Source organism: Symphalangus syndactylus, chromosome 20 (assembly GCF_028878055.3).
Source record: "Symphalangus syndactylus isolate Jambi chromosome 20, NHGRI_mSymSyn1-v2.1_pri, whole genome shotgun sequence".
Lineage (NCBI taxonomy): Eukaryota > Metazoa > Chordata > Mammalia > Primates > Hylobatidae > Symphalangus > Symphalangus syndactylus.
Genome location: NC_072442.2, coordinates 32,445,460 through 32,517,548, shown reverse-complemented (window position 1 = coordinate 32,517,548; position 72,089 = coordinate 32,445,460).

Below are 72,089 nucleotides of genomic sequence, written 5' to 3'. Positions count from 1 at the left end.
AAGTATCTTCAAATAAAAACTACATAGAAGCATTCTGTGAAACTTCTTTCTGTTCTGTGCATTCAGCTAACAGTGTTCAACCTTAGTTTTGGTTGAGCAGTTCTGAAATACTCTTTCTGTAGAAACTGCAGGCGCACATTCAGAGCGCTAAGGGGCATAGAGTGGAAAAAGGGATATCTTCAAATAAAATCTACACAGAAATTTTCTGTGAAACTTTTTTCTCTTCTGTGCTTTCAACTAGCAGAGTTGAACCTTACTTTTGATTGAGCAGTTCTGAAACTCCCTTTCTGTAGAAAGTGCAAACGGACATTCGAAGCGCTCAGGGGCGTATAGTGGAAAAAGAAATATCTTGAAATAAAAACTGCACAGAAGGATTCTGTGAAAGTACTTTCTGTTCTGTGCATTCAACTAGCAGAGTTGAACCTTACTTTTCATGGAGTAGTTCTGAAACACTCTTTCTGTAGAAACTGCAAGCGGACCTACCTAGCGCTAAGGGGCCCAAACTGGAAAAAGGAATATCTTCAAACAAAAACTACACAGAAGCATTCTGCGAAACTTCTTTCTGTTCTGTGCATTCTACAGAGATCAACTTTACTTTTGATTGAGCAGTTCTGAAACACTCTGTCTGTACAAAGTGCAAGCGGAAATTCGGAGAGGTAAGGGGCCTTTAGTGGAAAAAGGGATATCTTCAAATAAAAACTACACAGAAGCTTTCTGAGAAACTTCTTTCTCTTCTGTGCATTCAACTAACAGAGTTGCACCTTACATTTCATTGAGCAGTTCTGAAACACTCTTTCTGTAGAAAGTGCAAGCGGACATTCGAAGCGCTCAGGGGCGTATAGTGGAAAAAAGATATCTTCAAATAAACACTACGCAGAAGCATTCTGTGAAACTTCTTCCTATTCTGTGCATTCAACTAACAGAGTTGAACTTTACTTTTAATGGAGTAGTTCTGAAACACTCTTTCTGTAGAAAGTGCAAGGGGACATTCGTAGCGCTAAGGGGCCTATACTGGAAAAAGGAGTATCTTCAAATAAAAACTACACAGAATCATGCTGTGAAACTTCTTTATGTTCTGTGCATTCAGCTAACAGTATTCCAACTTACTTTTGATTGAGCATTTCTGAAACACACTTTCTGTAGAAACTGCAAGCAGACATCCAGAGTGCTAAGGGGCCTATAGTGGAAAAAGGGATATCTTCAAATAAAAACTGCACAGAATCTTTCTGCGAAAGTTTTTTCTCTGCTGTGCATTCAACTAACAGAGTTGAACCTTACATTTGCTTGAGCAGTTCTGAAACACTCTTTCTGTAGAAAGTGCAAGCGGAGAGTCGAAGCGCTCAGGGGCGTATCGGGAAAAACAAATATATTCAAATAAAAACTGCACAGAAGGATTCTGTGTAACTACCTACTGTTCTGTGCATTCAACTAGCAGAGTTGAACCTTACATTTGATTGAGCAGTTCTGAAGCACTCTTTCTGTAGAAACTGCAAGTGGACATTCGGAGCGGTTAGGGGCCTATAGTGGAAAAAGTAATATCTTCAAATAAAAACTAGACAGAAGCATTCTGCGAACCTTCTTTCTGTTCTGTGCATTCAACTAACAGAGTTGAACCTTACATTTGATTGAGCAGTTCTGAAACACTCTTTCTGTAGAAAGTGCAAGCGGACAGTCAAAGCGCTCAGGGGCGTATAGTGGAAAAACTAATATATTCAAATAAAAACTGCACAGAAGGATGCTGTGTAACTACTTTCTGTTCTGTGCATTCAACTATCAGATTTAAACCTTACTTTTGATTGAGCAGTTCTGAAACACTCTTTCTGTAGAAACTGCAAGCGGACATTCGGAGTGGTTAGGGGCCTATAGTGGAAAAAGTAATATCTTCAAATAAAAACTAGACAGAAGCATTCTGCGAACCTTCTTTCTGTTCTGTGCATTCAACTAACAGAGTTGAACCTTACATTTGATTGAGTAGTTCTGAAACACTCTTTCTGTAGAAAGTGCAAGCGGACAGTCGAAGCGCTCAGGGGCGTATAGTGGAAAAACTAATATATTCAAATAAAAACTGCACAGAAGGAGGCTGTGTAACTACTTTCTGTTCTGTGCATTCAACTATCAGATTTAAACCTTACTTTTGATTGAGCAGTTCTCAAACACTCTTTCTGTAGAAACTGCAAGCGGACATTCGGAGTGGTTAGGGGCCTATAGTGGAAAAAGGAATATCTTCAAATAAAAACTAGACAGAAGCATTCTGCGAACCTTCTTTCTGTTCTGTGCATTCAACTAACAGAGTTGAACCTTACATTTGATTGAGCAGTTCTGAAACACTCTTTCTGTAGAAAGTGCAAGCGGATATTCTAAGCGCACAAGGGCGTATAGTGGAAAAAAGATACCTTCAAATAAAAAGTACGCAGAAGCATTCTGTGAAACTTCTTTCTATTCTGTGCATTCAACTAACAGAGTTGAACTTTACTTTTAATGGAGTAGTTCTGAAACACTCTTTCTTTAGAAAGTGCAAGGGGACATTCGTTGCGCTAAGGGGCCTATAGTGGAAAAAGGAGTATCTTCAAATAAAAACTACACAGAATCAGGCTGTGAAACTCCTTTCTGTTCTGTGCATTCAGCTAAAAGTGTTCCAACTTACCTTTGATTGAGCAGTTCTGAAACACTCTTTCTGTAGAAACTGCAAGCAGACGTACAGAGTGCTAAGGGGCCTATAGTGGAAAAAGGAATATCTTCAAATAAAAACTACACAGAATCATTCTGTGAAACTTCTTCCTGTTCTGTGCATTCAACTAAGAGATTTCAACCTTACTCTTGATTGAGCAGTTCTGAAACACTCTTTCTGTGGAAACTGCAAGCAGACGTTGGGAGCGCTAAGGTGCCGATAGTGGAAAAAGGAATATCTTCAAATAAAAACTACACAGAAGCGTTCAGCCAAACATTTTTCTGTTCTGTGCATTCAACTAACAGAGTTCAACCTTACTTTTGATTCAGCCGTTCTGAAACACTCTTTCTGTAAAAACTGCAAGCGGACATTCAGAGCGCTAAGGGGCCTATAGTGGAAAAAGGAATATCTTCAAATAAAAACTACACAGAAGCATTCTGCGAACCTTCTTTCTGTTCTGTGCATTCAACAAACAGATTTCAACCTTACTTTTGATTGAGCAGTTATGAAACACTCTTTCTGTACAAACTGCAAGCGGAAATTCGGAGTGCTAAGAGGCCTATAGTGGAAAAAGGAATATCTACAAATAAAAACTAAACAGAAGCTTTCTGTGAAACATCTTTCTGTTCCGTTCATTCAACTAACAGAGTTGAACCTTCCTTTTGATGGAGCAGCTCTGAAACATCTTTCTGTAGAAACTGCAAGCGGACAGTCAGAGCACTAAGGGGCTTATAGTGCAAAAAGGAATATCTTCAAATAAAAACTACACAGAAGCATTCGGCGAAACTTCTTTCTTTTCCGTGCATTCAACTAACAGGTTTGAAACTTACTTTTGATGGAGCAGTTCTGAAACACTCTTTCTGTAGATACTGCAAGCGGACATTCTTAGCACTAAGGGGCCTATACTGGAAAAAGAAGTATCTTCAAATAAAAACTACATAGAAGCATTCTGTGAAACTTCTTTCTGTTCTGTGCATTCAGCTAACAGTGTTCAACCTTAGTTTTGGTTGAGCAGTTCTGAAACACTCTTTCTGTAGAAACTGCAGGCGCACATTCAGAGTGCTAAGGGGCATAGAGTGGAAAAAGGGATATCTTCAAATAAAATCTACACAGAAATTTTCTGTGAAACTTTTTTCTCTTCTGTGCTTTCAACTAGCAGAGTTGAACGTTACTTTTGATTGAGCAGTTCTGAAACACCCTTTCTGTAGAAAGTGCAAACGGACATTCGAAGCGCTCAGGGGCGTATAGTGGAAAAAGAAATATCTTGAAATAAAAACTGCACAGAAGGATTCTGTGAAAGTAGTTTCTATTCTGCGCATTGAACTAGCAGAGTTGAACCTTACTTTTCATGGAGTAGTTCTGAAACACTCTTTCTGTAGAAACTGCAAGCGGACCTACCTAGCGCTAAGGGGCCCAAACTGGAAAAAGGAATATCTTCAAACAAAAACTACACAGAAGCATTCTGCGAAACTTCTTTCTGTTCTGTGCATTCTACAGAGATCAACTTTACTTTTGATTGAGCAGTTCTGAAACACTCTGTCTGTACAAAGTGCAAGCGGAAATTCGGAGAGGTAAGGGGCCTTTAGTGGAAAAAGGGATATCTTCAAATAAAAACTACACAGAAGCTTTCTGAGAAACTTCTTTCTCTTCTGTGCATTCAACTAACAGAGTTGCACCTTACATTTCATTGAGCAGTTCTGAAACACTCTTTCTGTAGAAAGTGCAAGCGGACATTCGAAGCGCTCAGGGGCGTATAGTGGAAAAAAGATATCTTCAAATAAACACTACGCAGAAGCATTCTGTGAAACTTCTTCCTATTCTGTGCATTCAACTAACAGAGTTGAACTTTACTTTTAATGGAGTAGTTCTGAAACACTCTTTCTGTAGAAAGTGCAAGGGGACATTCGTAGCGCTAAGGGGCCTATACTGGAAAAAGGAGTATCTTCAAATAAAAACTACACAGAATCATGCTGTGAAACTTCTTTCTGTTCTGTGCATTCAGCTAACAGTGTTCCAACTTACTTTTGATTGAGCATTTCTGAAACACACTTTCTGTAGAAACTGCAAGCAGACATCCAGAGTGCTAAGGGGCCTATAGTGGAAAAAGGGATATCTTCAAATAAAAACTGCACAGAATCTTTCTGCGAAAGTTTTTTCTCTGCTGTGCATTCAACTAACAGAGTTGAACCTTACATTTGCTTGAGCAGTTCTGAAACACTCTTTCTGTAGAAAGTGCAAGCGGACAGTCAAAGCGCTCAGGGACGTATAGTGGAAAAACTAATATATTCAAATAAAAACTGAACAGAAGGATGCTGTGTAACTACTTTCTGTTCTGTGCATTCAACTATCAGATTTAAACCTTACTTTTGATTGAGCAGTTCTCAAACACTCTTTCTGTAGAAACTGCAAGCGGACATTCAGAGTGGTTAGGGGCCTATAGTGGAAAAAGGAATATCTTCAAATAAAAACTAGACAGAAGCATTCTGCGAACCTTCTTTCTGTTCTGTGCATTCAACTAACAGAGTTGAACCTTACATTTGATTGAGCAGTTCTGAAACACTCTTTCTGTAGAAAGTGCAAGCGGACAGTCGAAGCGCTCAGGGGCGTATAGTGGAAAAACTAATATATTCAAATAAAAACTGCACAGAAGGATGCTGTGTAACTACTTTCTGTTCTGTGCATTCAACTATCAGATTTAAACCTTACTTTTGATTGAGCAGTTCTGAAACAATCTTTCTGTAGAAACTGCAAGCGGACATTCGGAGTGGTTAGGGGCCTATAGTGGAAAAAGGAATATCTTCAAATAAAAACTAGACAGAAGCATTCTGCGAACCTTCTTTCTGTTCTGTGCATTCAACTAACAGAGTTGAACCTTACATTTGATTGAGCAGTTCTGAAACACTCTTTCTGTAGAAAGTGCAAGCGGATATTCGAAGCGCTCAAGGGCGTATAGTGGAAAAAAGATTCCTTCAAATAAAAACTATGCAGAAGCATTCTGTGAAACTTTTTCTATTCTGTGCATTCAACTAACAGAGTTGAACTTTACTTTTAATGGAGTAGTTCTGAAACACTCTTTCTTTAGAAAGTGCAAGGGGAAATTCGTTGCGCCAAGGGGCCTATAGTGGAAAAAGGAGTATCTTCAAATAAAAACTACACAGAATCAGGCTGTGAAACTCCTTTCTGTTCTGTGCATTCAGCTAAAAGTGTTCCAACTTACTTTTGATTGAGCAGTTCTGAAACACTCTTTCTGTAGAAACTGCAAGCAGACGTACAGAGTGCTAAGGGGCCTATAGTGGAAAAAGGAATATCTTCAAATAAAAACTACACAGAAGCATTCTGCGAAACTTCTTTCTGTTCTGTGCATTCAAGAAACAGATTTCAACCTTACTTTTGATTGAGCAGTTATGAAACACTCTTTCTGTACAAACTGCAAGCGGAAATTCGGAGCGCTAAGAGGCCTATAGTGGAAAAAGGAATATCTACAAATAAAAACTAAACAGAAGCTTTCTGTGAAACATCTTTCTGTTCCGTTCATTCAACTAACAGAGTTGAACCTTCCTTTTGATGGAGCATCTCTGAAACTTCTTTCTGTAGAAACTGCAAGCGGACAGTCAGAGCACTAAGGGGCTTATAGTGCAAAAAGGAATATCTTCAAATAAAAACTACACAGAAGCATTCGGCGAAACTTCTTTCTCTTCTGTTCATTCTACTAACAGAGTTGAACCTTACATTTGATTGAGGAGTTCTGAAACACTCCTTCTGTAGAAAGTGCAAGCAGACTTTCAGAGTGCTAAAGGGCCTATAGTGGAAAAAAGAATATCTGCAAATAAAAACTACAGAGAAGCATTCTGTGAAACTTCTTTCAGTTCTGTGCATTCAAGTAACAGGGCTGAACATTACATTTGATTGAGCAGATCTGAAACACTCTTTCTGTAGAAAGTTGAAGCTGACATTCGAAGCGCTCAGGGGCGTAGAGTCGAAAAATGAATATCTTCAAATAAAAACTACACAGAAGCATTCTGTGAAACTTCTTTCTTTTCCGTGCATTCAACTAACAGATTTGAACCTTACTTTTGATGGAGCAGTTCTGAAACACTCTTTCTGTAGAGACTGAAAGCGGACATTCTTAGCACTAAGGGGCCTATACTGGAAAAAGAAGTATCTTCAAATAAAAACTACATAGAAGCATTGTGTGAAACTAGTTTCTGTTCTGTGCATTCAGCTAACAGTGTTCAACTTTACTTTTGATTGAGCAGTTCTGAAACACTCTTTCTGTAGAAACTGCAGGCGGACATTCAGAGTGCTAAGGGGCCTATAGTGGAAAAAGGGATATCTTCAAATAAAAACTACACAGAATCTTTCTGTGAAACTTTTTTCTCTTCTGTGCATTCAACTAGCAGAGTTGAACGTTACATTTGATTGAGCAGTTCTGAAACACTCTTTCTGTAGAATGCGCATGCGGACATTCGAAGCGCTCAGGGGCGTATAGTGGAAAAAGAAATATCTTCAAATAAAAATTACACAGAAACATTCTGTGAAACTTCTTTCTGTTCTGTGCATTCAACTAACAGAGTTGAAAATTACTTTCGAAGGAGAAGTTCTGAAAAACTCTTTCTGTAGAAACTGCAAGCGGACATTCTTAGCGCTAAAGGGCCTATGCTGGAAAAAGAAGTATCCTCAAATAAAAACAACACAGAATCATTCTGTGAAACTACTTTCTGTTCTGTGCATTCAGCTAACAGAGTTCCACCTTACTTTTGATTGAGCAGTTCTGAAACACTCTTTCTGTAGAAACTGCAAGCAGACATTCAGAGTGCTAAGGGGCCATTAGTGGAAAAAGGAATATCTTCAAATAAAAACTAAACAGAAGCATTCTGTGAAACTTCTTTTTGTTCTGTGCATTCCACGAACAGAGTTACACCTTACTTTTGATTGAGCAGATCTGAAACACTCTTTCAGTAGATACTGCAAGCGGACAGTCGTAGCGCTAAGGTGCCTATACTGGAAAAAGGCATATCTTCAAATAAAAACTACACAGAATCATTCTGTGAAACTTCTTTCTGTTCTGTGCATTCAGCTAACAGAGTTCCACCTTACTTTGATTGAGCGGTTCTGAAACAGTCTTTCTGTAGAAACTGCAAGCAGACATTCAGAGTGCAGTGGGGCCTATAGTGGAAAAAGGGATATCTTCAAATAAAAACTACGCAGAAGCTTTCTGCGAAACTTCTTTCTCCTCTGTGAATTCAACTAACAGAGTTGAACCTTACATTTGATTGAGTAGTTCTGAAACACTCTTTCTGTAGAAAGTGCAAGCGGACATTCGAAGCCCTCAGGGGCGTATAGTGGAAAAAAGATATCTTCAAATAAAATCTACACAGAAGTATTCTGTGAAACTTCTTTCTATTCTGTGCATTCAACTATCAGAGTTGAACTTTACTTTTAATGGAATAGTTCTGAAACACTCTTTAGGTAGAAAGTGCAAGGGGACATTCGTAGCGCAAAAGGGCTTATACTGGAAAAAGGAGTATCTTCAAATAAAAACTACACAGAATCATGCTGTGAAACTTCTTTCTGTTCTGTGCATTCATCTAACAGTGTTCCAACTTACTTTTGATTGAGCAGTTCTGAAACACTCTGTATAAACTGCAAGCAATCATGCAGTGTGCTAAGGGGCCTAAAGTGGAAAAAGGGATACCTTCATAAAAAACTGCACAGAAGCTTTCTGCGAAACATTTTTCTCTTCTGTGCATTCAACTAACAGAGTTGAACCTTAAATTTGATTCAGCAGTTCTGAAACACTCTTTCTGTAGAAAGTGCAAGCGGACATTCGAAGCGCTCAGGGGCGTACTGTGGAAAAAGAAATATATTCAAATAAAAACTGCACGGAAGGATTCTGCGAAACTACTTTCTGTTCTGTGCATTCAACTAGCAGAGTTGAATCTTACTTTTGATTGAGTACTTCTGAAACTCTCTTTCTGTAGAAACTGCAAGCGGACATACGGAGCCCTAAGGGGCCCATAGTGGAAAAAGGAATATCTTCAAACAAAAACTACACAGAAGCATTCTGCGAAACTTCTTTCTGTTCTGTGCATTCTACAGAGATCAACTTTACTTTTGATTGAGCAGTTCTGAAACACTCTGTCTGTACAAAGTGCAAGCGGAAATTCGGAGAGGTAAGGGGCCTTTAGTGGAAAAAGGGATATCTTCAAATAAAAACTACACAGAAGCTTTCTGAGAAACTTCTTTCTCTTCTGTGCATTCAACTAACAGAGTTGCACCTTACATTTCATTGAGCAGTTCTGAAACACTCTTTCTGTAGAAAGTGCAAGCGGACATTCGAAGCGCTCAGGGGCGTATAGTGGAAAAAAGATATCTTCAAATAAACACTACGCAGAAGCATTCTGTGAAACTTCTTCCTATTCTGTGCATTCAACTAACAGAGTTGAACTTTACTTTTAATGGAGTAGTTCTGAAACACTCTTTCTGTAGAAAGTGCAAGGGGACATTCGTAGCGCTAAGGGGCCTATACTGGAAAAAGGAGTATCTTCAAATAAAAACTACACAGAATCATGCTGTGAAACTTCTTTCTGTTCTGTGCATTCAGCTAACAGTGTTCCAACTTACTTTTGATTGAGCATTTCTGAAACACACTTTCTGTAGAAACTGCAAGCAGACATCCAGAGTGCTAAGGGGCCTATAGTGGAAAAAGGGATATCTTCAAATAAAAACTGCACAGAATCTTTCTGCGAAAGTTTTTTCTCTGCTGTGCATTCAACTAACAGAGTTGAACCTTACATTTGCTTGAGCAGTTCTGAAACACTCTTTCTGTAGAAAGTGCAAGCGGACAGTCAAAGCGCTCAGGGGCGTATCGGGGAAAAACAAATATATTCAAATAAAAACTGCACAGAAGGATTCTGTGTAACTACCTTCTGTTCTGTGCATTCAACTAGCAGAGTTGAACCTTACATTTGATTAAGCAGTTCTGAAGCACTCTTTCTGTAGAAACTGCAAGTGGACATTCGGAGCGGTTAAGGGCCTATAGTGGAAAAAGGAATATCTTCAAATAAAAACTACACAGAAGCATTCTGCGAACCTTCTTTCTGTTCTGTGCATTCAACTAACAGAGTTGAACCTTACATTTGATTGAGCAGTTCTGAAACACTCTTTCTGTAGAAAGTGCAAGCGGACCGTCTAAGCGCTCAGGGGCGTATAGTGGAAAAACTAATATATTCAAATAAAAACTGCACAGAAGGATGCTGTGTAACTACTTTCTGTTCTGTGCATTCAACTATCAGATTTAAAACTTACTTTTGATTGAGCAGTTCTCAAACACTCTTTCTGTAGAAACTGCAAGCGGACATTCGGAGTGGTTAGGGGCCTATAGTGGAAAAAGGAATATCTTCAAATAAAAACTAGACAGAAGCATTCTGCGAAACTTCTTTCTGTTCTGTGCATTCAACTAACAGAGTTGAACCTTACATTTGATTGAGCAGTTCTGAAACACTCTTTCTGTAGAAAGTGCAAGCGGATATTCGAAGCGCTCAAGGGCGTATAGTGGAAAAAAGATACCTTCAAATGAAAACTACGCAGAAGCATTCTGTGAAACTTTTTCTATTCTGTGCATTCAACTAACAGAGTTGAACTTTACTTTTAATGGAGTAGTTCTGAAACACTCTTTCTTTAGAAAGTGCAAGGGGACATTCGTTGCGCCAAGGGGCCTATAGTGGAAAAAGGAGTATCTTCAAATAAAAACTACACAGAATCAGGCTGTGAAACTCCTTTCTGTTCTGTGCATTCAGCTAAAAGTGTTCCAACTTACTTTTGATTGAGCAGTTCTGAAACACTCTTTCTGTAGAAACTGCAAGCAGACGTACAGAGTGCTAAGGGGCCTATAGTGGAAAAAGGAATATCTTCAAATTAAAACTACACAGAATCATTCTGTGAAACTTCTTTCTGTTCTGTGTATTCAACTAAGCGATTTCAACCTTACTCTTGATTGAGCAGTTCTGAAACACTCTTTCTGTGGAAACTGCAAGCGGACGTTGGGAGTGCTAAGGGGCCTATAGTGGAAAAAGGAATATCTTCAAATAAAAACTACACAGAAGCATTCTGCGAAACTTCTTTCTGTTCTGTGCATTCAAGAAACAGATTTCAACCTTACTTTTGATTGAGCAGTTATGAAACACTCTTTCTGTACAAACTGCAAGCGGAAATTCGGAGCGCTAAGAGGCCTATAGTGGAAAAAGGAATATCTACAAATAAAAACTAAACAGAAGCTTTCTGTGAAACATCTTTCTGTTCCGTTCATTCAACTAACAGAGTTGAACCTTCCTTTTGATGGAGCATCTCTGAAACTTCTTTCTGTAGAAACTGCAAGCGGACAGTCAGAGCACTAAGGGGCTTATAGTGCAAAAAGGAATATCTTCAAATAAAAACTACACAGAAGCATTCGGCGAAACTTCTTTCTCTTCTGTTCATTCTACTAACAGAGTTGAACCTTACATTTGATTGAGGAGTTCTGAAACACTCCTTCTGTAGAAAGTGCAAGCAGACTTTCAGAGTGCTAAAGGGCCTATAGTGGAAAAAAGAATATCTGCAAATAAAAACTACAGAGAAGCATTCTGTGAAACTTCTTTCAGTTCTGTGCATTCAAGTAACAGGGCTGAACATTACATTTGATTGAGCAGATCTGAAACACTCTTTCTGTAGAAAGTTGAAGCTGACATTCGAAGCGCTCAGGGGCGTAGAGTCGAAAAATGAATATCTTCAAATAAAAACTACACAGAAGCATTCTGTGAAACTTCTTTCTTTTCCGTGCATTCAACTAACAGATTTGAACCTTACTTTTGATGGAGCAGTTCTGAAACACTCTTTCTGTAGAGACTGAAAGCGGACATTCTTAGCACTAAGGGGCCTATACTGGAAAAAGAAGTATCTTCAAATAAAAACTACATAGAAGCATTGTGTGAAACTAGTTTCTGTTCTGTGCATTCAGCTAACAGTGTTCAACTTTACTTTTGATTGAGCAGTTCTGAAACACTCTTTCTGTAGAAACTGCAGGCGGACATTCAGAGTGCTAAGGGGCCTATAGTGGAAAAAGGGATATCTTCAAATAAAAACTACACAGAATCTTTCTGTGAAACTTTTTTCTCTTCTGTGCATTCAACTAGCAGAGTTGAACGTTACATTTGATTGAGCAGTTCTGAAACACTCTTTCTGTAGAATGCGCATGCGGACATTCGAAGCGCTCAGGGGCGTATAGTGGAAAAAGAAATATCTTCAAATAAAAATTACACAGAAACATTCTGTGAAACTTCTTTCTGTTCTGTGCATTCAACTAACAGAGTTGAAAATTACTTTCGAAGGAGAAGTTCTGAAAAACTCTTTCTGTAGAAACTGCAAGCGGACATTCTTAGCGCTAAAGGGCCTATGCTGGAAAAAGAAGTATCCTCAAATAAAAACAACACAGAATCATTCTGTGAAACTACTTTCTGTTCTGTGCATTCAGCTAACAGAGTTCCACCTTACTTTTGATTGAGCAGTTCTGAAACACTCTTTCTGTAGAAACTGCAAGCAGACATTCAGAGTGCTAAGGGGCCATTAGTGGAAAAAGGAATATCTTCAAATAAAAACTAAACAGAAGCATTCTGTGAAACTTCTTTTTGTTCTGTGCATTCCACGAACAGAGTTACACCTTACTTTTGATTGAGCAGATCTGAAACACTCTTTCAGTAGATACTGCAAGCGGACAGTCGTAGCGCTAAGGTGCCTATACTGGAAAAAGGCATATCTTCAAATAAAAACTACACAGAATCATTCTGTGAAACTTCTTTCTGTTCTGTGCATTCAGCTAACAGAGTTCCACCTTACTTTGATTGAGCGGTTCTGAAACAGTCTTTCTGTAGAAACTGCAAGCAGACATTCAGAGTGCAGTGGGGCCTATAGTGGAAAAAGGGATATCTTCAAATAAAAACTACGCAGAAGCTTTCTGCGAAACTTCTTTCTCCTCTGTGAATTCAACTAACAGAGTTGAACCTTACATTTGATTGAGTAGTTCTGAAACACTCTTTCTGTAGAAAGTGCAAGCGGACATTCGAAGCCCTCAGGGGCGTATAGTGGAAAAAAGATATCTTCAAATAAAATCTACACAGAAGTATTCTGTGAAACTTCTTTCTATTCTGTGCATTCAACTATCAGAGTTGAACTTTACTTTTAATGGAATAGTTCTGAAACACTCTTTAGGTAGAAAGTGCAAGGGGACATTCGTAGCGCTAAAGGGCTTATACTGGAAAAAGGAGTATCTTCAAATAAAAACTACACAGAATCATGCTGTGAAACTTCTTTCTGTTCTGTGCATTCATCTAACAGTGTTCCAACTTACTTTTGATTGAGCAGTTCTGAAACACTCTGTATAAACTGCAAGCAATCATGCAGTGTGCTAAGGGGCCTAAAGTGGAAAAAGGGATATCTTCATAAAAAACTGCACAGAAGCTTTCTGCGAAACATTTTTCTCTTCTGTGCATTCAACTAACAGAGTTGAACCTTAAATTTGATTCAGCAGTTCTGAAACACTCTTTCTGTAGAAAGTGCAAGCGGACATTCGAAGCGCTCAGGGGCGTACTGTGGAAAAAGAAATATATTCAAATAAAAACTGCACGGAAGGATTCTGCGAAACTACTTTCTGTTCTGTGCATTCAACTAGCAGAGTTGAATCTTACTTTTGATTGAGTACTTCTGAAACTCTCTTTCTGTAGAAACTGCAAGCGGACATACGGAGCCCTAAGGGGCCCATAGTGGAAAAAGGAATATCTTCAAACAAAAACTACACAGAAGCATTCTGCGAAACTTCTTTCTGTTCTGTGCATTCTACAGAGATCAACTTTACTTTTGATTGAGCAGTTCTGAAACACTCTGTCTGTACAAAGTGCAAGCGGAAATTCGGAGAGGTAAGGGGCCTTTAGTGGAAAAAGGGATATCTTCAAATAAAAACTACACAGAAGCTTTCTGAGAAACTTCTTTCTCTTCTGTGCATTCAACTAACAGAGTTGCACCTTACATTTCATTGAGCAGTTCTGAAACACTCTTTCTGTAGAAAGTGCAAGCGGACATTCGAAGCGCTCAGGGGCGTATAGTGGAAAAAAGATATCTTCAAATAAACACTACGCAGAAGCATTCTGTGAAACTTCTTCCTATTCTGTGCATTCAACTAACAGAGTTGAACTTTACTTTTAATGGAGTAGTTCTGAAACACTCTTTCTGTAGAAAGTGCAAGGGGACATTCGTAGCGCTAAGGGGCCTATACTGGAAAAAGGAGTATCTTCAAATAAAAACTACACAGAATCATGCTGTGAAACTTCTTTCTGTTCTGTGCATTCAGCTAACAGTGTTCCAACTTACTTTTGATTGAGCATTTCTGAAACACACTTTCTGTAGAAACTGCAAGCAGACATCCAGAGTGCTAAGGGGCCTATAGTGGAAAAAGGGATATCTTCAAATAAAAACTGCACAGAATCTTTCTGCGAAAGTTTTTTCTCTGCTGTGCATTCAACTAACAGAGTTGAACCTTACATTTGCTTGAGCAGTTCTGAAACACTCTTTCTGTAGAAAGTGCAAGCGGACAGTCAAAGCGCTCAGGGGCGTATCGGGGAAAAACAAATATATTCAAATAAAAACTGCACAGAAGGATTCTGTGTAACTACCTTCTGTTCTGTGCATTCAACTAGCAGAGTTGAACCTTACATTTGATTAAGCAGTTCTGAAGCACTCTTTCTGTAGAAACTGCAAGTGGACATTCGGAGCGGTTAGGGGCCTATAGTGGAAAAAGGAATATCTTCAAATAAAAACTACACAGAAGCATTCTGCGAACCTTCTTTCTGTTCTGTGCATTCAACTAACAGAGTTGAACCTTACATTTGATTGAGCAGTTCTGAAACACTCTTTCTGTAGAAAGTGCAAGCGGACCGTCTAAGCGCTCAGGGGCGTATAGTGGAAAAACTAATATATTCAAATAAAAACTGCACAGAAGGATGCTGTGTAACTACTTTCTGTTCTGTGCATTCAACTATCAGATTTAAAACTTACTTTTGATTGAGCAGTTCTCAAACACTCTTTCTGTAGAAACTGCAAGCGGACATTCGGAGTGGTTAGGGGCCTATAGTGGAAAAAGGAATATCTTCAAATAAAAACTAGACAGAAGCATTCTGCGAACCTTCTTTCTGTTCTGTGCATTCAACTAACAGAGTTGAACCTTACATTTGATTGAGCAGTTCTGAAACACTCTTTCTGTAGAAAGTGCAAGCGGATATTCGAAGCGCTCAAGGGCGTATAGTGGAAAAAAGATACCTTCAAATGAAAACTACGCAGAAGCATTCTGTGAAACTTTTTCTATTCTGTGCATTCAACTAACAGAGTTGAACTTTACTTTTAATGGAGTAGTTCTGAAACACTCTTTCTTTAGAAAGTGCAAGGGGACATTCGTTGCGCTAAGGGGCCTATAGTGGAAAAAGGAGTATCTTCAAATAAAAACTACACAGAATCAGGCTGTGAAACTCCTTTCTGTTCTGTGCATTCATCTAAAAGTGTTCCAACTTACTTTTGATTGAGCAGTTCTGAAACACTCTTTCTGTAGAAACTGCAAGCAGACGTACAGAGTGCTAAGGGGCCTATAGTGGAAAAAGGAATATCTTCAAATAAAAACTACACAGAATCATTCTGTGAAACTTCTTTCTGTTCTGTGTATTCAACTAAGAGATGTCAACCTTACTCTTGATTCAGCAGTTCTGAAACTCTCTTTCTGTGGAAACTGCAAGCGGACGTTGGGAGCGCTAAGGTGCCGATAGTGGAAAAAGGAATATCTTCAAATAAAAACTACACAGAAGCGTTCAGCCAAACATTTTTCTGTTCTGTGCATTCAACTAACAGAGTTCAACCTTACTTTTGATTCAGCCATTCTGAAACACTCTTTCTGTAGAAACTGCAAGCGGACATTCGGAGCGCTAAGGGGCCTATAGTGGAAAAAGGAATATCTTCAAATAAAAACTACACAGAAGCATTCTGCGAAACTTCTTTCTGTTCAGTGCATTCAACAAACAGATTTCAACCTTACTTTTGATTGAGCAGTTATGAAACACTCTTTCTGTACAAACTGCAAGCGGAAATTCGGAGCGCTAAGAGGCCTATTGTGGAAAAAGGAATATCTACAAATAAAAACTAAACAGAAGCTTTCTGTGAAACATCTTTCTGTTCCGTTCATTCAACTAACAGAGTTGAACCTTCCTTTTGATGGAGCAGCTCTGAAACATCTTTCTGTAGAAACTGCAAGCGGACAGTCAGAGCACTAAGGGGCTTATAGTGCAAAAAGGAATATCTTCAAATAAAAACTACACAGAAGCATTCGGCGAAACATCTTTATCTTCTGTTCATTCTACTAACAGAGTTGAACCTTACATTTGATTGAGGAGTTCTGAAACACTCCTTCTGTAGAAAGTGCAAGCAGACTTTCAGAGTGCTAAAGGGCCTATAGTGGAAAAAAGAATATCTGCAAATAAAAACTACAGAGAAGCATTCTGCGAAACTTCTTTCAGTTCTGTGCATTCAAGTAACAGGGCTGAACATTACATTTGATTGAGCAGATCTGAAACACTCTTTCTGTAGAAAGTTCAAGCTGACATTCGAAGCGCTCAGGGGCGTAGAATCGAAAAAGGAATATCTTCAAATAAAAACTACACAGAAGCATTCTGTGAAACTCCTTTCTTTTCCGTGCATTCAACTAACAGATTTGAACCTTACTTTTGATGGAGCAGTTCTGAAACACTCTTTCTGTAGATACTGCAAGCGGACATTCTTAGCACTAAGGGGCCTATACTGGAAAAAGAAGTATCTTCAAATAAAAACTACATAGAAGCATTGTGTGAAACTAGTTTCTGTTCTGTGCATTCAGCTAACAGTGTTCAACTTTACTTTTGATTGAGCAGTTCTGAAACACTCTTTCTGTAGAAACTGCAGGCGGACATTCAGAGTGCTAAGGGGCCTATAGTGGAAAAAGGGATATCTTCAAATAAAAACTACACAGAATCATTCTGTGAAACTTCTTTCTGTTCTGTGCATTCAGCTAACAGAGTTCCACGTTACTTTGATTGAGCAGTTCTGAAACAGTCTTTCTGTAGAAACTGCAAGCAGACATTCAGAGTGCACTGGGGCCTATAGTGGAAAAAGGGATATCTTCAAATAAAAACTACACAGAAGCTATCTGCGAAACTTCTTTCTCCTCTGTGAATTCAACTAACAGAGTTGAACCTTACATTTGATTGAGCAGTTCTGAAACACTCTTTCTCTAGAAAGTGCAAGCGGACATTCGAAGCGCTCAGGGGCGTATAGTGGAAAAAAGATATCTTCAAATAAAGTCTACGCAGAAGTATTCTGCGAAACTTCTTTCTATTCTGTGCATTCAACTAACAGAGTTGAACTTTACTTTTAATGGAATAGTTCTGAAACACTCTTTAGGTAGAAAGTGCAAGGGGACATTCGTAGCGCTAAAGGGCTTATACTGGAAAAAGGAGTATCTTCAAATAAAAACTACACAGAATCATGCTGTGAAACTTCTTTCTGTTCTGTGCATTCATCTAACAGTGTTCCAACTTACTTTTGATTGAGCAGTTCTGAAACACTCTGTATAAACTGCAAGCAATCATGCAGTGTGCTAAGGGGCCTATAGTGGAAAAAGGGATATCTTCATAAAAAACTGCACAGAAGCTTTCTGCGAAACAATTTTCTCTTCTGTGCATTCAACTAACAGAGTTGAACCTTACATTTGATTCAGCAGTTCTGAAACCCTCTTTCTGTGGAAAGTGCAAGCGGACATTCGAAGCGCTCAGGGGCGTATTGTGGAAAAAGAAATAGATTCAAATAAAAACTGCACGGAAGGATTCTGCGAAACTACTTTCTGTTCTGTGCATTCAACTAGCAGAGTTGAACCTTACTTTTGATTGAGTAGTTCTGAAACTCTCTTTCTGTAGAAACTGCAAGCGGACATACGGAGCCCTAAGGGGCCCATAGTGGAAAAAGGAATACCTTCAAATAAAAACTACACAGAATCATTCTGTGAAACTTCTTTCTGTTCTGTGCATTCTACTAAGAGATTTCAACCTTACTCTTGATTGAGCAGTTCTGAAACACTCTTTCTCTAGAAACTGCAAGCGGACATTCGGAGCGCTAAGGTACCTATAGTGGAAAAAGGAATATCTTCAAATAAAGCTACACAGAAGCATTCAGCCAAACATTTTTCTGTTCTGTGCATTCAACTAACAGAGTTCAACCTTTCTTTTGATTGAGCAGTTCTGAAACACTCTTTCTGTAGAAACTGCAAGCGGACATTCGGAGCGCTAAGGGGCCTATAGTGGAAAAAGAATATCTTCAAATAAAAACTACACAGAAGCATTCTGCGAAACATCTTCCTCTTCTGTTCATTCTACTAACAGAGTTGAACCTTACATTTGATTGAGCAGTTCTGAAACACTCTTTCTGTAGAAAGTTCAAGCTGACATTCGAAGCGCTCAGGGGCGTACAGTCAAAAAAGTAATATCATCAAATAAAAACTACACAGAAGCATTCTGTGAAACTTCTTCCTTTTCCGTGCATTCAACTAACAGGTTTGAACCTTACTTTTGATGGAGCAGTTCTGAAACACTCTTTCTGTAGAGACTGCAAGCGGACATTCTTAGCACTAAGGGGCCTATCCTGGAAAAAGAAGTATCTTCAAATAAAAACTACATAGAAGCATTCTGTGAAACTTCTTTCTGTTCTGTGCATTCAGCTAACAGTGTTCAACCTTAGTTTTGGTTGAGCAGTTCTGAAATACTCTTTCTGTAGAAACTGCAGGCGCACATTCAGAGCGCTAAGGGGCATAGAGTGGAAAAAGGGATATCTTCAAATAAAATCTACACAGAAATTTTCTGTGAAACTTTTTTCTCTTCTGTGCTTTCAACTAGCAGAGTTGAACCTTACTTTTGATTGAGCAGTTCTGAAACTCCCTTTCTGTAGAAAGTGCAAACGGACATTCGAAGCGCTCAGGGGCGTATAGTGGAAAAAGAAATATCTTGAAATAAAAACTGCACAGAAGGATTCTGTGAAAGTACTTTCTGTTCTGTGCATTCAACTAGCAGAGTTGAACCTTACTTTTCATGGAGTAGTTCTGAAACACTCTTTCTGTAGAAACTGCAAGCGGACCTACCTAGCGCTAAGGGGCCCAAACTGGAAAAAGGAATATCTTCAAACAAAAACTACACAGAAGCATTCTGCGAAACTTCTTTCTGTTCTGTGCATTCTACAGAGATCAACTTTACTTTTGATTGAGCAGTTCTGAAACACTCTGTCTGTACAAAGTGCAAGCGGAAATTCGGAGAGGTAAGGGGCCTTTAGTGGAAAAAGGGATATCTTCAAATAAAAACTACACAGAAGCTTTCTGAGAAACTTCTTTCTCTTCTGTGCATTCAACTAACAGAGTTGCACCTTACATTTCATTGAGCAGTTCTGAAACACTCTTTCTGTAGAAAGTGCAAGCGGACATTCGAAGCGCTCAGGGGCGTATAGTGGAAAAAAGATATCTTCAAATAAACACTACGCAGAAGCATTCTGTGAAACTTCTTCCTATTCTGTGCATTCAACTAACAGAGTTGAACTTTACTTTTAATGGAGTAGTTCTGAAACACTCTTTCTGTAGAAAGTGCAAGGGGACATTCGTAGCGCTAAGGGGCCTATACTGGAAAAAGGAGTATCTTCAAATAAAAACTACACAGAATCATGCTGTGAAACTTCTTTATGTTCTGTGCATTCAGCTAACAGTATTCCAACTTACTTTTGATTGAGCATTTCTGAAACACACTTTCTGTAGAAACTGCAAGCAGACATCCAGAGTGCTAAGGGGCCTATAGTGGAAAAAGGGATATCTTCAAATAAAAACTGCACAGAATCTTTCTGCGAAAGTTTTTTCTCTGCTGTGCATTCAACTAACAGAGTTGAACCTTACATTTGCTTGAGCAGTTCTGAAACACTCTTTCTGTAGAAAGTGCAAGCGGAGAGTCGAAGCGCTCAGGGGCGTATCGGGGAAAAACAAATATATTCAAATAAAAACTGCACGGAAGGATTCTGTGTAACTACCTACTGTTCTGTGCATTCAACTAGCAGAGTTGAACCTTACATTTGATTGAGCAGTTCTGAAGCACTCTTTCTGTAGAAACTGCAAGTGGACATTCGGAGCGGTTAGGGGCCTATAGTGGAAAAAGTAATATCTTCAAATAAAAACTAGACAGAAGCATTCTGCGAACCTTCTTTCTGTTCTGTGCATTCAACTAACAGAGTTGAACCTTACATTTGATTGAGCAGTTCTGAAACACTCTTTCTGTAGAAAGTGCAAGCGGACAGTCAAAGCGCTCAGGGGCGTATAGTGGAAAAACTAATATATTCAAATAAAAACTGCACAGAAGGATGCTGTGTAACTACTTTCTGTTCTGTGCATTCAACTATCAGATTTAAACCTTACTTTTGATTGAGCAGTTCTGAAACACTCTTTCTGTAGAAACTGCAAGCGGACATTCGGAGTGGTTAGGGGCCTATAGTGGAAAAAGTAATATCTTCAAATAAAAACTAGACAGAAGCATTCTGCGAACCTTCTTTCTGTTCTGTGCATTCAACTAACAGAGTTGAACCTTACATTTGATTGAGTAGTTCTGAAACACTCTTTCTGTAGAAAGTGCAAGCAGACAGTCGAAGCGCTCAGGGGCGTATAGTGGAAAAACTAATATATTCAAATAAAAACTGCACAGAAGGAGGCTGTGTAACTACTTTCTGTTCTGTGCATTCAACTATCAGATTTAAACCTTACTTTTGATTGAGCAGTTCTCAAACACTCTTTCTGTAGAAACTGCAAGCGGACATTCGGAGTGGTTAGGGGCCTATAGTGGAAAAAGGAATATCTTCAAATAAAAACTAGACAGAAGCATTCTGCGAACCTTCTTTCTGTTCTGTGCATTCAACTAACAGAGTTGAACCTTACATTTGATTGAGCAGTTCTGAAACACTCTTTCTGTAGAAAGTGCAAGCGGATATTCTAAGCGCACAAGGGCGTATAGTGGAAAAAAGATACCTTCAAATAAAAGTACGCAGAAGCATTCTGTGAAACTTCTTTCTATTCTGTGCATTCAACTAACAGAGTTGAACTTTACTTTTAATGGAGTAGTTCTGAAACACTCTTTCTTTAGAAAGTGCAAGGGGACATTCGTTGCGCTAAGGGGCCTATAGTGGAAAAAGGAGTATCTTCAAATAAAAACTACACAGAATCAGGCTGTGAAACTCCTTTCTGTTCTGTGCATTCAGCTAAAAGTGTTCCAACTTACCTTTGATTGAGCAGTTCTGAAACACTCTTTCTGTAGAAACTGCAAGCAGACGTACAGAGTGCTAAGGGGCCTATAGTGGAAAAAGGAATATCTTCAAATAAAAACTACACAGAATCATTCTGTGAAACTTCTTCCTGTTCTGTGCATTCAACTAAGAGATTTCAACCTTACTCTTGATTGAGCAGTTCTGAAACACTCTTTCTGTGGAAACTGCAAGCAGACGTTGGGAGCGCTAAGGTGCCGATAGTGGAAAAAGGAATATCTTCAAATAAAAACTACACAGAAGCGTTCAGCCAAACATTTTTCTGTTCTGTGCATTCAACTAACAGAGTTCAACCTTACTTTTGATTCAGCCGTTCTGAAACACTCTTTCTGTAAAAACTGCAAGCGGACATTCAGAGCGCTAAGGGGCCTATAGTGGAAAAAGGAATATCTTCAAATAAAAACTACACAGAAGCATTCTGCGAACCTTCTTTCTGTTCTGTGCATTCAACAAACAGATTTCAACCTTACTTTTGATTGAGCAGTTATGAAACACTCTTTCTGTACAAACTGCAAGCGGAAATTCGGAGTGCTAAGAGGCCTATAGTGGAAAAAGGAATATCTACAAATAAAAACTAAACAGAAGCTTTCTGTGAAACATCTTTCTGTTCCGTTCATTCAACTAACAGAGTTGAACCTTCCTTTTGATGGAGCAGCTCTGAAACATCTTTCTGTAGAAACTGCAAGCGGACAGTCAGAGCACTAAGGGGCTTATAGTGCAAAAAGGAATATCTTCAAATAAAAACTACACAGAAGCATTCGGCGAAACTTCTTTCTTTTCCGTGCATTCAACTAACAGGTTTGAAACTTACTTTTGATGGAGCAGTTCTGAAACACTCTTTCTGTAGATACTGCAAGCGGACATTCTTAGCACTAAGGGGCCTATACTGGAAAAAGAAGTATCTTCAAATAAAAACTGCATAGAAGCATTCTGTGAAACTAGTTTCTGTTCTGTGCATTCAGCTAACAGTGTTCAACTTTACTTTTGATTGAGCAGTTCTGAAACACTCTTTCTGTAGAAACTGCAGGCGGACATTCAGAGTGCTAAGGGGCCTATAGTGGAAAAAGGGATATTTTCAAATAAAAACTACACAGAATCTTTCTGTGAAACTTTTTTCTCTTCTGTGCATTCAACTAGCAGAGTTGAACGTTACATTTGATTGAGCAGTTCTGAAACACTCTTTCTGTAGAACGCGCATGCGGACATTCGAAGTGCTCAGGGGCGTATAGTGGAAAAAGAAATATCTTCAAATAAAAATTACACAGAAACATTCTGTGAAACTTCTTTCTGTTCTGTGCATTCAACTAACAGAGTTGAAAATTACTTTCGAAGGAGCAGTTCTGAAAAACTCTTTCTGTAGAAACTGCATGCGGACATTCTTAGCGCTAAAGGGCCTATGCTGGAAAAAGAAGTATCCTCAAATAAAAACAACACAGAATCATTCTGTGAAACTACTTTCTGTTCTGTGCATTCAGCTAACAGAGTTCCACCTTACTTTTGATTGAGCAGTTCTGAAACACTCTTTCTGTAGAAACTGCAAGCAGACATTCAGAGTGCTAAGGGGCCATTAGTGGAAAAAGGAATATCTTCAAATAAAAACTAAACAGAAGCATTCTGTGAAACTACTTTTTGTTCTGTGCATTCCACGAACAGAGTTACACCTTACTTTTGATTGAGCAGATCTGAAACACTCTTTCAGTAGATTCTGCAAGCGGACAGTCGTAGCGCTAAGGTGCCTATACTGGAAAAAGGCGTATCTTCAAATAAAAACTACACAGAATCATTCTGTGAAACTTCTTTCTGTTCTGTGCATTCAGCTAACAGAGTTCCACGTTACTTTGATTGAGCAGTTCTGAAACAGTCTTTCTGTAGAAACTGCAAGCAGACATTCAGAGTGCAGTGGGGCCTATAGTGGAAAAAGTGATATCTTCAAATAAAAACTACACAGAAGCTTTCTGCGAAACTTCTTTCTCCTCTGTGAATTCAACTAACTGAGTTGAACCTTACATTTGATTGAGCAGTTCTGAAACACTCTTTCTCTAGAAAGTGCAAGCGGACATTCGAAGCGCTCAGGGGCGTATAGTGGAAAAAAGATATCTTCAAATAAAATCTACGCAGAAGTATTCTGTGAAACTTCTTTCTATTCTGTGCATTCAACTAACAGAGTTGAACTTTACTTTTAATGGAATAGTTCTGAAACACTCTATAGGTAGAAAGTACAAGGGGACATTCGTAGCGCTAAAGGGCTTATACTGGAAAAAGGAGTATCTTCAAATAAAAACTACACAGAATCATGCTGTGAAACTTCTTTCTGTTCTGTGCATTCATCTAACAGTGTTCCAACTTACTTTTGATTGAGCAGTTCTGAAACACTCTGTATAAACTGCAAGCAATCATGCAGTGTGCTAAGGGGCCTATAGTGGAAAAAGGGATATCTCCATAAAAAACTGCACAGAAGCTTTCTGTGAAATATTTTTCTCTTCTGTGCATTCAACTAACAGAGTTGAACCTTACATTTGATTCAGCAGTTCTGAAACACTCTTTCTGTGGAAAGTGCATGCGGACATTCGAAGCGCTCAGGGGCGTATTGTGGAAAAAGAAATAGATTCAAATAAAAACTGCACGGAAGGATTCTGCGAAACTACTTTCTGTTCTGTGCATTCAACTAGCAGAGTTGAACCTTACTTTTGATTGAGTAGTTCTGAAACTCTCTTTCTGTAGAAACTGCAAGCGGACATACGGAGCCCTAAGGGGCCCATAGTGGAAAAAGCAATATCTTCAAATAAAAACTACACAGAATCATTCTGTGAAACTTCTTTCTGTTCTGTGCATTCTACTAAGAGATTTCAACCTTACTCTTGATTGAGCAGTTCTGAAACACTCTTTCTCTAGAGACTGCAAGCGGACATTCGGAGCGCTAAGGTACCTAGAGAGGAAAAAGGATTATCTTCAAATAAAGCTACACAGAAGCATTCAGCCAAACATTTTTCTGTTCTGTGCATTCAACTAACAGAGTTCAACCTTTCTTTTGATTGAGCAGTTCTGAAACACTCTTTCTCTAGAAACTGCAAGCGGACATTTGGAGCGCTAAGGTACCTATAGTGGAAAAAGGAATATCTTCAAATAAAGCTACACAGAAGCATTCAGCCAAACATTTTTCTGTTCTCTCCATTCAACTAACAGAGTTCAACCTTTCTTTTGATTGAGCAGTTCTGAAACACTCTTTCTGTAGAAACTGCAAGCGGACATACGGAGCGCTAAGGGGCTTATAGTGGAAAAAGAATATCTTTAAATAAAAACAACACAGAAGCATTCTGCGAAACATCTTCCGCTTCTGTGCATTCAACTAACAGAGTTCAACCTTTCTTTTGATTGAGCAGTTCTGAAACACTCTTTCTGTAGAAAGTTCAAGCTGACATTCGAAGCGCTCAGGGGCGTACAGTCGAAAAAGTAATATCATCAAATAAAAACTACACAGAAGCATTCTGTGAAACTTCTTCCTTTTCCGTGCATTCAACTAGCAGGTTTGAACTTTACTTTTGATGGAGCAGTTCTGAAACACTCTTTCTGTAGAGACTGCAAGCGGACATTCTTAGCACTAAGGGGCCTATACTGGAAAATGAAGTATCTTCAAATAAAAACTACATAGAAGCATTCTGTGAAACTTCTTTGTGTTCTGTGCATTCAGCTAACAGTGTTCAACCTTAGTTTTGGTTGAGCAGTTCTGAAACACTCTTTCTGTAGAAACTGCAGGCGCACATTCAGAGTGCTAAGGGGCATAGAGTGGAAAAAGGGATATCTTCAAATAAAATCTACACAGAAATTTTCTGTGAAACTTTTTTCTCTTCTGTGCTTTCAACTAGCAGAGTTGAACGTTACTTTTGATTGAGCAGTTCTGAAACACCCTTTCTGTAGAAAGTGCAAACGGACATTCGAAGCGCTCAGGGGCGTATAGTGGAAAAAGAAATATCTTGAAATAAAAACTGCACAGAAGGATTCTGTGAAAGTAGTTTCTATTCTGCGCATTCAACTAGCAGAGTTGAACCTTACTTTTCATGGAGTAGTTCTGAAACACTCTTTCTGTAGAAACTGCAAGCGGACCTACCTAGCGCTAAGGGGCCCAAACTGGAAAAAGGAATATCTTCAAACAAAAACTACACAGAAGCATTCTGCGAAACTTCTTTCTGTTCTGTGCATTCTACAGAGATCAACTTTACTTTTGATTGAGCAGTTCTGAAACACTCTGCCTGTACAAAGTGCAAGCGGAAATTCGGAGAGGTAAGGGGCCTTTAGTGGAAAAAGGGATATCTTCAAATAAAAACTACACAGAAGCTTTTTGAGAAACTTCTTTCTCTTCTGTGCATTCAACTAACAGAGTTGCACCTTACATTTCATTGAGCTGTTTTGAAACACTCTATCTGTAGAAAGTGCAAGCGGACATTCGAAGCGCTCAGGGGCGTATAGTGGAAAAAAGATATCTTCAAATAAACACTACGCAGAAGCATTCTGTGAAACTTCTTCCTATTCTGTGCATTCAACTAACAGAGTTGAACTTTACTTTTAATGGAGTAGTTCTGAAACACTCTTTCTGTAGAAAGTGCAAGGGGACATTCGTAGCGCTAAGGGGCCTATACTGGAAAAAGGAGTATCTTCAAATAAAAACTACACAGAATCATGCTGTGAAACTTCTTTCTATTCTGTGCATTCAGCTAACAGTGTTCCAACTTACTTTTGATTGAGCATTTCTGAAACACACTTTCTGTAGAAACTGCAAGCAGACATCCAGAGTGCTAAGGGGCCTATAGTGGAAAAAGGGATATCTTCAAATAAAAACTGCACAGAAGCTTTCTGCGAAAGTTTTTTCTCTGCTGTGCATTCAACTAACAGAGTTGAACCTTACATTTGCTTGAGCAGTTCTGAAACACTCTTTCTGTAGAAAGTGCAAGCGGACAGTCGAAGCGCTCAGGGGCGTATCGGGGAAAAACAAATATATTCAAATAAAAACTGCACAGAAGGATCCTGTGTAACTACCTTCTGTTCTGTGCATTCAACTAGCAGAGTTGAACCTTACATTTGATTGAGCAGTTCTGAAGCACTCTTTCTGTAGAAACTGTAAGTGGACATTCGGAGCGGTTAAGGGCCTATAGTGGAAAAAGTAATATCTTCAAATAAAAACTAGACAGAAGAATTCTGCGAACCTTCTTTCTGTTCTGTGCATTCAACTAACAGAGTTGAACCTTACATTTGATTGAGCAGTTCTGAAAAACTCTTTCTGTAGAAAGTGCAAGCGGACAGTCAAAGCGCTCAGGGACGTATAGTGGAAAAACAAATATATTCAAATAAAAACTGAACAGAAGGATGCTGTGTAACTACTTTCTGTTCTGTGCATTCAACTATCAGATTTAAACCTTACTTTTGATTGAGCAGTTCTCAAACACTCTTTCTGTAGAAACTGCAAGCGGACATTCAGAGTGGTTAGGGGCCTATAGTGGAAAAAGGAATATCTTCAAATAAAAACTAGACAGAAGCATTCTGCGAACCTTCTTTCTGTTCTGTGCATTCAACTAACAGAGTTGAACCTTACATTTGATTGAGCAGTTCTGAAACACTCTTTCTGTAGAAAGTGCAAGCGGACAGTCGAAGCGCTCAGGGGCGTATAGTGGAAAAACTAATATATTCAAATAAAAACTGCACAGAAGGATGCTGTGTAACTACTTTCTGTTCTGTGCATTCAACTATCAGATTTAAACCTTACTTTTGATTGAGCAGTTCTGAAACACTCTTTCTGTAGAAACTGCAAGCGGACATTCGGAGTGGTTAGGGGCCTATAGTGGAAAAAGGAATATCTTCAAATAAAAACTAGACAGAAGCATTCTGCGAACCTTCTTTCTGTTCTGTGCATTCAACTAACAGAGTTGAACCTTACATTTGATTGAGCAGTTCTGAAACACTCTTTCTGTAGAAAGTGCAAGCGGATATTCGAAGCGCTCAAGGGCGTATAGTGGAAAAAAGATTCCTTCAAATAAAAACTATGCAGAAGCATTCTGTGAAACTTTTTCTATTCTGTGCATTCAACTAACAGAGTTGAACTTTACTTTTAATGGAGTAGTTCTGAAACACTCTTTCTTTAGAAAGTGCAAGGGGACATTCGTTGCGCCAAGGGGCCTATAGTGGAAAAAGGAGAATCTTCAAATAAAAACTATACAGAATCAGGCTGTGAAACTCCTTTCTGTTCTGTGCATTCAGCTAAAAGTGTTCCAACTTACTTTTGATTGAGCAGTTCTGAAACACTCTTTCTGTAGAAACTGCAAGCAGACGTACAGAGTGCTAAGGGGCCTATAGTGGAAAAAGGAATACTTTAAATAAAAACTACACAGAATCATTCTGTGAAACTTCTTTCTGTTCTGTGTATTCAACTAAGCGATTTCAACCTTACTCTTGATTGAGCAGTTCTGAAACACTCTTTCTGTGGAAACTGCAAGCGGACGTTGGGAGCGCTAAGGTACCAATAGTGGAAAAAGGAATATCTTCAAATAAAAACTACACAGAAGCGTTCAGCCAAACATTTTTCTGTTCTGTGCATTCAACAAACAGATTTCAACCTTACTTTTGATTGAGCAGTTATGAAACACTCTTTCTGTACAAACTGCATGCGGAAATTCGGAGCGCTAAGAGGCCTATAGTGGAAAAAGGAATATCTACAAATAAAAACTAAACAGAAGCTTTCTGTGAAACATCTTTCTGTTCCGTTCATTCAACTAACAGAGTTGAACCTTCCTTTTGATGGAGCAGCTCTGAAACATCTTTCTGTAGAAACTGCAAGCGGACAGTCAGAGCACTAAGGGGCTTATAGTGCAAAAAGGAATATCTTCAAATAAAAACTACACAGAAGCATTCGGCGAAACTTCTTTCTCTTCTGTTCATTCTACTAACAGAGTTGAACCTTACATTTGATTGAGGAGTTCTGAAACACTCCTTCTGTAGAAAGTGCAAGCAGACTTTCAGAGTGCTAAAGGGCCTATAGTGGAAAAAAGAATATCTGCAAATAAAAACTACAGAGAAGCATTCTGCGAAACTTCTTTCAGTTCTGTGCATTCAAGTAACAGGGCTGAACATTACATTTGATTGAGCAGATCTGAAACACTCTTTCTGTAGAAAGTTCAAGCTGACATTCGAAGCGCTCAGGGGCGTAGAGTCGAAAAAGGAATATCTTCAAATAAAAACTACACAGAAGCATTCTGTGAAACTTCTTTCTTTTCCGTGCATTCAACTAACAGATTTGAACCTTACTTTTGATGGAGCAGTTCTGAAACACTCTTTCTGTAGATACTGCAAGCGGACATTCTTAGCACTAAGGGGCCTATACTGGAAAAAGAAGTATCTTCAAATGAAAACTACATAGAAGCATTCTGTGAAACTAGTTTCTGTTCTGTGCATTCAGCTAACAGTGTTCAACTTTACTTTTGATTGAGCAGTTCTGAAACACTCTTTCTGTAGAAACTGCAGGCGGACATTCAGAGTGCTAAGGGGCCTATAGTGGAAAAAGGGATATCTTCAAATAAAAACTACACAGAATCTTTCTGTGAAACTTTTTTCTCTTCTGTGCATTCAACTAGCAGAGTTGAACGTTACGTTTGATTGAGCAGTTCTGAAACACTCTTTCTGTAGAACGCGCATGCGGACATTCGAAGCGCTCAGGGGCGTATAGTGGAAAAAGAAATATCTTCAAATAAAAATTACACAGAAACATTCTGTGAAACTTCTTTCTGTTCTGTGCATTCAACTGACCGAGTTGAAAATTACTTTCGAAGGAGCAGTTCTGAAAAACTCTTTCTGTAGAAACTGCAAGCGGACATTCTTAGCGCTAAAGGGCCTATGCTGGAAAAAGAAGTATCCTCAAATAAAAACAACACAGAATCATTCTGTGAAACTACTTTCTGTTCTGTGCATTCAGCTAACAGAGTTCCACCTTGCTTTTGATTGAGCAGTTCTGAAACACTCTTTCTGTAGAAACTGCAAGCAGACATTCAGAGTGCTAAGGGGCCATTAGTGGAAAAAGGAATATCGTCAAATAAAAACTAAACAGAAGCATTCTGTGAAACTTCTTTTTGTTCTGTGCATTCCACGAACAGAGTTACACCTTACTTTTGATTGAGCAGATCTGAAACACTCTTTCAGTAGATACTGCAAGCGGACAGTCGTAGCGCTAAGGTGCCTATACTGGAAAAAGGCATATCTTCAAATAAAAACTACACAGAATCATTCTGTGAAACTTCTTTCTGTTCTGTGCATTCAGCTAACAGAGTTCCACGTTACTTTGATTGAGCAGTTCTGAAACAGTCTTTCTGTAGAAACTGCAAGCAGACATTCAGAGTGCAGTGGGGCCTATAGTGGAAAAAGGGATATCTTCAAATAAAAACTACACAGAAGCTTTCTGCGAAACTTCTTTCTCCTCTGTGAATTCAACTAACAGAGTTGAACCTTACATTTGATTGAGCAGTTCTGAAACACTCTTTCTGTAGAAAGTGCAAGCGGACATTCGAAGCGCTCAGGGGCGTATAGTGGAAAAAAGATATCTTCAAATAAAAACTACGCAGAAGTATTCTGTGAAACTTCTTTCTATTCTGTGCATTCAACTAACAGAGTTGAACTTTACTTTTAATGGAATAGTTCTGAAACACTCTTTAGGTAGAAAGTGCAAGGGGACATTCGTAGCGCTAAAGGGCTTATACTGGAAAAAGGAGTATCTTCAAATAAAAACTACACAGAATCATGCTGTGAAACTTCTTTCTGTTCTGTGCATTCATCTAACAGTGTTCCAACTTACTTTTGATTGAGCAGTTCTGAAACACTCTGTATAAACTGCAAGCAATCATGCAGTGTGCTAAGGGGCCTATAGTGGAAAAAGGGATATCTTCATAAAAAACTGCACAGAAGCTTTCTGCGAAACATTTTTCTCTTCTGTGCATTCAACTAACAGAGTTGAACCTTACATTTGATTCAGCAGTTCTGAAACACTCTTTCTGTGGAAAGTGCAAGTGGACATTCGAAGCGCTCAGGGGCGTATTGTGGAAAAAGAAATAGATTCAAATAAAAACTGCACGGAAGGATTCTGCGAAACTACTTTCTGTTCTGTGCATTCAACTAGCAGAGTTGAACCTTACTTTTGATGGAGTAGTTCTGAAACTCTCTTTCTGTAGAAACTGCAAGCGGACATACGGAGCCCTAAAGGGCCCATAGTGGAAAAAGGAATATCTTCAAATAAAAACTACACAGAATCATTCTGTGAAACTTCTTTCTGTTCTGTGCATTCTACTAAGAGATTTCAACCTTACTCTTGATTGAGCAGTTCTGAAACACTCTTTCTCTAGAAACTGCAAGCGGACATTCGGAGCGCTAAGGTACCTATAGTGGAAAAAGGAATATCTTCAACTAAAGCTACACAGAAGCATTCAGCCAAACATTTTTCTGTTCTGTGCATCCAACTAACAGAGTTCAACCTTTCTCTTGATTGAGCAGTTCTGAAACACTCTTTCTGTAGAAACTGCAAGCGGACATTCGGAGCGCTAAGGGGCCTATAGTGGAAAAAGAATATCTTCAAATAAAAACTACACAGAAGCATTCTGCGAAACACTTTCCTCTTCTGTTCATTCTACTAACAGAGTTGAACCTTACATTTGATTGAGCAGTTCTGAAACACTCTTTCTGTAGAAAGTTCAAGCTGACATTCGAAGCGCTCAGGGGCGTACAGTCGAAAAAGTAATATCATCAAATAAAAACTACACAGAAGCATTCTGTGAAACTTCTTCCTTTTCCGTGCATTCAACTAACAGGTTTGAACCTTACTTTTGATGGAGCAGTTCTGAAACACTCTTTCTGTAGAGACTGTAAGCGGACATTCTTAGCACTAAGGGGCCTATACTGGAAAAAGACGTATCGTCAAATAAAAACTACATAGAAGCATTCTGTGAAACTTCTTTCTGTTCTGTGCATTCAGCTAACAGTGTTCAACCTTCGTTTTGGTTGAGCAGTTCTGAAACACTCTTTCTGTAGAAACTGCAGGCGCACATTCAGAGTGCTAAGGGGCATAGAGTGGAAAAAGGGATATCTTCAAATAAAATCTACACAGAAATTTTCTGTGAAACTTTTTTCTCTTCTGTGCTTTCAACTAGCAGAGTTGAACGTTACTTTTGATTGAGCAGTTCTGAAACACCCTTTCTGTAGAAAGTGCAAACGGACATTCGAAGCGCTGAGGGGCGTATCGTGGAAAAAGAAATATCTTGAAATAAAAACTGCACAGAAGGATTCTGTGAAAGTACTTTCTGTTCTGTGCATTCAACTAGCAGAGTTGAACCTTACTTTTCATGGAGTAGTTCTGAAACACTCTTTCTGTAGAAACTGCAAGCGGACCTACCTAGCGCTAAGGGGCCCAAACTGGAAAAAGGAATATCTTCAAACAAAAACTACACAGAAGCATTCTGCGAAACTTCTTTCTGTTCTGTGCATTCTACAGAGATCAACTTTACTTTTGATTGAGCAGTTCTGAAACACTCTGTCTGTACAAAGTGCAAGCGGAAATTCGGAGAGGTAAGGGGCCTTTAGTGGAAAAAGGGATATCTTCAAATAAAAACTACACAGAAGCTTTCTGAGAAACTTCTTTCTCTTCTGTGCATTCAACTAACAGAGTTGCACCTTACATTTCATTGAGCAGTTCTGAAACACTCTTTCTGTAGAAAGTGCAAGCGGACATTCGAAGCGCTCAGGGGCGTATAGTGGAAAAAAGATATCTTCAAATAAACACTACGCAGAAGCATTCTGTGAAACTTCTTCCTATTCTGTGCATTCAACTAACAGAGTTGAACTTTACTTTTAATGGAGTAGTTCTGAAACACTCTTTCTGTAGAAAGTGCAAGGGGACATTCGTAGCGCTAAGGGGCCTATACTGGAAAAAGGAGTATCTTCAAATAAAAACTACACAGAATCATGCTGTGAAACTTCTTTCTGTTCTGTGCATTCAGCTAACAGTGTTCCAACTTACTTTTGATTGAGCATTTCTGAAACACACTTTCTGTAGAAACTGCAAGCAGACATCCAGAGTGCTAAGGGGCCTATAGTGGAAAAAGGGATATCTTCAAATAAAAACTGCACAGAAGTTTTCTGCGAAAGTTTTTTCTCTGCTGTGCATTCAACTAACAGAGTTGAACCTTACATTTGCTTGAGCAGTTCTGAAACACTCTTTCTGTAGAAAGTGCAAGCGGACAGTCGAAGCGCTCAGGGGCGTATCGGGGAAAAACAAATATATTCAAATAAAAACTGCACAGAAGGATTCTGTGTAACTACCTTCTGTTCTGTGCATTCAACTAGCAGAGTTCAACCTTACATTTGATTGAGCAGTTCTGAAGCACTCTTTCTGTAGAAACTGCAAGTGGACATTCGGAGCGGTTAGGGGCCTATAGTGGAAAAAGGAATATCTTCAAATAAAAACTACACAGAAGCATTCTGCGAACCTTCTTTCTGTTCTGTGCATTCAACTAACAGAGTTGAACCTTACATTTGATTGAGCAGTTCTGAAACACTCTTTCTGTAGAAATTGCAAGCGGACCGTCGAAGCGCTCAGGGGCGTATAGTGGAAAAACTAATATATTCAAATAAAAACTGCACAGAAGGATGCTGTGTAACTACTTTCTGTTCTGTGCATTCAACTATCAGATTTAAACCTTACTTTTGATTGAGCAGTTCTGAAACACTCTTTCTGTAGAAACTGCAAGCGGACATTCGGAGTGGTTAGGGGCCTATAGTGGAAAAAGGAATATCTTCAAATAAAAACTAGACAGAAGCATTCTGCGAACCTTCTTTCTGTTCTGTGCATTCAACTAACAGAGTTGAACCTTACATTTGATTGAGCAGTTCTGAAACACTCTTTCTGTAGAAAGTGCAAGCGGATATTCGAAGCGCTCAAGGGCGTATAGTGGAAAAAAGATACCTTCAAATAAAAACTACGCAGAAGCATTCTGTGAAACTTCTTTCTATTCTGTGCATTCAACTAACAGAGTTGAACTTTACTTTTAATGGAGTAGTTCTGAAACACTCTTTCTTTAGAAAGTGCAAGGGGACATTCGTTGCGCTAAGGGGCCTATAGTGGAAAAAGGAGTATCTTCAAATAAAAACTACACAGAATCAGGCTGTGAAACTCCTTTCTGTTCTGTGCATTCAGCTAAAAGTGTTCCAACTTACTTTTGATTGAGCAGTTCTGAAACACTCTTTCTGTAGAAACTGCAAGCAGACGTACAGAGTGCTAAGGGGCCTATAGTGGAAAAAGGAATATCTTCAAATAAAAACTACACAGAATCATTCTGTGAAACTTCTTCCTGTTCTGTGCATTCAACTAAGAGATTTCAACCTTACTCTTGATTGAGCAGTTCTGAAACACTCTTTCTGTGGAAACTGCAAGCCGACGTTGGGAGCGCTAAGGTGCCAATAGTGGAAAAAGGAATATCTTCAAATAAAAACTACACAGAAGCGTTCAGCCAAACATTTTTCTGTTCTGTGCATTCAACTAACAGAGTTCAACCTTACTTTTGATTCAGCCATTCTGAAACACTCTTTCTGTAGAAACTGCAAGCGGACATTCGGAGCGCTAAGGGGCCTATAGTGGAAAAAGGAATATCTTCAAATAAAAACTACACAGAAGCATTCTGCGAAACTTCTTTCTGTTCTGTGCATTCAACAAACAGATTTCAACCTTACTTTTGATCGAGCAGCTATGAAACACTCTTTCTGTACAAACTGCAAGCGGAAATTCGGAGCGCTAAGAGGCCTATAGTGGAAAAAGGAATATCTACAAATAAAAACTAAACAGAAGCTTTCTGTGAAACATCTTTCTGTTCCGTTCATTCAACTAACAGAGTTGAACCTTCCCTTTGATGGAGCAGCTCTGAAACATCTTTCTGTAGAAACTGCAAGCGGACAGTCAGAGCGCTAAGGGGCTTATAGTGCAAAAAGGAATATCTTCAAATAAAAACTACACAGAAGCATTCGGCGAAACTTCTTTCTCTTCTGTTCATTCTACTAACAGAGTTGAACCTTACATTTGACTGAGCAGTTCTGAAACACTCCTTCTGTAGAAAGTGCAAGCAGAATTTCAGAGTGCTAAACGGCCTATAGTGGAAAAAAGAATATCTGCAAATAAAAACTACAGAGAAGCATTCTGCGAAACTTCTTTCAGTACTGTGCATTCAAGTAACAGGGCTGAACATTACATTTGATTGAGCAGATCTGAAACACTCTTTCTGTAGAAAGTTCAAGCTGACATTCAAAGCGCTCAGGGGCGTAGAGTCGAAAAAGGAATATCTTCAAATAAAAACTACACAGAAGCATTCTGTGAAACTTCTTTCTTTTCCGTGCATTCAACTAACAGATTTGAACCTTACTTTTGATGGAGCAGTTCTGAAACACTCTTTCTGTAGAGACTGAAAGCGGACATTCTTAGCACTAAGGGGCCTATACTGGAAAATGAAGTATCTTCAAATAAAAACTACATAGAAGCATTCTGTGAAACTAGTTTCTGTTCTGTGCATTCAGCTAACAGTGTTCAACTTTACTTTTGATTGAGCAGTTCTGAAACACTCTTTCTGTAGAAACTGCAGGCGGACATTCAGAGGGCTAAGGGGCCTATAGTGGAAAAAGGGATATCTTCAAATAAAAACTACACAGAATCTTTCTGTGAAACTTTTTTCTCTTCTGTGCATTCAAGTAGCAGAGTTGAACGTTACATTTGATTGAGCAGTTCTGAAACACTCTTTCTGTAGAACGCGCATGCGAACATTCGAAGCGCTCAGGGGTGTATAGTGGAAAAAGAAATATCTTCAAATAAAAATTACACAGAAACATTCTGTGAAACTTCTTTCTGTTCTGTGCATTCAACTAACAGAGTTGAAAATTACTTTCATAGGAGCAGTTCTGAAAAACTCTTTCTGTTGAAACTGCAAGCAGACATTCAGAGTGCTAAGGGGCCATTATTGGAAAAAGGAATATCTTCAAATAAAAACTAAACAGAATCATTCTGTGAAACTTCTTTTTTTTCTGTGCATTCCACTAACAGAGTTACACGTTACCTTTGATTGAGCAGATCTGAAACTCTCTTTCAGTACATACTGCCAGCGGATAGTCGTAGCGCTAAGGGGCCTAAACTGGAAAAAGGCGTATCTTCAAATAAAAACTACACAGAATTATTCTGTGAAACTTCTTTCTGTTCCGTACATTCAGCTAACAGAGTTCCACCATACTTTGATTGAGCAGTTCAGAAACACTCTTTCTGTAGAAACTGCAAGCAGACATTAAGAGTGCTATGGGGCCTATAGCGGAAAAAGGGATATCTTCAAATAAAAACTACACAGAAGCTTTCTGCGAAACTTCTTTCTCTTCTGTGCATTCAACTAACAGAGTTGAACCTTACATTTGATTGAGCAGTTCTGAAACACTCTTTCTGTAGAAAGTGCAAGCAGACATTCGAAGCGCTCAGGGGTGTATAGTGGAAAAAAGATATCTTCAAATAAACACTACGCAGAAGCATTATGTGAAACTTCTTTCTCTTCTGTGCATTCAACTAACAGAGTTGAACCTTGCTTTCGAAGGAGCAGTTCTGAAACACTCTTTCTGTAGAAACTGCAAGCGGACATTCGTAGCGCTAAGGGGCGTATGCTGGAAAAAGAAGTATCTTCAAATAAAACAACACAGAATCATTCTGTGAAACTCCTTTCTGTTCTCTGCATTCAGCTAACAGAGTTCCACCTTGCTTTTGATTGAGCAGTTGTGAAACACTCTTTCTGTAGAAACTGCAAGCAGACATTCAGAGTGCTAATGGGCCATTAGTGGAAAAAGGGATATCTTCAAATAAAAACTAAACAGAAGCATTCCGTGAAACTTCTTTCTGTTGTGTGCATTCCACGAACAGAGTTACACCTTGCTTTTGGTTGAGCAGATCTGAAACACTCTTTCTGTAGAAACTGCAAGCGGACATTCCTAGCGCTAAGCTGCCTATACTGGAAAAAGGCATATCTTCAAATAAAAACTACACAGAATCAGGCTGTGAAACTCCTTTCTGTTCTGTGCATTCAGCTAACAGAGTTCCACGTTACTTTGATTGAGCAGTTCTGAAAGAGTCTTTCTGTAGAAACTCCAGGCAGACATTCAGAGTGCAGTGGAGCCTATAGTGGAAAAAGGAATATCTTCAAATAAAAACTACACAGAAGCTTTCTGTGAAACTTCTTTCTCCTCTGTGAATTCAACTAACAGAATTGAACCTTACATTTGATTGAGCAGTTCTGAAACACTCTTTCTGTAGAAAGTGCAAGCGGACATTCGAAGCCCTCAGGGGCGTATAGTGGAAAAAAGATATCTTCAAATAAAAACTACGCAGAAGTATTCTGTGAAACTTCTTTCTATTCTGTGCATTCAACTAACAGAGTTGAACTTTACTTTTAATGGAATAGTTCTGAAACACTCTTTAGGTAGAAAGTGCAAGGGGACATTCGTAGCGCTAAAGGGCTTATACTGGAAAAAGGAGTATCTTCAAATAAAAACTACACAGAATCATGCTGTGAAACTTCTTTCTGTTCTGTGCATTCATCTAACAGTGTTCCAACTTACTTTTGATTGAGCAGTTCTGAAACACTCTGTATAAACTGCAAGCAATCATGCAGTGTGCTAAGGGGCCTATAGTGGAAAATGGATATCTTCATAAAAAACTGCACAGAAGCTTTCTGCGAAACATTTTTCTCTTCTGTGCATTCAACTAACAGAGTTGAACCTTACATTTGATTCGGCAGTTCTGAAACACTCTTTCTGTAGAAAGTGCAAGCGGACATTCGAAGCGCTCAGGGGCGTATTGTGGAAAAAGAAATATATTCAAATAAAAACTGCACGGAAGGATTCTGCGAAACTACTTTCTGTTCTGTGCATTCAACTAGCAGAGTTGAACCTTACTTTTGATTGAGTAGTTCTGAAACTCTCTTTCTGTAGAAACTGCAAGCGGACATACGAAGCCCTAAGCGGCCCATAGTGGAAAAAGGAATATCTTCAAATAAAAACTACACAGAATCATTCTGTGAAACTTCTTTCTGTTCTGTGCATTCTACTAAGAGATTTCAACCTTACTCTTGATTGAGCAGTTCTGAAACACTCTTTCTCTAGAAACTGCAAGCGGACATTCGGAGCGCTAAGGTACCTATAGTGGAAAAAGGAATATCTTCAAATAAAGCTACACAGAAGCATTCAGCCAAACATTTTTCTGTTCTGTGCATTCAACTAACAGAGTTCAACCTTTCTTTTGATTGAGCAGTTTTGAAACACTCTTTCTGTAGAAACTGCAAGCGGACATTCGGAGCGCTAAGGGGCCTATAGTGGAAAAAGAATATCTTCAAATAAAAACTACACAGAAGCATTCTGCGAAACATATTCCTCTTCTGTTCATTCTACTAACAGAGTTGAACCTTACATTTGATTGAGCAGTTCTGAAACACTCTTTCTGTAGAAAGTTCAAGCTGACATTCGAAGCGCTCAGGGGCGTACAGTCGAAAAAGTAATATCATCAAATAAAAATTACACAGAAGCATTCTGTGAAACTTCTTCCTTTTCCGTGCATTCAACTAACAGGTTTGAACCTTACTTTTGATGGAGCAGTTCTGAAACACTCTTTCTGTAGAGACTGCAAGCGGACATTCTTAGCACTAAGGGGCCTATACTGGATAAAGAAGTATCTTCAAATAAAAACTACATAGAAGCATTCTGTGAAACTTCTTTCTGTTCTGTGCATTCAGCTAACAGTGTTCAACCTTAGTTTTGGTTGAGCAGTTCTGAAACACTCTTTCTGTAGAAACTGCAGGCGCACATTCAGAGTGCTAAGGGGCATAGAGTGGAAAAAGGGATATCTTCAAATAAAATCTACACAGAAATTTTCTGTGAAACTTTTTTCTCTTCTGTGCTTTCAACTAGCAGAGTTGAACGTTACTTTTGATTGAGCAGTTCTGAAACACCCTTTCTGTAGAAAGTGCAAACGGACATTCGATGCGCTCAGGGGCGTATAGTGGAAAAAGAAATATCTTGAAATAAAAACTGCACAGAAGGATTCTGTGAAAGTACTTTCTGTTCTGTGCATTCAACTAGCAGAGTTTAACCTTACTTTTCATGGAGTAGTTCTGAAACACTCTTTCTGTAGAAACTGCAAGCGGACCTACCTAGCGCTAAGGGGCCCAAACTGGAAAAAGGAATATCTTCAAACAAAAACTACACAGAAGCATTCTGCGAAACTTCTTTCTGTTCTGTGCATTCTACAGAGATCAACTTTACTTTTGATTGAGCAGTTCTGAAACACTCTGTCTGTACAAAGTGCAAGCGGAAATTCGGAGAGGTAAGGGGCCTTTAGTGGAAAAAGGGATATCTTCAAATAAAAACTACACAGAAACTTTCTGCGAAACTTCTTTCTCTTCTGTGCATTCAACTAACAGAGTTGCACCTTACATTTCATTGAGCAGTTCTGAAACACTCTATCTGTAGAAAGTGCAAGCGGACATTCGAAGCGCTCAGGGGCGTATAGTGGAAAAAAGATATCTTCAAATAAACACTACCCAGAAGCATTCTGTGAAACTTCTTCCTATTCTGTGCATTCAACTAGCAGAGTTGAACCTTACTTTTAATGGAGTAGTTCTGAAACACTCTTTCTGTAGAAAGTGCAAGGGGACATTCGTAGCGCTAAGGGGCCTATACTGGAAAAAGGAGTATCTTCAAATAAAAACTACACAGAATCATGCTGTGAAACTTCTTTCTGTTCTGTGCATTCAGCTAACAGTGTTCCAACTTACTTTTGATTGAGCATTTCTGAAACACACTTTCTGTAGAAACTGCAAGCAGACATCCAGAGTGCTAAGGGGCCTATAGTGGAAAAAGGGATATCTTCAAATAAAAACTGCACAGAAGTTTTCTGCGAAAGTTTTTTCTCTGCTGTGCATTCAACTAACAGAGTTGAACCTTACATTTGCTTGAGCAGTTCTGAAACACTCTTTCTGTAGAAAGTGCAAGCGGACAGTCGAAGCGCTCAGGGGCGTATCGGGGAAAAACAAATATATTCAAATAAAAACTGCACAGAAGGATTCTGTGTAACTACCTTCTGTTCTGTGCATTCAACTAGCAGAGTTCAACCTTACATTTGATTGAGCAGTTCTGTAGCACTCTTTCTGTAGAAACTGCAAGTGGACATTCGGATCGGTTAGGGGCCTATAGTGGAAAAAGGAATATCTTCAAATAAAAACTACACAGAAGCATTCTGCGAACCTTCTTTCTGTTCTGTGCATTCAACTAACAGAGTTGAACCTTACATTTGATTGAGCAGTTCTGAAACACTCTTTCTGTAGAAATTACAAGCGGACCGTCGAAGCGCTCAGGGGCGTATAGTGGAAAAACTAATATATTCAAATAAAAACTGCACAGAAGGATGCTGTGTAACTACTTTCTGTTCTGTGCATTCAACTATCAGATTTAAACCTTACTTTTGATTGAGCAGTTCTGAAACACTCTTTCTGTAGAAACTGCAAGCGGACATTCGGAGTGGTTAGGGGCCTATAGTGGAAAAAGGAATATCTTCAAATAAAAACTAGACAGAAGCATTCTGCGAACCTTCTTTCTGTTCTGTGCATTCAACTAACAGAGTTGAACCTTACATTTGATTGAGCAGTTCTGAAACACTCTTTCTGTAGAAAGTGCAAGCGGATATTCGAAGCGCTCAAGGGCGTATAGTGGAAAAAAGATACCTTCAAATAAAAACTACGCAGAAGCATTCTGTGAAACTTCTTTCTATTCTGTGCATTCAACTAACAGAGTTGAACTTTACTTTTAATGGAGTAGTTCTGAAACACTCTTTCTTTAGAAAGTGCAAGGGGACATTCGTTGCGCTAAGGGGCCTATAGTGGAAAAAGGAGTATCTTCAAATAAAAACTACACAGAATCATTCTGTGAAACTTCTTCCTGTTCTGTGCATTCAACTAAGAGATTTCAACCTTACTCTTGATTGAGCAGTTCTGAAACACTCTTTCTGTGGAAACTGCAAGCCGACGTTGGGAGCGCTAAGGTGCCGATAGTGGAAAAAGGAATATCTTCAAATAAAAACTACACAGAAGCGTTCAGCCAAACATTTTTCTGTTCTGTGCATTCAACTAACAGAGTTCAACCTTACTTTTGATTCCGCCGTTCTGAAACACTCTTTCTGTAGAAACTGCAAGTGGACATTCGGAGCGCTAAGGGGCCTATAGTGGAAAAAGGAATATCTTCAAATAAAAACTACACAGAAGCATTCTGCGAAACTTCTTTCTGTTCTGTGCATTCAACAAACAGATTTCAACCTTACTTTTGATTGAGCAGCTATGAAACACTCTTTCTGTACAAACTGCAAACGGAAATTCGGAGCGCTAAGAGGCCTATAGTGGAAAAAGGAATATCTACAAATAATAACTAAACAGAAGCTTTCTGTGAAATATCTTTCCGTTCCGTTCATTCAACTAACAGAGTTGAACCTTCCCTTTGATGGAGCAGCTCTGAAACATCTTTCTGTAGAAACTGCAAGCGGACAGTCAGAGCGCTAAGGGGCTTATAGTGCAAAAAGGAATATCTTCAAATAAAAACTACACAGAAGCATTCGGCGAAACTTCTTTCTCTTCTGTTCATTCTACTAACAGAGTTGAACCTTACATTTGACTGAGCAGTTCTGAAACACTCCTTCTGTAGAAAGTGCAAGCAGAATTTCAGAGTGCTAAACGGCCTATAGTGGAAAAAAGAATATCTGCAAATAAAAACTACAGAGAAGCATTCTGCGAAACTTCTTTCAGTACTGTGCATTCAAGTAACAGGGCTGAACATTACATTTGATTGAGCAGATCTGAAACACTCTTTCTGTAGAAAGTTCAAGCTGACATTCGAAGCGCTCAGGGGCGTAGAGTCGAAAAAGGAATATCTTCAAATAAAAACTACACAGAAGCATTCTGTGAAACTTCTTTCTTTTCCGTGCATTCAACTAACAGATTTGAACCTTACTTTTGATGGAGCAGTTCTGAAACACTCTTTCTGTAGAGACTGAAAGCGGACATTCTTAGCACTAAGGGGCCTATACTGGAAAATGAAGTATCTTCAAATAAAAACTACATAGAAGCATTCTGTGAAACTAGTTTCTGTTCTGTGCATTCAGCTAACAGTGTTCAAATTTACTTTTGATTGAGCAGTTCTGAAACACTCTTTCTGTAGAAACTGCAGGCGGACATTCAGAGGGCTAAGGGGCCTATAGTGGAAAAAGGGATATCTTCAAATAAAAACTACACAGAATCTTTCTGTGAAACTTTTTTCTCTTCTGTGCATTCAAGTAGCAGAGTTGAACGTTACATTTGATTGAGCAGTTCTGAAACACTCTTTCTGTAGAACGCGCATGCGAACATTCGAAGCGCTCAGGGGTGTATAGTGGAAAAAGAAATATCTTCAAATAAAAATTACACAGAAACATTCTGTGAAACTTCTTTCTGTTCTGTGCATTCAACTAACAGAGTTGAAAATTACTTTCGTAGGAGCAGTTCTGAAAAACTCTTTCTGTAGAAACTGCAAGCAGACATTCAGAGTGCTAAGGGGCCATTATTGGAAAAAGGAATATCTTCAAATAAAAACTAAACAGAATCATTCTGTGAAACTTCTTTTTTTTCTGTGCATTCCACTAACAGAGTTACACGTTACTTTTGATTGAGCAGATCTGAAACTCTCTTTCAGTAGATACTGCCAGCGGATAGTCGTAGCGCTAAGGGGCCTATACTGGAAAATGGCGTATCTTCAAATAAAAACTACACAGAATTATTCTGTGAAACTTCTTTCTGTTCCGTACATTCAGCTAACAGAGTTCCACCAGACTTTGATTGAGCAGTTCAGAAACACTCTTTCTGTAGAAACTGCAAGCAGACATTAAGAGTGCTATGGGGCCTATAGCGGAAAAAGGGATATCTTCAAATAAAAACTACACAGAAGCTTTCTGCGAAACTTCTTTCTCTTCTGTGCATTCAACTAACAGAGTTGAACCTTACATTTGATTGAGCAGTTCTGAAACACTCTTTCTGTAGAAAGTGCAAGCAGACATTCGAAGCGCTCAGGGGTGTATAGTGGAAAAAAGATATCTTCAAATAAACACTACGCAGAAGCATTATGTGAAACTTCTTTCTATTCTGTGCATTCAACTAACAGAGTTGAACCTTGCTTTCGAAGGAGCAGTTCTGAAACACTCTTTCTGTAGAAACTGCAAGCGGACATTCGTAGCGCTAAGGGGCGTATGCTGGAAAAAGAAGTATCTTCAAATAAAACAACACAGAATCATTCTGTGAAACTCCTTTCTGTTCTCTGCATTCAGCTAACAGAGTTCCACCTTGCTTTTGATTGAGCAGTTGTGAAACACTCTTTCTGTAGAAACTGCAAGCAGACATTCAGAGTGCTAAGGGGCCATTAGTGGAAAAAGGGATATCTTCAAATAAAAACTAAACAGAAGCATTCCGTGAAACTTCTTTCTGTTGTGTGCATTCCACGAACAGAGTTACACCTTACTTTTGGTTGAGCAGATCTGAAACACTCTTTCTGTAGAAACTGCAAGCGGACATTCCTAGCGCTAAGCTGCCTATACTGGAAAAAGGCATATCTTCAAATAAAAACTACACAGAATCAGGCTGTGAAACTCCTTTCTGTTCTGTGCATTCAGCTAACAGAGTTCCACGTTACTTTGATTGAGCAGTTCTGAAAGAGTCTTTCTGTAGAAACTCCAGGCAGACATTCAGAGTGCAGTGGAGCCTATAGTGGAAAAAGGAATATCTTCAAATAAAAACTACACAGAAGCTTTCTGCGAAACTTCTTTCTCCTCTGTGAATTCAACTAACAGAATTGAACCTTACATTTGATTGAGCAGTTCTGAAACACTCTTTCTGTAGAAAGTGCAAGCGGACATTCGAAGCCCTCAGGGGCGTATAGTGGAAAAAAGATATCTTCAAATAAAAACTACGCAGAAGTATTCTGTGAAACTTCTTTCTATTCTGTGCATTCAACTAACAGAGTTGAACTTTACTTTTAATGGAATAGTTCTGAAACACTCTTTAGGTAGAAAGTGCAAGGGGACATTCGTAGCGCTAAAGGGCTTATACTGGAAAAAGGAGTATCTTCAAATAAAAACTACACAGAATCATGCTGTGAAACTTCTTTCTGTTCTGTGCATTCATCTAACAGTGTTCCAACTTACTTTTGATTGAGCAGTTCTGAAACACTCTGTATAAACTGCAAGCAATCATGCAGTGTGCTAAGGGGCCTAGAGTGGAAAAAGGGATATCTTCATAAAAAACTGCACAGAAGCTTTCTGCGAAACATTTTTCTCTTCTGTGCATTCAACTAACAGAGTTGAACCTTACATTTGATTCGGCAGTTCTGAAACACTCTTTCTGTAGAAAGTGCAAGCGGACATTCGAAGCGCTCAGGGGCGTATTGTGGAAAAAGAAATATATTCAAATAAAAACTGCACGGAAGGATTCTGCGAAACTACTTTCTGTTCTGTGCATTCAACTAGCAGAGTTGAACCTTACTTTTGATTGAGTAGTTCTGAAACTCTCTTTCTGTAGAAACTGCAAGCGGACATACGAAGCCCTAAGCGGCCCATAGTGGAAAAAGGAATATCTTCAAATAAAAACTACACAGAATCATTCTGTGAAACTTCTTTCTGTTCTGTGCATTCTACTAAGAGATTTCAACCTTACTCTTGATTGAGCAGTTCTGAAACACTCTTTCTCTAGAAACTGCAAGCGGACATTCGGAGCGCTAAGGTACCTATAGTGGAAAAAGGAATATCTTCAAATAAAGCTACACAGAAGCATTCCGCCAAACATTTTTCTGTTCTGTGCATTCAACTAACAGAGTTCAACCTTTCTTTTGATTGAGCAGTTCTGAAACACTCTTTCTGTAGAAACTGCAAGCGGACATTCGGAGCGCTAAGGGGCCTATAGTGGAAAAAGAATATCTTCAAATAAAAACTACACAGAAGCATTCTGCGAAACATATTCCTCTTCTGTTCATTCTACTAACAGAGTTGAACCTTACATTTGATTGAGCAGTTCTGAAACACTCTTTCTGTAGAAAGTTCAAGCTGACATTCGAAGCGCTCAGGGGCGTACAGTCGAAAAAGTAATATCATCAAATAAAAACTACACAGAAGCATTCTGTGAAACTTCTTCCTTTTCCGTGCATTCAACTAACAGGTTTGAACCTTACTTTTGATGGAGCAGTTCTGAAACACTCTTTCTGTAGAGACTGCAAGCGGACATTCTTAGCACTAAGGGGCCTATACTGGAAAAAGAAGTATCTTCAAATAAAAACTACATAGAAGCATTCTGTGAAACTTCTTTCTGTTCTGTGCATTCAGCTAACAGTGTTCAACCTTAGTTTTGGTTGAGCAGTTCTGAAACACTCTTTCTGTAGAAACTGCAGGCGCACATTCAGAGTGCTAAGGGGCATAGAGTGGAAAAAGGGATATCTTCAAATAAAATCTACACAGAAATTTTCTGCGAAACTTTTTTCTCTTCTGTGCTTTCAACTAGCAGAGTTGAACGTTATTTTTGATTGAGCAGTTCTGAAACACCCTTTCTGTAGAAAGTGCAAACGGACTTTCGAAGCGCTCAGGGGCGTATAGTGGAAAAAGAAATATCTTGAAATAAAAACTGCACAGAAGGATTCTGTGAAAGTACTTTCTGTTCTGTGCATTCAACTAGCAGAATTGAACCTTACTTTTCATGGAGTAGTTCTGAAACACTCTTTCTGTAGAAAGTGCAAGCGTACCTACCTAGCGCTAAGGGGCCCATACTGGAAAAAGGAATATCTTCAAACAAAAACAACACAGAAGCATTCTGCGAAACTTCTTTCTGTTCTGTGCATTCTACAGAGATCAACTTTACTTTTGATTGAGCAGTTCTGAAACACTCTGTCTGTAAAATGTGCAAGCGGAAATTCGGAGAGGTAAGGGGCCTTTAGTTGAAAAAGGGATATCTTCAAATAAAAACTACACAGAAGCTTTCTGCGAAACTTCTTTCTCTTCTGTGCATTCAACTAACAGAGTTGCACCTTACATTTCATTGAGCAGTTCTGAAACACTCTTTCTGTAGAAAGTGCAAGCGGACAGTCGAAGCGCTCAGGGGCGTATAGTGGAAAAAAGATATCTTCAAATAAACACTACGCAGAAGCATTCTGTGAAACTTCTTCCTATTCTGTGCATTCAACTAACAGAGTTGAACTTTACTTTTAATGGAGTAGTTCTGAAACACTCTTTCTGTAGAAAGTGCAAGGGGACATTCGTAGCGCTAAGGGGCCTATACTGGAAAAAGGAGTATCTTCAAATAAAAACTACACAGAATCATGCTGTGAAACTCCTTTCTGTTCTGTGCATTCAGCTAACAGTGTTCCAACTTACTTTTGATTGAGCATTTGTGAAACACACTTTCCGTAGAAACTGCAAGCAGACATCCAGAGTGCTAAGGGGCGTATAGTGGAAAAAGGGATATCTTCAAATAAAAACTGCACAGAAGCTTTCTGTGAAACTTTTTTCTCTGCTGTGCATTCAACTAACTGAGTTGAACCTTACATTTGCTTGAGCAGTTCTGAAACACTCTTTCTGTAGAAAGTGCAAGCGGACAGTCGAAGCGCTCAGGGGTGTATCGGGGAAAAACAAATATATTCAAATAAAAACTGCACAGAAAGATTCTGTGTAACTACCTTCTGTTCTGTGCATTCAACTAGCAGTGTTGAACCTTACTTTTGATTGAGTATTTCTGAAACTCTCTTTCTGTAGAAACTGGAAGCGGACATACGGAGCCCTAAGGGGCCCATAGTGGAAAAAGGAATATCTTCAAATAAAAACTACACAGAATCATTCTGTGAAACTTCTTTCTGTTCTGTGCATTCAACTAAGAGATTTCAACCTTACTCTTGATTGAGCAGTTCTGAAACACTCTTTCTGTATAAACTGCAAGCGGACGTTGGGAGCGCTAAGGTGCCGATAGTGGAAAAAGGAATATCTTCAAATAAAAACTACACAGAAGCGTTCAGCCAAACATTTTTCTGTTCTGTGCGTTCAACTAATAGAGTTCAACCTTACTTTTGATTCAGCAGTTCTGAAACACTCTTTCTCTAGAAACTGCAAGCGGACATTCGGAGCGCTAAGGGGCCTATAGTGGAAAAAGGAATATGTTCAAATAAAAACTACGCAGAAGCATTCTGCGAAACTTCTTTCTGTTCTGTGCATTCAACAAACAGAGTTCAACCTTACTTTTGATTGAGCAGTTATGAAACACTCTTTCTGTACAAACTGCAAGTGGAAATTCGGAGCTGTAAGTGGCCTATAGTGGAAAAAGGAATATCTACAAATAAAAACTAAACAGAAGCTTTCTGTGAAACATCTTTCTGTTCCGTTCATTCAACTAACAGAGTTGAACCTTCCTTTTGATGGAGCAGCTCTGAAACATCTTTCTGTAGAAACTGCAAGCGGACAGTCAGAGCGCTAAGGGGCTTATAGTGCGAAAAGGAATATCTTCAAATAAAAACTACACAGAAGCATTCGGCGAAACTTCTTTCTCTTCTGTTCATTCTACTAACAGAGTTGAACCTTACATTTGATTGAGCAGTTCTGAAACACTCCTTCTGTAGAAAGTGCAAGCAGACTTTCAGAGTGCTAAATGGTCTATAGTGGAAAAAAGAATATCTGCAAATGAAAACTACACAGAAGCATTCAGCCAAACATTTTTCTGTTCTGTGCATTCAACTAACGGAGTTTAACCTTGCTTTTGATTGAGCAGTTCTGAAACACCCTTACTGTAGAAAGTGCAAACGGACATTCGAAACGCTCAGGGGCTTATAGTGGAAAAATAAATATCTTGAATTAAAAACTGCACAGAAGGATTCTGTGAAACTACTTTCTGTTCTGTGCATTCAACCAGCAGAGTTGAACCTTACCTTTCATGGAGTAGTTCTGAAACCCTCTTTCTGTAGAAACTGCAAGCGGACCTACTTAGCGCTTAGGGGCCCATACTGGAAAAAGGAATATCTTCAAATAAAAACTACACAGAAGCATTCTGCGAAACTTCTTTCTGTTCTGTGCATTCTACAGAGTTCAACTTTACTTTTGATTGAGCAGTTCTGAAACACTCTGTCTGTACAAATTGCAAGCGGAAATTCGGAGAGGTAAGGGGCCTATAGTGGGAAACGGAATATCTACAAATAAAAACTACACAGAAGCTTTCTGTGAAACGTCTTTCTGTTCTGTTCATTCAACTAACAGAGTTGAACCTCCCTTTTCATGGAGCAGCTCTGAAACTTCTTTCTGTAGACACTGGAAGCGGACATTTGGAGCGCTAAGGGACTTATAGTGGAAAAAGGAATATCTTAAAGTAAAAACTACACAGAAGCATTCTGTGAAACTTGTTTCTCTTCTGTTCATTCTACTAACAGAGTTGAACCTTACATTTGATTGAGCAGTTCTGAAACACTCCTTCTGTAGAAAGTGCAAGCAGATATTCAGAGTGCTAAAGTACCTACAGTGGAAAAAAGAATATCTTCAAATAAAAACTACACAGAAGCATTCTGTGAAACTTCTTTCTTTTCCGTGCATTCAACTAACAGACTGGAACCTTACTTTTGATGGAGCAGTTCTGAGACACTCTTTCTGTAGAGACTGCAAGCGGACATTCTTAGCACTAAGGGGCCTATACTGGAAAAAGCAGTATCTTCAAATAAAAACTACACAGAAGCATTCTGTGCAACTTCTTTCTGTTCTCTGCATTCAGCTCACAGTGTTCAACCTTACTTTTGTTTGACCAGTTCTGAAAAACTCTTTCTGTAGAAACTGCAGGCGGACATTCAGAGTGCTAAGGGGTCTAAAGTGGAAAAAGGGATATCTTCAAATAAAAACTACACAGAAATTTTCTGCGAAACTTTTTTCTCTTCTGTGCATTCATCTAGCAGAGTTGAACGTTACATTTGATTGAGCAGTTCTGAAACACTCTTTATGTAGAAAGTGCAGGCGGACATTCGAAGCGCTCTGGGGCGTATAGTGGAAAAAGAGATATCTTGAAATAAAAACTGCACAGAAGGATTCTGTGAAAGTACTTTCTATTCTGTGCATTCAGCTAGCAGAGTTGAACCTTACTTTTCATGGAGTAGTTCTGAAACACTCTTTCTGTAGAAACTGCAAGCGGACATAGCGAGAGCTAAGGGGCCCATACTGGAAAAAGGAATATCTTCAAATAAAAACTACACAGAATCATTCTGTGAAACTTCTTTCTGTTCTGTGCATTCAGCTAACAGAGTTCAACTTTACCTTTGATTGAGACGATCTCAAACACTCTTTCTGTGGAAACTGCAAGCGGATATTCAGAGCGCTAAGGGGCCTTATGTGGAAAAAAGAATATCTGCAGATAAAAACTACAAAGAAGCATTCTGCAAAACTCCTTTCTGTTCTGTGCATTCAACTAACAGAGTTCAACCTTACTTTTGATAGAGCAATTCTGAAACTCTCTTTCTGTATAAACTGCAAGCGGATATTCGGAGTGCTAAGGGGCCTATAGGGGAAAAAGGAATATCTTCAAATAAAAACTTCACAGAATCATTCAGCCAAACATTTTTCTGTTCTGTGCATTCAAATAACACAGCTGAAGCTTAGTTTTGATTGAGCAGTTCTGAAACACTTATTCTGTAGAAACTGCAAGCAGACGTTCAGAGTGCTAAGGGGCCTATAGTGGAAAAAAGTATAGCTTCAAATAAAAACTACACAGAAACATACTGCGAAACTACTTTCTGTTCTGTGCATTCAACTAACACAGGTGAACATTACTTTTGAATGTGCAGATCTGAAACACTCTTTCTGTAGAAACTGCAAGTGGACATTCGGAGCACTTGGGGGCATATATTGGAAAAAGGACTATCTTCAAATAAAAACTGCACAGACGTATTCTGCGAAACTATTTTCTGTTCTGTGCATTCAAGTAGCAGAATTCAACAGTACTTTTGATTGACCAGTTCTGAAACACTCTTTCTGTAGAAACTGCAGGTGTACATTCTTAGCCCTAAGGAGCCTACAGTGGAAAAAGGTATATCTTCAAATAAAAACTACACAGAAGCATTCTGTGAAACTTCTTTCTGTTCTGTGCATTCAACTAACATAGTTGAACCTTACTTTTGAATGAGCAGTTCTGAAACTCTCTTTCTGTAGAAACTTCAAGCGGACTTTCAGAGTGCTAAGGGGCCTATAGTGGAAAAAGGAATATCTTCACTTACAAACTACAGAGAAGCATTGTGCAAGACTTCTTCCTGTTCTGTGCATTCAACTACCAGAGTTGAACCTTACTTTTGAATGACCAGATTTGAAAAATTCTTTCTGTGGAAACTGCCAGCGAACATTCGGAGGGCTTAGGGGCCTATATTGGAAAAAGGAATATCTTCAAAGAAAAACTGCACAGAAGTACTCTGCGAAACTACTTTCCATTCTGTGCATTCAACTAGCAGAGTTCAACCATTCTTTTGATTGACCAGTTCTGAAACACTCTTTCTGTAGAAACTGCAAGTGGACATTCGAAGCGCTAAGAGGCCTATAGTGGAAAAACGAATATAATCAAATAAAAATTACACAGAAATATTCTGTGAAACATTTTACTGTTCTGTGCATTCAACTAACAGAGTTCAACCTTAATTTGATTGAGCAGTTCTGAAACAATCTTTCTGTAGAAACTGCAAGCGGACATTCGTAGCAGTTTGATGCCTACAGTGGAAAAAGGGATATCTTCAAATAAAAACTACACAGAAGCATTCTGCGAAACTTCTTTCTGTTCTGTGCTTTCAACTAACAGAGTTGAACCTTACATTTGATTGAGCAGTTCTGAAACACTCTTTCTGTAGAAACGGCAAGCGGATATTCGAAGCGCTCAGGGGCTTATAGTGGAAAAAGAAATAGCTTCAAATAAAAACTACACAGAAGAATTCTGTGAAACTTCTTTCTATTACGTGCATTCAACTAACAGAGTTGAACCTTACCTTTGATGGAGTAGTTCTGAAACCCTCTTTCTGTAGAAACTGCAAGCGGTTATTCATAGCGCTAAGGGGCCTATACTGGAGAAAGGTGTATCTTCAAATAAAAGCTACACAGTATCATTCTTTGAAACATCTTTGTGTTCTGTGCTTTCAGCTAGCAGTGTTCCACCTTACTTTTGATTGAGCAGTTCTGAAACACTCTTTCTGTAGAAACTGCAAGCGGACATTCACAGTGCTAAGGGGCCTACAGTGGAAAAAGGAATATCTTCAAATAAAAACTACACAGAAGCATTCTGCGAAACTTCTTCCTGTTCTGGGCATTCCACTAACAGAGTTGAATCTTACTTTTGATTGAGCAGATCTGAAACACTCTTTCTTTAGAAACTGCAATGGGACATTTGGAACGCATAGGGGCCTATAGTGGAAAAAGGACTATCTTCAAATAAAAACTGCGCAGAAGGATTCTGTGAAACTTCTTTCTATTACGTGCATTCAACTGACAGAGTTGAACCTTACCTTTGATGGAGTAGTTCTGAAACACTCTTTCTGTAGAAACTGCAAGCGGACATTCGCAGCGCTATGGGACGTACACTCGAAAAAGTTATATCTTCAAATAAAAACTACACAGAATCATTCTGTGAAACTTCTATCTGTTGTGTGCATTTGGCTAACAGAGTTCAACCTTATTTATGACTGAGCAGCTCTGAAACACTCTTTCTGTGGAAACTGCAAGCAGACATTCCCAGTGCTAAGGTGCTGGTAGTGGAAAAAGGTATATCTTCCAATAAAAACTACACAGAAGCATTCTGCGAAACTTCGTTCTCTTCTGTGCGTTCAACTAACAGAGTTGAGCTTTACATTTGATTGAGCAGTTCTGAAACACACTTTCTGTAGAAAGTGCATGCGGATATTCGAAGCGCTCAGGGGCGTATAGTGGAAAAAGAAATATCTTCAAATAAAAACTACACAGAAGCATTCTGTCAAACTTCTTTCTGTTCTGTGCATTCAACTAACAGAGTTGAACCTTACTTTCGAAGGAGCAGTTCTCAAACACTCTTTCTGTAGAAACTGCAAGCGGACATTCGTAGCGCTAAGGGGCCTATGCTGGAAAAAGAAGTATCTTCAAATAAAAACAACACAGAATCACTCTGTGAAACTCCTTTCTGTTCTGTGCATTCAGCTAACAGAGTTCCACCTTACCTTGGATTGAGCAGTTCTGAAACACTCTTTCTATAGAAACTGCAAGCGGATATTCAGAGTGCTAAGGGGCAATTAGTGGAAAAACGAATATCTTCAAATTAAAACTACACAAAATCATTCTGTGAAACTTCTCTCTGTTCTGTGCATTCAGCTAACAGAGTTCCACGTTACTTTGATTGAGCAGTTCTGAAACACTCTTTCTGTAGAAACTGCAAGCAGACATTCAGAGTGCTGTGGGGCCTATAGTGGAAAAAGGGATATCTTCAAATAAAAACTACACAGAAGCTTTCTGCGAAACTTCTTTCTCTTCTGTGCATTCAACTAACAGAGTTGAACCTTAAATTTGATTGAGCAGTTCTGAAACACTCTTTCTGAAGAAAGTGCAAGCGGACATTCGAAGCGCTCAGTGGCGTATAGTGGAAAAAAAGGTATCTTCAAATAAAAACTACGCAGAAGCATTCTGTGAAACTTCTTCCCATTCTGTGCATTCAACTAACAGAGTTGAACTTTACTTTTAATGGAGTAGTTCTGAAACACTCTTTCTGTAGAAAGTGCAAGGGGACATTCGTAGCGCTAAGGGGCCTATACTGGAAAAATTAGTATCTTCAAATAAAAACTACACAGAATCATGCTGTGAAACTTCTTCCTGTTCTGTGCATTCAGCTAACAGTGTTCCAACTAACTTTTTATTGAACAGTTCTGAAACACTCTTTCTGTAGAAACTGCAAACAGACATACAGAGTGCTAAGGGGCCTATAGTGGAAAAAGGGACATCTTCAAATAGAAACTGTACAGAAGCTTTCTGCGAAACTTTTTTCTCTTCTGTGCATTCAACTAATAGAGTTGAACCTTACATTTGATTGAGCAGTTCTGAAACACTCTTTCTGTAGAAAATGCAAGCTGACAATTGAAGCGCTCTTGGGCGTATAGTGGAAAAAGAAATATATTCAACTAAAAACTGCACAGAAGGATTCTGTGAAACTACTTTCTGTTCTGTGCATTCAACTAGCAGAGTTGAACCTTACTTTTGATTGAGTAGTTCTGAAATTCTCTTTCTGTAGAAACTGCAAGAGGACATACTGAGCCCTACGGGGCCCATAGTGGGAAAAGGAATATCTTCAAATAAAAACTACACAGAATCATTCTGTGAAACTTCTTTCTGTTCTGTGCATTCAACTAGGAGATTTCCACCTTACTCTTGATTGAGCAGTTCTGAAACACTCTTTCTGTAGAAACTGCAAGTGGACATTCAGAGCGCTAAGGTGCCTATAGTGGAAAAAGGAATATCTTCAAATAAAAAGTACACAGAAACATTCAGCCAAACATTTTTCTGTTCTGTGCATTCAACTAACAGAGTTCAACCTTACTTTTGATTGAGCAGTTCTGAAACACTCTTTCTGTACAAACTGCAAGAGGAAATTCGGAGCGGTAAGGGGCCTATAGTGGAAAAAGGAATATCTACAAATAAAAACTACACAGAAGCTTTCTGTGAAACATCTTTCAGTTCTGTTCATTCAACTAACAGAGTTGAACCTTCCTTTTGATGGAGCAGCTCTGAAACATCTTTCTGTAGAAACTGCAAGCGGAGATTCGGAGCGCTAAGTGGCTTTTAGTGGAAAAAGGAATATCTTCAAATAGAAACTACACAGAAGCATTCTGTGAAACTTCTTTCTCTTCTGTTCATTCTACTAACAGAGTTGAACCTTACATTTGATTGAGTAGTTCTGAAACACACCTTCTGTAGAAAGTGCAAGCAGACGTTCAGAGTGCTAAAGGGCCTATAGTGGAAAAAAGAATATCTTCAAATAAAAACTACACAGAAGCATTCTGCGAAACTTCTTTCAGTTCTGTGCATTCAAGTAACAGGGCTGAACATTACATTTAATTGAGCAGATCTGAAACAGTCTTTCTGTAGAAAGTTCAAGCTGACATTCGAAGCGCTCAGGGGCGTACAGTTGAAAAAATAATATCTTCAAATAAAAACTACACAGAAGCATTTTGGGAAACTTCTTTCTTTTCCGTGCATTCAACTAACAGATTTGAACCTTACTTTTGATGGAGCAGTTCTGAAACACTCTTTCTGTAGAAACTGCAAACGGACATTCGTAGCGCTATGGGGCCTATGCTGGAAAAGGAAGAATCTTCAAATAAAAACAACACAGAATCATTCTGTGAAACTGCTTTCTCTTCTGTGCATTCAGCTAACAGAGTTCCACCTTACTTTGATTGAGCAGTTCTGAAACACTCTTTCTGTAGAAACTGCAAGCGGACATTCAGAGTGTTAAGGTGCCATTAGTGGAAAAAGGAATATCTTCAAATAAAAACTAAACAGAAGCATTCTGTGAAACTTCTTTCTGTTCTGGGCATTCCACTAACAGAGTTACACCTTACTTTTGATTGAGCAGATCTGAAACATTCTTTCTGTAGAAACTGCAAGCGGACATTCGTAGCGCTAAGGGGCCTATACTGCTAAAATGCGTATGTTCAAATAAAAACTACACAGAATCATTCTGTGGAACTTCTTTCTGTTCTGTGCATCCAGCCAACAGAGTTCCACGTTACTTGGATTGACCAGTTCTGAAACACTCTTTCTGTAGAAACTGCAAGCAGACATTCAGAGTGCTGTGGGGCCTATAGTGGAAAAAGGGATATCTTCAAATAAAAACTACACAGAAGCTTTCTGCGAAACTTCTTTCTCTTCTGTGCATTCAACTAACAGAGTTGAACCTTACATTTGTTTGAGCAGTTCTGAAACACTCTTTCTGTGGAAAGTGCAAGCGGATATTCGAAGCGCTCAGGGGCTTATAGTGCAAAAAGAAATATCTTCAAATAAATCTACACAGAAGTATTCTGTGAAACTTCTTTCTATCACGTGCATTCAACTAACAGAGTTGAACCTTACCTTTGATGGAGTAGTTGTGAAACACTCTTTCTGTAGAAACTGCAAGCGGATATTTATAGCGCTAAGGGGCCTATACTGGAGAAAGTTGTATCTTCAAATAAAAACTACACAGAATCATTCTTTGAAACATCTTTGTGTTCTGTGCTTTCAGCTAGCAGAGTTCCACCATACTTTTGATTGAGCAGTTCTGAAACACTCTTTCTGTAGAAACTGCAAGCGGACATTCACAGTGCTAAGGGGATTACAGTGGAAAAAGGAATATCTTCAAATAAAAACTACACAGAAGTATTCTGTGAAACTTCTTTCTGTTCTGTGCTTTCAACTAACAGATTTGAAACTTACATTTGATTGAGCAGTTCTGAAACACTCTTTCTGTAGAAAGTGCAAGCGGACATTCGAAGCGCTCAGGGGCTTATAGTGGAAACAGAAATGTCTTCAAATAAAAACTACACAGAAGAACTCTGTGAAACTTCTTTCTATTACGTGCATTCAACTAACAGAGTTGAACCTTACCTTTGATGGAGTAGTTCTGAAACACTCTTTCTGTGGAAACTGCAAGCGGATATTCCTAGCGCTAAGGGGCCTATACTGGAGAAAGGTGAATCTTCAAATTAAAACTACACAGAATCATTCTTTGAAACAACTTTGTGTTCTGTGCTTTCAGCTAGCAGAGTTCCACCTTACTTTTGATTGAGCAGTTCTGAAACTCTCTTTCTGTAGAAACTGCAAGCGGACATTCAGAGTGCTAAGGGGCCTACAGTGGAAAAAGGAATACATTCAAATAAAAACTACACAGAAGCATTCTGTGAAACATCTTCCTGTTCTGCGCATTCCACTAACAGAGTTGAATCTTACTTTTGATTGACCAGATCTGAAACACTCTGTAGAAACTGCAAGGGGACATTTGGAACGCTTAGGTTCCTATAGTGGAAAAAGGACTATCTTCAAATAAAAACTGCGCAGAAGGATTTTGCGAAACTTCTTCCTGTTCTGTTCATTCAACTAGCAGAGTTCAACCATGCTTTTGATTGACCAGTTCTGAAACACTCTTTCTGTAGAAACCGCAAGCGGACATTCGCAGCGCTATGGGACATACGCTGGAAAAGATATATCTTCAAATAAAAACTACACAGAATCATTCTGTGAAACTTCTTTCTATTGTGTGCATTCGGCTAACAGAGTTCAAACTTATTTATGATTGGGCAGCTCTGAAACACTCTTTCTGTAGAAACTGCAAGCAGACATTCCTAGTGCTAGGGGGCCGGTAGTGGAAAAAGGTATATCTTCCAATAAAAACTACACAGAAGCATTCTGTGAAACTTCTTTCTTTTCCGTGCATTTGACTAAGAGATTTGAACCTTACTTTTGATGGAGCAGTTCTGAGACACTCTTTCTGTAGAGACTGCAAGCGGACATTCTTAGCACTAAGGGGCCTATACTGGAAAAAGAATTATCTTCAAATAAAAACTACACAGAAGCATTCTGTGAAACTTCTTTCTTTTCCGTTCATTCAACTAACAGTGTTGAACCTTACTTTCGAAGGAGCAGTTCTGAAACACTCTTTCTGTAGAAACTGCAAGTGGACATTCGTAGCGCTAAGGGGCCTATGCTTGAAAAAGGAGTATCTTCAAATAAAAACAACACAGAATCATTCTGTGAAACTGCTTTCTGTTCTGTGCATTCAGCTAACAGAGTTAAACTTTACTTTTGATTGAGCAGTTCTGAAACACTTTTTCTGTAGAAACTGCAAGCGGACATTCAGAGTGCTAAGGGGCTATTAGTGGAAAAAGGAATATCTTCAAATAAAAACTAAACAGAAGTATTCTGTGAAACTTCTTTCTGTTCTGTGCATTCCACTAACAGAGTTACACCTTACTTTTGATTGAGCAGATCTGAAACACTCTTTCTGTAGAAACTGCAAGTGGTCATTCGGAGCGCTTGGAGGCCTATATTGGAAAAAGGACTATCTTCAAATAAAAACTGCACAGACGGATTCTGCAAAACTATTTTCTGTTCTGTGCATTCGAGTAGCAGAGTTCAACAGTACTTTTGATTGACCAGTTCTGAAACACTCTTTCTGTAGAAACTGCAGGTGTACATTCTTAGCCCTAAGGAGCCTACAGTGGAAAAAGGTATATCTTCAAATAAAAACTACACAGAAGCATTCTGTGAAACTTCTTTCTGTTCTGTGCATTGAACTAACAGAGTTGAACCTTACTTTTGAATGAGCAGTTCTGAAACTCTCTTTCTGTAGAAACTTCAAGCGGACTTTCAGAGTGCTAAGGGGCCTATAGTGGAAAAAGGAATATCTTCACTTAAAAACTACAGAGAAGCATTCTGCGAGACTTCTTCCTGTTCTGCACATTCAACTAAGAGAGTTGAACCTTACTTTTGAGTGACTAGATTTGAAAAACTCTTTCTGTTGAAACTGCCAGCGAACATTCGGAGGGCTTAGGGCCTATAGTGGAAAAAGGAATATCTTCAAAGGAAAACTGCACAGAAGGATTCTACGAAACTTCTTTCCGTTCTGTGCACTCAACTAGCAGAGTTCAAACATTCTTTTTATTGACCAGTTCTGAAAAACTCTTTCTGTAGAAACTGCAAGTGGACATTCGGAGCGCTAAGGGGCCTATAGTGGAAAAACGAATATATTCAAATAAAAACTACACAGAAACATTCTGTGAAACATTTTACTGTTCTGTGCATTCAACTAACAGTGTTCAACCTTACTTTTGATTAAGCAGTTCTGAAACACTCTTTCTGTAGAAACTGCAAGCAGACATTCGTACCGGTTAGGGGCCTATAGTGGAAAAAGTAATATCTTCAAATAAAAACTACACAGAAGCTTTCTGCGAACCTTCTTTCTGTTCTGTGCATTCAACTAACAGAGTTGAAACTTACATTTGATTGAGCAGTTCTGAAACTCTTTCTGTAGAAAGTGCAAGCAGATATTCGAAGCGCTCAGGGGCTTATAGTGGAAACAGAAATGTCTTCAAATAAAAACTACACAGAAGAATTCTGTGAAACTTCTTTCTATTACGTGCATTCAACTAACAGAGTTGAACCTTACCTTTGATGGAGTAGTTCTGAAACACTCTTTCTGTGGAAACTGCAAGCGGATATTCATACCGCTAAGGGGCCTATACTGGAGAAAGTTGTATCTTCAAATTAAAACTACACAGAATCATTCTTTGAAACATCTTTGTGTTCTGTGCTTTCAGCTAGCAGAGTTCCACCTTACCTTTGATTGAGCAGTTCTGAAACACTCTTTCTGTAGAAACTGCAAGCGGACATTCACAGTGCTAAGGGGCCTACAGTGGAAAAAGGAATATCTTCAAATAAAAACTACAGAGAAGCATTCTGCGAAACTTCTTCCTGTTCTGTGCATTCCACTAACAGAGTTGAATCTTACTTTTGATTGAGCAGATCTGAAACACTCTTTCTGTAGAAACTGCAAGGGGACATTCGGAACGCTTAGGGGCCTATAGTGGAAAAAGGACTATCTTCAAATAAAAACTGCGCAGAAAGATTCTGCGAAACTTCTTTCTGTTCTGTTCATTCAACTAGCAGAGTTCAACCATGCTTTTGATTGACCAGTTCTGAAACACTCTTTCTGTAGAAACTGCAAGCGGACATTCGCAGCACCATGGGACGTACACTGGAAAAAGATAGACCTTCGAATAAAAACTACACAGAATCATTCTGTGAAACTTCTTTCTGTTGTGTGCATTCGGCTAACAGAGTTCAACCTTATTTATGAATGAGCAGTTCTGAAACACTCTTTCTGTAGAAACTGCAAGCAGACATTCCTAGTGCTAAGGGGCCGGTAGTGGAAAAAGGTATATCTTCCAATAAAAACTACACAGAAGCATTCTGCGAAACTTCGTTCTCTTCTGTGCGTTCAACTAACAGAGTTGAACTTTACATTTGATTGAGCAGTTCCGAAACACACTTTCTGTAGAAAGTGCATGCGGACATTCGAAGTGCTCAGGGGCGTATAGTGGAAAAAGAAATATCTTCAAATAAAAACTACACAGAAGCATTCTGTGAAACTTCTTTCTGTTCTGTGCAACTTCTTTCTGTTCTGTGCATTCAACTAACAGAGTTGAACATTACTTTCGAAAGAGCAGTTCTCAAACACTCTTTCTGTAGAATCTGCAAGCTGACATTCGTAGCGCTAAGGGGCCTATGATGGAAAAAGAAGTATCTTCAAATAAAAACAACACAGAATGATTCTGTGAAACTACTTTCTGTTCTGTGCATTCAGATAACAGAGTTCCACCTTACTTTTGATTGAGCAGTTCTGAAACACTCTTTCTGTAGAAACTGCAAGCGGACATTCGGAGTGCTAAGGGGCCATTAGAGGAAAAGGAATATCTTCAAATAAAAACTAAACAGAAACATTTTGTGAAACTCCTTTCTGTTCTGTGCATTCCACTAACAGAGTTACACCTTACTTTTGATTGAGCAGATCTGAAACATTCTTTCTGTAGAAACTGCAAGCGGACATTCGTAGTGCTAAGGGTCCTATACTGGAAAAAGGCGTATCTTCAAATAAAAACTACACAGAATCATTCTGTGAAACTTCTCTCTGTTCTGTGCATTCAGCTAACAGATTTCCATGTTACCTTGATTGAGCAGTTCTGAAACACTCTTTCTGTAGAAACTGCAAGCAGACATTCAGAGTTCTGTGGGCCTATAGTGGAAAAAGGGATCTCTTCAAATAAAAACTACACAGAAGATTTCTGCGAAACTTCTTTCTCTTCTGTGCATTCAACTAACAGAGTTGAACCTTACATTTGATTGAGCAGTTCTGAAACACTCTTTCTGTAGAAAGTGCAAGCGGACATTCGAAGCGCTCAGGGGCGTATAGTGGAAAAAAAGATATCTTCAAATAAAAACTACGCAGAAGCATTCTGTGAAACTTCTTTCTATTCTGTGCATTTAACTAACAGAGTTGAACGTTACTTTTAATGGAGTAGTTCTGAAACACTCTTTCTGTAGGAAGTGCAAGGGGACATTCATAGCGCTAAGGGGCCTATACTGGAAAAAGGAGTATCTTCAAATAAAAACTACACAGAATCATGCTGTGAAACTTCTTTCTGTTCTGTGCATTCAGCTAACAGTGTTCCAACTTACTTTTTATTGAACAGTTCTGAAACACTCTTTCTGTAGAAACTGCAAGCAGACATACAGAGTGCTAAGGGACCTATAGTGGAAAAAGGGATATCTTCAAATAAAAACTGCACAGAAGCATTCTGCAAAACTTTTTTCTCTTCTGTGCATTCAACTAATAGAGTTGAACCTTACATTTGATTGAGCAGTTCTGAAACACTCTTTTTGTAGTAAGTGGAAGCTGACATTTGAAGCGCTCTTGGGCGTATAGTGGAAAAAGAAATATATTCAAATAAAAACTGCACAGAAGGATTCTGCGAAACTACTTTCTGTTCTGTGCATTCAACTAGCAGAGTTGAACCTTACTTTTGATTGAGTAGTTCTGAAACATCATTGTGTAGAAACTGCAAGCGAACATTCGGAGCGCTAAGGGGCTTATAGTGGAAAAAGGAATATCTTCAAATTGAAACTACACAGAAGCATTCTGCGAAACTTCTTTCTCTTCTGTTCATTCTACTAACAGAGTTGAACCTTACCTTTGATTGAGCAGTTCTGAAACACTCCTTCTGTAGAAAGTGCAAGCAGACGTTCTGAGTGCTAAAGGGCCTATAGTGGAAAAAAGAATATCTTCAAATAAAAACTACACAGAAGCATTCTGCGAAACTTCTTTCAGTTCTGTGCATTCAAGTAACAGGGCTGAACATTACATTTGATTGAGCAGATCTGAAACAGTCTTTCTGTAGAAAGTTCAAGCTGACATTCGAAGCGCTCAGGGGCGTACAGTCGAAAAAGGAATATCTCCAAATATAAACTACACAGAAGCATTCTGTGAAACTTCTTTCTTTTCCGTGCATTCAACTAAGAGATTTGAACCTTACTTTTGGTGGAGCACTTCTGAGACAGTCTTTCTGTAGAGACTGCAAGCGGACATTCTTAGTACTAAGGGGCCTATACTGGAAAAAGAAGTATCTTCAAATAAAAACTACACAGAATCATTCTGTGAAACTGCTTTCTGTTCTGTGCATTCAGCTAACAGAGTTCCACCTTACTTTTGATTGAGCAGTTCTGAAACACTCTTTCTGTAGAAATTGCAAGCGGACATTCAGAGTGCTAAGGTACCATTAGTGGAAAAAGGAATATCTTCAAATAAAAACTAAACAGAAGTATTCTGTGAAACTTCTTTCTGTTCTGTGCATTCCACTAACAGAGTTACACCTTACTTTTGATTGAGCAGATCTGAAACATTCTTTCTGTAGAAACTGCAAGCGGACATGCGTAGCACTAAGGGGCCTATACCGGAAAAAGGCCTATGTTCAAATGAAAACTACACAGAATCATTCTGTGAAACTTCTTTCTGTTCTGTGCATCCAGCTAACAGAGTTCCACGTGACTTTGATTGAGTAGTTCTGAAACACTCTTTCTCTAGAAACTGCAAGCAGACATTCAGAGTGCTGTGGGGCCCGTAGTGGAAAAAGGGATATCTTCAAATAAAAACTACACAGAAGCTTTCTGCGAAACTTCTTTCTCTTCTGTGCATTCAACTAACAGAGTTGCACCTTACATTTCATTGAGCAGTTCTGAAACACTCTTTCTGTAGAAAGTGCAAGCGGACAGTCGAAGCGCTCAGGGGCGTATAGTGGAAAAAAGATATCTTCAAATAAACACTACGCAGAAGCATTCTGTGAAACTTCTTCCTATTCTGTGCATTCAACTAACAGAGTTGAACTTTACTTTTAATGGAGTAGTTCTGAAACACTCTTTCTGTAGAAAGTGCAAGGGGACATTCGTAGCGCTAAGGGGCCTATACTGGAAAAAGGAGTATCTTCAAATAAAAACTACACAGAATCATTCTGTGAAACTCCTTTCTGTTCTGTGCATTCAGCTAACAGTGTTCCAACTTACTTTTGATTGAGCATTTGTGAAACACACTTTCTGTAGAAACTGCAAGCAGACATCCAGAGTGCTAAGGGGCGTATAGTGGAAAAAGGGATATCTTCAAATAAAAACTGCACAGAAGCTTTCTGCGAAACTTTTTTCTCTGCTGTGCATTCAACTAACTGAGTTGAACCTTACATTTGCTTGAGCAGTTCTGAAACACTCTTTCTGTAGAAAGTGCAAGCGGACAGTCGAAGCGCTCAGGGGTGTATCGGGGAAAAACAAATATATTCAAATAAAAACTGCACAGAAGGATTCTGTGTAACTACCTTCTGTTCTGTGCATTCAACTAGCAGTGTTGAACCTTTCTTTTGATTGAGTATTTCTGAAACTCTCTTTCTGTAGAAACTGGAAGCGGACATACGGAGCCCTAAGGGGCCCATAGTGGAAAAAGGAATATCTTCAAATAAAAACTACACAGAATCATTCTGTGAAACTTCTTTCTGTTGTGTGCATTCAACTAAGAGATTTCAACCTTACTCTTGATTGAGCAGTTCTGAAACACTCTTTCTGTAGAAACTGCAAGCGGACGTTGGGAGCGCTAAGGTGCCGATAGTGGAAAAAGGAATATCTTCAAATAAAAACTACACAGAAGCGTTCAGCCAAACATTTTTCTGTTCTGTGCGTTCAACTAATAGAGTTCAACCTTACTTTTGATTCAGCAGTTCTGAAACACTCTTTCTCTAGAAACTGCAAGCGGACATTCGGAGCGCTAAGGGGCCTATAGTGGAAAAAGGAATATGTTCAAATAAAAACTACGCAGAAGCATTCTGCGAAACTTCTTTCTGTTCTGTGCATTCAACAAACAGAGTTCAACCTTACTTTTGATTGAGCAGTTATGAAACATTCTTTCTGTACAAACTGCAAGTGGAAATTCGGAGCTGTAAGTGGCCTATAGTGGAAAAGGAATATCTACAAATAAAAACTAAACAGAAGCTTTCTGTGAAACATCTTTCTGTTCCGTTCATTCAACTAACAGAGTTGAACCTTCCTTTTGATGGAGCAGCTCTGAAACATCTTTCTGTAGAAACTGCAAGCAGACAGTCAGAGCGCTAAGGGGCTTATAGTGCGAAAAGGAATATCTTCAAATAAAAACTACACAGAAGCATTCGGCGAAACTTCTTTCTCTTCTGTTCATTCTACTAACAGAGTTGAACCTTACATTTGATTGAGCAGTTCTGAAACACTCCTTCTGTAGAAAGTGCAAGCAGACTTTCAGAGTGCTAAATGGTCTATAGTGGAAAAAAGAATATCTGCAAATGAAAACTACACAGAAGCATTCAGCCAAACATTTTTCTGTTCTGTGCATTCAACTAACGGAGTTTAACCTTGCTTTTGATTGAGCAGTTCTGAAACACCCTTACTGTAGAAAGTGCAAACGGACATTCGAAGCGCTCAGGGGCTTATAGTGGAAAAATAAATATCTTGAAATAAAAACTGCACAGAAGGATTCTGTGAAACTACTTTCTGTTCTGTGCATTCAACCAGCAGAGTTGAACCTTACCTTTCATGGAGTAGTTCTGAAACCCTCTTTCTGTAGAAACTGCAAGCGGACCTACTTAGCGCTTAGGGGCCCATACTGGAAAAAGGAATATCTTCAAATAAAAACTACACAGAAGCATTCCGCGAAACTTCTTTCTGTTCTGTGCATTCTACAGAGTTCAACTTTACTTTTGATTGAGCAGTTCTGAAACACTCTGTCTGTACAAATTGCAAGCGGAAATTCGGAGAGGTAAGGGGCCTATAGTGGGAAACGGAATATCTACAAATAAAAACTACACAGAAGCTTTCTGTGAAACATCTTTCTGTTCTGTTCATTCAACTAACAGAGTTGAACCTTCCTTTTCATGGAGCAGCTCTGAAACTTCTTTCTGTAGACACTGGAAGCGGACATTTGGAGCGCTAAGGGACTTATAGTGGAAAAAGGAATATCTTAAAGTAAAAACTACACAGAAGCATTCTGTGAAACTTGTTTCTCTTCTGTTCATTCTACTAACAGAGTTGAACCTTACATTTGATTGAGCAGTTCTGAAACACTCCTTCTGTAGAAAGTGCAAGCAGATATTCAGAGTGCTAAAGTACCTACAGTGGAAAAAAGAATATCTTCAAATAAAAACTACACAGAAGCATTCTGTGAAACTTCTTTCTTTTCCGTGCATTCAACTAACAGACTGGAACCTTACTTTTGATGGAGCAGTTCTGAGACACTCTTTCTGTAGAGACTGCAAGCGGACATTCTTAGCACTAAGGGGCCTATACTGGAAAAAGCAGTATCTTCAAATAAAAACTACACAGAAGCATTCTGTGCAACTTCTTTCTGTTCTCTGCATTCAGCTCACAGTGTTCAACCTTACTTTTGATTGACCAGTTCTGAAAAACTCTTTCTGTAGAAACTGCAGGCGGACATTCAGAGTGCTAAGGGGTCTAAAGTGGAAAAAGGGATATCTTCAAATAAAAACTACACAGAAATTTTCTGCGAAACTTTTTTCTCTTCTGTGCATTCATCTAGCAGAGTTGAACGTTACATTTGATTGAGCAGTTCTGAAACACTCTTTATGTAGAAAGTGCAGGCGGACATTCGAAGCGCTCTGGGGCGTATAGTGGAAAAAGAGATATCTTGAAATAAAAACTGCACAGAAGGATTCTGTGAAAGTACTTTCTATTCTGTGCATTCAGCTAGCAGAGTTGAACCTTACTTTTCATGGAGTAGTTCTGAAACACTCTTTCTGTAGAAACTGCAAGCGGACATAGCGAGAGCTAAGGGGCCCATACTGGAAAAAGGAATATCTTCAAATAAAAACTACACAGAATCATTCTGTGAAACTTCTTTCTGTTCTGTGCATTCAGCTAACAGAGTTCAACTTTACCTTTGATTGAGACGATCTCAAACACTCTTTCTGTGGAAACTGCAAGCGGATATTCAGAGCGCTAAGGGGCCTTATGTGGAAAAAAGAATATCTGCAGATAAAAACTACAAAGAAGCATTCTGCAAAACTCCTTTCTGTTCTGTGCATTCAACTAACAGAGTTCAACCTTACTTTTGATAGAGCAATTCTGAAACTCTCTTTCTGTATAAACTGCAAGCGGATATTCGGAGTGCTAAGGGGCCTATAGGGGAAAAAGGAATATCTTCAAATAAAAACTTCACAGAATCATTCAGCCAAACATTTTTCTGTTCTGTGCATTCAAATAACACAGCTGAAGCTTAGTTTTGATTGAGCAGTTCTGAAACACTTATTCTGTAGAAACTGCAAGCAGACGTTCAGAGTGCTAAGGGGCCTATAGTGGAAAAAAGTATAGCTTCAAATAAAAACTACACAGAAACATACTGCGAAACTACTTTCTGTTCTGTGCATTCAACTAACACAGGTGAACATTACTTTTGAATGTGCAGATCTGAAACACTCTTTCTGTAGAAACTGCAAGTGGACATTCGGAGCACTTGGGGGCATATATTGGAAAAAGGACTATCTTCAAATAAAAACTGCACAGACGTATTCTGCGAAACTATTTTCTGTTCTGTGCATTCAAGTAGCAGAATTCAACAGTACTTTTGATTGACCAGTTCTGAAACACTCTTTCTGTAGAAACTGCAGGTGTACATTCTTAGCCCTAAGGAGCCTACAGTGGAAAAAGGTATATCTTCAAATAAAAACTACACAGAAGCATTCTGTGAAACTTCTTTCTGTTCTGTGCATTCAACTAACATAGTTGAACCTTACTTTTGAATGAGCAGTTCTGAAACTCTCTTTCTGTAGAAACTTCAAGCCGACTTTCAGAGTGCTAAGGGGCCTATAGTGGAAAAAGGAATATCTTCACTTACAAACTACAGAGAAGCATTGTGCAAGACTTCTTCCTGTTCTGTGCATTCAACTACCAGAGTTGAACCTTACTTTTGAATGACCAGATTTGAAAAATTCTTTCTGTGGAAACTGCCAGCGAACATTCGGAGGGCTTAGGGGCCTATATTGGAAAAAGGAATATCTTCAAAGAAAAACTGCACAGAAGTACTCTGCGAAACTACTTTCCATTCTGTGCATTCAACTAGCAGAGTTCAACCATTCTTTTGATTGACCAGTTCTGAAACACTCTTTCTGTAGAAACTGCAAGTGGACATTCGAAGCGCTAAGAGGCCTATAGTGGAAAAACGAATATAATCAAATAAAAATTACACAGAAATATTCTGTGAAACATTTTACTGTTCTGTGCATTCAACTAACAGAGTTCAACCTTAATTTGATTGAGCAGTTCTGAAACAATCTTTCTGTAGAAACTGCAAGCGGACATTCGTAGCAGTTTGATGCCTACAGTGGAAAAAGGGATATCTTCAAATAAAAACTACACAGAAGCATTCTGCGAAACTTCTTTCTCTTCTGTGCTTTCAACTAACAGAGTTGAACCTTACATTTGATTGAGCAGTTCTGAAACACTCTTTCTGTAGAAACGGCAAGCGGATATTCGAAGCGCTCAGGGGCTTATAGTGGAAAAAGAAATAGCTTCAAATAAAAACTACACAGAAGAATTCTGTGAAACTTCTTTCTATTACGTGCATTCAACTAACAGAGTTGAACCTTACCTTTGATGGAGTAGTTCTGAAACCCTCTTTCTGTAGAAACTGCAAGCGGTTATTCATAGCGCTAAGGGGCCTATACTGGAGAAAGGTGTATCTTCAAATAAAAGCTACACAGTATCATTCTTTGAAACATCTTTGTGTTCTGTGCTTTCAGCTAGCAGTGTTCCACCTTACTTTTGATTGAGCAGTTCTGAAACACTCTTTCTGTAGAAACTGCAAGCGGACATTCACAGTGCTAAGGGGCCTACAGTGGAAAAAGGAATATCTTCAAATAAAAACTACACAGAAGCATTCTGCGAAACTTCTTCCTGTTCTGGGCATTCCACTAACAGAGTTGAATCTTACTTTTGATTGAGCAGATCTGAAACACTCTTTCTTTAGAAACTGCAATGGGACATTTGGAACGCATAGGGGCCTATAGTGGAAAAAGGACTATCTTCAAATAAAAACTGCGCAGAAGGATTCTGTGAAACTTCTTTCTATTACGTGCATTCAACTGACAGAGTTGAACCTTACCTTTGATGGAGTAGTTCTGAAACACTCTTTCTGTAGAAACTGCAAGCGGACATTCGCAGCGCTATGGGACGTACACTCGAAAAAGTTATATCTTCAAATAAAAACTACACAGAATCATTCTGTGAAACTTCTATCTGTTGTGTGCATTTGGCTAACAGAGTTCAACCTTATTTATGACTGAGCAGCTCTGAAACACTCTTTCTGTGGAAACTGCAAGCAGACATTCCCAGTGCTAAGGTGCTGGTAGTGGAAAAAGGTATATCTTCCAATAAAAACTACACAGAAGCATTCTGCGAAACTTCGTTCTCTTCTGTGCGTTCAACTAACAGAGTTGAGCTTTACATTTGATTGAGCAGTTCTGAAACACACTTTCTGTAGAAAGTGCATGCGGATATTCGAAGCGCTCAGGGGCGTATAGTGGAAAAAGAAATATCTTCAAATAAAAACTACACAGAAGCATTCTGTCAAACTTCTTTCTGTTCTGTGCATTCAACTAACAGAGTTGAACCTTACTTTCGAAGGAGCAGTTCTCAAACACTCTTTCTGTAGAAACTGCAAGCGGACATTCGTAGCGCTAAGGGGCCTATGCTGGAAAAAGAAGTATCTTCAAATAAAAACAACACAGAATCACTCTGTGAAACTCCTTTCTGTTCTGTGCATTCAGCTAACAGAGTTCCACCTTACCTTGGATTGAGCAGTTCTGAAACACTCTTTCTATAGAAACTGCAAGCGGATATTCAGAGTGCTAAGGGGCAATTAGTGGAAAAACGAATATCTTCAAATTAAAACTACACAAAATCATTCTGTGAAACTTCTCTCTGTTCTGTGCATTCAGCTAACAGAGTTCCACGTTACTTTGATTGAGCAGTTCTGAAACACTCTTTCTGTAGAAACTGCAAGCAGACATTCAGAGTGCTGTGGGGCCTATAGTGGAAAAAGGGATATCTTCAAATAAAAACTACACAGAAGCTTTCTGCGAAACTTCTTTCTCTTCTGTGCATTCAACTAACAGAGTTGAACCTTAAATTTGATTGAGCAGTTCTGAAACACTCTTTCTGAAGAAAGTGCAAGCGGACATTCGAAGCGCTCAGTGGCGTATAGTGGAAAAAAAGGTATCTTCAAATAAAAACTACGCAGAAGCATTCTGTGAAACTTCTTCCCATTCTGTGCATTCAACTAACAGAGTTGAACTTTACTTTTAATGGAGTAGTTCTGAAACACTCTTTCTGTAGAAAGTGCAAGGGGACATTCGTAGCGCTAAGGGGCCTATACTGGAAAAATTAGTATCTTCAAATAAAAACTACACAGAATCATGCTGTGAAACTTCTTCCTGTTCTGTGCATTCAGCTAACAGTGTTCCAACTAACTTTTTATTGAACAGTTCTGAAACACTCTTTCTGTAGAAACTGCAAACAGACATACAGAGTGCTAAGGGGCCTATAGTGGAAAAAGGGACATCTTCAAATAGAAACTGTACAGAAGCTTTCTGCGAAACTTTTTTCTCTTCTGTGCATTCAACTAATAGAGTTGAACCTTACATTTGATTGAGCAGTTCTGAAACACTCTTTCTGTAGAAAATGCAAGCTGACAATTGAAGCGCTCTTGGGCGTATAGTGGAAAAAGAAATATATTCAACTAAAAACTGCACAGAAGGATTCTGTGAAACTACTTTCTGTTCTGTGCATTCAACTAGCAGAGTTGAACCTTACTTTTGATTGAGTAGTTCTGAAATTCTCTTTCTGTAGAAACTGCAAGAGGACATACTGAGCCCTACGGGGCCCATAGTGGGAAAAGGAATATCTTCAAATAAAAACTACACAGAATCATTCTGTGAAACTTCTTTCTGTTCTGTGCATTCAACTAGGAGATTTCCACCTTACTCTTGATTGAGCAGTTCTGAAACACTCTTTCTGTAGAAACTGCAAGTGGACATTCAGAGCGCTAAGGTGCCTATAGTGGAAAAAGGAATATCTTCAAATAAAAAGTACACAGAAACATTCAGCCAAACATTTTTCTGTTCTGTGCATTCAACTAACAGAGTTCAACCTTACTTTTGATTGAGCAGTTCTGAAACACTCTTTCTGTACAAACTGCAAGAGGAAATTCGGAGCGGTAAGGGGCCTATAGTGGAAAAAGGAATATCTACAAATAAAAACTACACAGAAGCTTTCTGTGAAACATCTTTCAGTTCTGTTCATTCAACTAACAGAGTTGAACCTTCCTTTTGATGGAGCAGCTCTGAAACATCTTTCTGTAGAAACTGCAAGCGGAGATTCGGAGCGCTAAGTGGCTTTTAGTGGAAAAAGGAATATCTTCAAATAGAAACTACACAGAAGCATTCTGTGAAACTTCTTTCTCTTCTGTTCATTCTACTAACAGAGTTGAACCTTACATTTGATTGAGTAGTTCTGAAACACACCTTCTGTAGAAAGTGCAAGCAGACGTTCAGAGTGCTAAAGGGCCTATAGTGGAAAAAAGAATATCTTCAAATAAAAACTACACAGAAGCATTCTGCGAAACTTCTTTCAGTTCTGTGCATTCAAGTAACAGGGCTGAACATTACATTTAATTGAGCAGATCTGAAACAGTCTTTCTGTAGAAAGTTCAAGCTGACATTCGAAGCGCTCAGGGGCGTACAGTTGAAAAAATAATATCTTCAAATAAAAACTACACAGAAGCATTTTGGGAAACTTCTTTCTTTTCCGTGCATTCAACTAACAGATTTGAACCTTACTTTTGATGGAGCAGTTCTGAAACACTCTTTCTGTAGAAACTGCAAACGGACATTCGTAGCGCTATGGGGCCTATGCTGGAAAAGGAAGAATCTTCAAATAAAAACAACACAGAATCATTCTGTGAAACTGCTTTCTCTTCTGTGCATTCAGCTAACAGAGTTCCACCTTACTTTGATTGAGCAGTTCTGAAACACTCTTTCTGTAGAAACTGCAAGCGGACATTCAGAGTGTTAAGGTGCCATTAGTGGAAAAAGGAATATCTTCAAATAAAAACTAAACAGAAGCATTCTGTGAAACTTCTTTCTGTTCTGGGCATTCCACTAACAGAGTTACACCTTACTTTTGATTGAGCAGATCTGAAACATTCTTTCTGTAGAAACTGCAAGCGGACATTCGTAGCGCTAAGGGGCCTATACTGCTAAAATGCGTATGTTCAAATAAAAACTACACAGAATCATTCTGTGGAACTTCTTTCTGTTCTGTGCATCCAGCCAACAGAGTTCCACGTTACTTGGATTGACCAGTTCTGAAACACTCTTTCTGTAGAAACTGCAAGCAGACATTCAGAGTGCTGTGGGGCCTATAGTGGAAAAAGGGATATCTTCAAATAAAAACTACACAGAAGCTTTCTGCGAAACTTCTTTCTCTTCTGTGCATTCAACTAACAGAGTTGAACCTTACATTTGTTTGAGCAGTTCTGAAACACTCTTTCTGTGGAAAGTGCAAGCGGATATTCGAAGCGCTCAGGGGCTTATAGTGCAAAAAGAAATATCTTCAAATAAATCTACACAGAAGTATTCTGTGAAACTTCTTTCTATCACGTGCATTCAACTAACAGAGTTGAACCTTACCTTTGATGGAGTAGTTGTGAAACACTCTTTCTGTAGAAACTGCAAGCGGATATTTATAGCGCTAAGGGGCCTATACTGGAGAAAGTTGTATCTTCAAATAAAAACTACACAGAATCATTCTTTGAAACATCTTTGTGTTCTGTGCTTTCAGCTAGCAGAGTTCCACCATACTTTTGATTGAGCAGTTCTGAAACACTCTTTCTGTAGAAACTGCAAGCGGACATTCACAGTGCTAAGGGGATTACAGTGGAAAAAGGAATATCTTCAAATAAAAACTACACAGAAGTATTCTGTGAAACTTCTTTCTGTTCTGTGCTTTCAACTAACAGATTTGAAACTTACATTTGATTGAGCAGTTCTGAAACACTCTTTCTGTAGAAAGTGCAAGCGGACATTCGAAGCGCTCAGGGGCTTATAGTGGAAACAGAAATGTCTTCAAATAAAAACTACACAGAAGAACTCTGTGAAACTTCTTTCTATTACGTGCATTCAACTAACAGAGTTGAACCTTACCTTTGATGGAGTAGTTCTGAAACACTCTTTCTGTGGAAACTGCAAGCAGATATTCCTAGCGCTAAGGGGCCTATACTGGAGAAAGGTGAATCTTCAAATTAAAACTACACAGAATCATTCTTTGAAACAACTTTGTGTTCTGTGCTTTCAGCTAGCAGAGTTCCACCTTACTTTTGATTGAGCAGTTCTGAAACTCTCTTTCTGTAGAAACTGCAAGCGGACATTCAGAGTGCTAAGGGGCCTACAGTGGAAAAAGGAATACATTCAAATAAAAACTACACAGAAGCATTCTGTGAAACATCTTCCTGTTCTGCGCATTCCACTAACAGAGTTGAATCTTACTTTTGATTGACCAGATCTGAAACACTCTGTAGAAACTGCAAGGGGACATTTGGAACGCTTAGGTTCCTATAGTGGAAAAAGGACTATCTTCAAATAAAAACTGCGCAGAAGGATTTTGCGAAACTTCTTCCTGTTCTGTTCATTCAACTAGCAGAGTTCAACCATGCTTTTGATTGACCAGTTCTGAAACACTCTTTCTGTAGAAACCGCAAGCGGACATTCGCAGCGCTATGGGACATACGCTGGAAAAGATATATCTTCAAATAAAAACTACACAGAATCATTCTGTGAAACTTCTTTCTATTGTGTGCATTCGGCTAACAGAGTTCAAACTTATTTATGATTGGGCAGCTCTGAAACACTCTTTCTGTAGAAACTGCAAGCAGACATTCCTAGTGCTAGGGGGCCGGTAGTGGAAAAAGGTATATCTTCCAATAAAAACTACACAGAAGCATTCTGTGAAACTTCTTTCTTTTCCGTGCATTTGACTAAGAGATTTGAACCTTACTTTTGATGGAGCAGTTCTGAGACACTCTTTCTGTAGAGACTGCAAGCGGACATTCTTAGCACTAAGGGGCCTATACTGGAAAAAGAATTATCTTCAAATAAAAACTACACAGAAGCATTCTGTGAAACTTCTTTCTTTTCCGTTCATTCAACTAACAGTGTTGAACCTTACTTTCGAAGGAGCAGTTCTGAAACACTCTTTCTGTAGAAACTGCAAGTGGACATTCGTAGCGCTAAGGGGCCTATGCTTGAAAAAGGAGTATCTTCAAATAAAAACAACACAGAATCATTCTGTGAAACTGCTTTCTGTTCTGTGCATTCAGCTAACAGAGTTAAACTTTACTTTTGATTGAGCAGTTCTGAAACACTTTTTCTGTAGAAACTGCAAGCGGACATTCAGAGTGCTAAGGGGCTATTAGTGGAAAAAGGAATATCTTCAAATAAAAACTAAACAGAAGTATTCTGTGAAACTTCTTTCTGTTCTGTGCATTCCACTAACAGAGTTACACCTTACTTTTGATTGAGCAGATCTGAAACACTCTTTCTGTAGAAACTGCAAGTGGTCATTCGGAGCGCTTGGAGGCCTATATTGGAAAAAGGACTATCTTCAAATAAAAACTGCACAGACGGATTCTGCAAAACTATTTTCTGTTCTGTGCATTCGAGTAGCAGAGTTCAACAGTAC